At 48.0% G+C, this 71,541-nt stretch overlaps 1 protein-coding gene across 3 annotated transcripts; it reads left to right on the forward strand.

The window, feature by feature from the left end:
• Positions 1 to 7,083: 7,083 nt before the first annotated feature.
• On the forward strand, positions 7,084 to 58,441 carry NMUR1 (neuromedin U receptor 1). 3 transcript variants are annotated; one of them, XM_084842103.1, is made up of 3 exons: positions 7,084 to 7,378; positions 38,323 to 39,238; positions 56,510 to 58,441. In XM_084842103.1, the coding sequence occupies exons 2-3, from the start codon at positions 38,332 to 38,334 to the stop codon at positions 56,908 to 56,910; spliced, it is 1,308 nt and encodes a 435-aa protein (XP_084698229.1). In that variant the 5' UTR covers positions 7,084 to 7,378; positions 38,323 to 38,331; the 3' UTR covers positions 56,911 to 58,441. The 3 variants fall into 3 exon arrangements, with proteins under 3 accessions (XP_084698229.1, XP_084698228.1, XP_084698230.1); XM_084842102.1 differs by lacking the exon at positions 7,084 to 7,378 and adding an exon at positions 10,951 to 11,396; XM_084842104.1 differs by lacking the exon at positions 7,084 to 7,378 and adding an exon at positions 11,020 to 11,396 and having other exon boundaries at positions 38,323 to 39,222; positions 56,510 to 58,435.
• The last annotated feature ends 13,100 nt before the right edge of the window (positions 58,442 to 71,541 follow it).

Below are 71,541 nucleotides of genomic sequence, written 5' to 3' on the forward strand. Positions count from 1 at the left end.
ATAGCCTACAAAGGATTATATGAGGACTAATAAAGTGAACTCGATAGTGACAATGGACAGGAGGAGGGCTAATAAACTGAAGCTCAATACAGACAAGACTGAGATGCTCTTACTGTGTGGTTCTGCTGACCTGATGAAGGGTATTCTGCCTGCTCTGGATGGGGCTGCACTCCCTCTGAAAGAGCAGGTTTGTAGATTGGGGGGTCCTCCTGGATCCATCATTGTCACTCAAGGTTCAGCTGGCCTCGGTGGCATGGAGCACCTTCTACCAGCTATGCCCCAGTCAGGACAGGGATAATTTGGCTCCAGTAGTTTATGGTCTGGTAACCTCAAAGTTAGATTACTCCAACACCCTCTACATGAGTCTGCCTTTGAAGACAGTTCAGAAATTGCAGCTAGTGCAAAACGCAGCAGCCAGACTGATAAGAGGGACCAGAAGGTCTGAGCATATAACACTGATTCTTCTTCCCGGATGCGTATTGGAGAGGGAGAGGTCACATGATCTCCTGGGAGTTCAGAAAGAACTGCCTGCTGCAGAAGAATGTTGGGCTCTGGCAACTGCAGGGAGTGTTTTAAAAAAATAAAAAATACAAAGAAGACCCATCAAGAACTGGCTGCACTTAAAAGGTACATGGAAACCCTGTTCCCCTCCACAAAGAGAAAATTCTCACCTCTCCTAGCTTCTTTCAACAGAGTTTTTATTTTGCCCCCACCACCCAAGAAATGCCGAAAATTGAAACCTTTGGCACAGCACTATTACAAAGCTTTATATGGCTCAGGACCACAATACCTGACAGAGCACCTCTCCCGGCATGAGCGTACCCATACATACACTCATCATCTAAGGCCCTCCTCCAAGTGCCTCCTCCTAGAAGAGGATGGCAAAAAGGGAGAAGGCTTTTTTTAAAGTTAGGAAACTGCTGTGATTGTCCTGTTTTTTAAGCACATGCATTCTCCTGCAGCAGCATCGAGTCCCACACATACACACACTCTCCCCACAACCATTTCTAAAAGAGGTCCATACACTTTTCTCCATCGCCACAGTACTGGATAATGTCCCAAGGGTAACAGCCCACGGGTGGAAAAACAAAGGAAATCAAGGCTTCGCTTGCCCTTTAGCAATCCAGAAAGGGCTCCATCACCTCCCAGCCATTTGGCAATCTGGGAAGAGCTCCATCACCTCCCAGCCCTTTGGCAATCCGGGAAGGGCGCCAGCACCTCCCAGCCTGGTATAAGAAACCACAATTTGGGGGTGAACTGGTGGGGCTGTGCGTCTGCATCAGGAGCCAGAAGAGAGCTGCACCACTTTTGTTTTCTAGCAGGGCTCCTGTGCCTTTAACACAAGGATCATAGAATCATAGAATAGTAGGGTTGGAAGGGGCCTACAAGGCCACTGAGTCCAACCCCTGCTCAGTGCAGGAATCCAAGTCAGAGCATCCCTGACAGATGGCTGTCCAGCCTCATCTTGAATACCTCCAGTGTGGGAGAGCCCACCACCTCCCTAGGTAATTGGTTCCATTGTCGTATTGCTCTAACAGTCAGGAAGTTTTTCCTGATGTTCAGCCGGAATCTGGCTTCCTGTTACTTGAGCCCATTAATCCGTGTCCTGCACTCTGGGATGATCAAGAAGAGATCCTGGCCTTCTTCTCTGGGACAACCCTTCAAGTACTTGAAGAGTGCTATCTTATCTCCCCTCAGTCTTCTCTTCTCAAGGCTAAACATGCCCAGTTCTTTCAGTCTCTCTTCATAGAGCTTTGTTTCCAGTCCTCTGATCATCTTTGTTGCCCTCCTCTGAACCCTCTCCAGTTTGTCTGCATCCTTCTTAAAGTGTGGTGCCCAGAACTGGACACAGTACTCCAGATGAGGCCTAACCAGTGCTGAGTAGAGGGGAACTAGTACTTCCTGGGATTTGGAAGCTATGCTTCTATTAATGCAGCCCAAAAGAGCAATGGCCTTTTTTGCAGCCACATCACATTGTTGGCTCATATTCAGCTTGTGATCGACAACAATTCCAAGATCTTTCTTGCTTGTAGTGTGGTTGAGCCATGTATCCCCCATCCTGTAACTGTGCATTTGGTTTCTTTTTCCTAGGTGCAGAACTTGGCATTTCTCCCTATTAAATGTCATTCTGTTGTTTTCTGCCCAGCACTCCAGCCTATCAAGATCACTTTGAATTTTGTTTCTGTCTTCCAAAGTATTAGCTATCCCACCCAATTTTGTGTCATCTGCAAATTTGATCAGCATTCCCTGCACCTCCTCCTCCTCCAAGTCATTAATAACAATGTCGAAGTGCACTGGGCCCAGGACTGAGCCCTGCGGTACCCCGCTCCTTACCTCTCCCCAGTTTGAGAAGATCCCATTGATAAGCACTCTTTGAGTCCGATTCTGTAGCCAACTGTGGATCCACCGGATCGTTGTTTCATCTAGCCCACTTTGAGCTAGTTTGCTCATCAGGAGATCATGGGGCACTTTGTTGAAAGCTTTGCTGAAGTCGAGGTATATCTACAGCACTCCCACGGTCTACAAGGGAGGTTACTTGATCAAAAAATGAGATCAGATTTGTCTGGCAGGAATTGTTTTTGACAAATCCATGTTGGCTTCGAGTAATCACGGCATTGTTTTCAAGGTGCTTCCAGATGGATTGCTTTATCGTCTGCTCCAGAATTTTCACTGGGATTGATGTCAGACTGACTGGTCTGTAGTTCCCAGGTTCCTCCTTTTTACCCTTTTTGAAGATAGGGACAACATTAGCCCTCCTCCAGTCATCTGGCACTTCCCCCGTCCTCCATGATTTCTCAAAGAGAATAGACAGCGGTTCTGAGAGTTCTTCTGCCAGTTCCTTTATGACTCTAGGATGCAGTTCATCTGGCCCTGGAGATTTGAACTCATTCAAAGTAATGAGGTGTTCCTTGACCATATGCCTATCGATCTCAAGCTGCAATCCTGCCCCTTCAGACTGTACTTCGCCTTTGCTAGGGGGATCATAGACCCTCTTTTGGGAGAAGACTGAGCCAAAGTAGGAATTGAGCACCTCTGCCTTTCTTTGTCGTCTGTTATTGTTTTGCCATCCTTATTTAACAGCTGAACAACCATTTCTTTCCTCTGCCTTTTACTATGCACGTAGCTAGGGATGTCAGAGAATTCCGCCACGGATCTCGGTGAGGCCGAATGCCAGTGCATTCGGCCCCTCGAACTCCATGGTGGAACGGCCTGCCCCCCCCCGCCCCCCACGGATCCCCCCCGGGACGAGACTTACCTGGGGCGGATCTTCTGGGTGGCGGCGGCTTTGGCGGCGGCGGCGGCGGCAGCTGGTCTTCCGACCAGCTGCCGCTGCCACCATTTGCAGTCTTGTAAAAAACACACACACAAAAAACGACGTGATAGGCTACGTAAAGATTTACGTAGGCTACAATGGTGAATCAAAAAGGGACGCAAATAGCACCCGCTACGCTATTTGCGTTCCCCTTTATTTTTGCCGTCATAGTCTAGGTAAATATTTACGTAGATTAAGACGGCCAAAAACCAGGAACGCAAATGGTGGCGGCCATAGCCGCCGTCATTTGCGTACGCGGGTTTTTGTTTTTTTCTCCCCCAGAGCCCTCAATGGCCGGAAATCTGGCTGCGGACGGCTCTGGCCTGGCTGGGGCTGGCTGGCTGCTCTGCAGAGCTGCTGTGGAGCACAGCCGGCCATAGTGGATTCCGGGGGAGAGGAACAGGTCGCCTCCCCTCCCGTCGAGGATTCCGAGGGGAGGGATGGAACACCTCCCCCCCACCATCAACATAATCCGCGGAAAGGTAAGTGACTTTCGTACATCCCTACATGTAGCTGAAGAAAGCTGTTTTGTTGTTTTTAGCATCCCTCGCTAACCTCAGCTCGTTCTCAGCTTTAGCCTTCCTGACACCATCCCTGCAATTCTGTGCTACCTGCCTGTACTCTTCCTTTGTTATTTGGCCTTCTTTCCACTTCCTATATGTGTCCTTTTTTGTTTTCAGGTCATCTCTAAGCTTTTTGTGAAGCCACATTGGCTTCTTCTGTTGTCTTCCACCTTTTCTTCTTGTTGGAATTGTTTGTGATTGTGCCTTGAGAATTTCCTTTTTTAAAAGCTCCCACCCATCTTGGACTCCTTTTCTCGTTAGCGTCGCTTGCCATGGGACCTTACTGATCACTGTTCTGAGTTTATTAAAATCAGCTTTCCTTAAATCCAGGATACGCGTTTGACTACGCTCGGCTTTTGCTTCCCTTAGAACCAAGAACTCAAGTGCAACATGGTCGCTTTCCCCCAGAGTTCCTGTAACTGCTACTTTATCCACTAAGTCATCTCTGTTGATTAGGATCAAGTCAAGGATAGCCCATCCTCTAGTTCCATCCTCTACTTTCTGTAGGAGGAAGTTATCTGCCACACAAGTCAGGAATTTCCTGGAAGGGCCATGTTTTGCAGAATTTGTCTCCCAACAAATATCGGGGAAATTGAAGTCCCCCATTACTACTACATCATGCTTCCTTAAAACATTGGCTATTTGCTTTTCAAAAGTTCGGTTTGTTTCCCATACCCTGGGCATTAGTATATAGACATTGAAGACCATGTGCTTCATAGTCTGGCTTTCTTCCTACATATGTCTGAAGACTATTACTGGGCACTATCAGAGCTGTTCTCTCTGTTGCAGTGCATGCGCCTATGTCCATTGTTACCCCCAACATTACATTTCCCTTCCCCGTAGGATTCAGTTTAAAGCCCGCCTGATGAAGTTCTTCATGCTGTGGCCAAACACATTCTTCCCAGCCTTTGTGAGGTGCAACCCGTCCCTTGCCAACATCCCATCTTCCAGGAAGTATAGCGCATGGTCCCAGAATCCAAATCTCTCTCATCGCCACCACCTTCGTAGCCAGTCATTCACCCGGAGTATTTTTTGTTCCCTTTCTATCCCTCTTCTAACTACTGGAAGGATGGATGAGAAAACTATCTGGGCCCCAAAGTTCTTGAGTTTCCTTCCCAAAGTTTCAAAGTCGGACGTGATTTCTTCGTAGCTCCACTTGGCAGTATCATTTGTTCCCACATGGATGAGAAGAAAGGGATATCTGTCAGTGGGCTTTATGAGTGCAGGCAACCTTTCAGTCACGCCTCCCGGGAGACAACATACCTGGCGAGTCCACAGGTCTTCGCGACATACTTGGGTCTCGATCCCATGCAGCAAGGAGTCTCCCACTACTACCACTCTTCTCTTCTTCTTGTAGGCCTGGGTTTCATCGCCTCTGTTTGACTGACCTCAAACAGTGAGGCCTCTTGCTCACTCTCATGTAGGTTCCCCTGTGATTCTTCCTCTGCAGGCTGTCCTCCAGTCTCATCCACAAGTACCTGGAATCGGTTCCACAGCTCCCCTGCTTCCACTGGTGAGGAGTGGCGTCTAGTTCTTCTTCTCCTAACTGTCACCCTTTTCCAAGGAATATCCTCTACTCCATTTTTCTTCACCTCAGCATTTCCCACTGCCTCAGCTTGCTGTTGCTCTTCAAGCAAGAAGTTGCTCTTCATGTTGTTCTCAGGCAAGAAAACAAACATGGCACACACCTTGCAGGTCACCACCACTGGAGAGTCTTGTCCTTCCATAGCCTCTTTTCCCTTTTTGTGTCTAGCTTTGTGATTGTTCTAGACTAGCCTGTGCCTGTTCCTCTACTCAGTAGAGGTTAAAAGCAGAGTCCCACTTGTGTGAAAGTGTGTGTTACAAGACAAATAAATGCAAAATAGTTAGTTAAAACATAAAAAAAATGAAACAATGAAAAAAAAATGTTAGGGGCCTCCCCCTTGACCTCCTCTGCCGAACTCCCCTGGCCAACTCCTGTTTGCTCCCCCTGGTCGCTCGCTCTCTGGGAACTTGCTTGCTTCTGTAGTCCCTGGACCAGCTGGAGTGGCTTGCTCTGCTCTGCTCTGCTCAGCTGGGAGGCAGGAAACAGACTGAAGCTTCCTGCCCACTCAGCTGCTGGGAGTACTCAGGCCACACACCCCCAATCCAGTTGGAGCTCTCAGAAGCGCCTGGTGAGCTCACAGCCACTCAGGAGGATAAAGGGCAGCCCCCTGGGCTTCCTGCAGCCCACCTACCTCTCAGCCTCTGTCTCCTTTGTCTCCTTTGTCTCTTCTACCACTGCAACTCCCCTGGCCAACTCCTGTTTGCTCCCCCTGTCTGCTCACTCTGGTCGCTCACTGTCTGGGAGCTTGCTTGCTTCCGTAGTCCCTGGACCAGCTGGAGTGGCTTGCTCTGCTCTGCTCAGCTGGGAGGCAGGATGGGGAACCTCTTCCAGCCAGAGAGCCAAATTCGATTGCAAAGAGCCTCTTGGGGGCTGCGTTCCAGTGGTGGGCCACCCAAATAGAAAGAAATAGCAGCATACTGTAGCTTAAATCTCTTACTGCCAGTAACAAAGCCTTTTAAGGGAAAAAAACAGCACAGAAGTGGGGAAACCCACCAACTGATTGGTGGTTGGGGGCCAGGGGGGGCGGGGAGGGGGCATGGCCAGAGGGCCAGATTGTGACCACAGGCCTGAGGTCCCCCACCCCTGCTTTAACAACTAGGGCCAGCCAAACAGAGTGAGGACAATGCTACCTCCCCTTACTTGGGGGTGGGGGAGGAAGCAGATCCTGGCCACGAGCTCTCCCAAAGGGAGCCTGGACAAACCTCAGCCTTTTGCAAAAGTGAACAGAGAACTTTTTGATTTCCTTTCTCACATCGCAAGCCAGCAGCCAGGCTGAAGGAGACGAGGGCTGGATCCCCCCCCCAATACACACACTCGCTCAACTCCAAGTGGCACGACAAATATTTGCCCTGAATTGTTCCACGCAAAGGCCCCGGCCTCTCTTTCTTTTCCTTGCTGCAATGTACATTTGTTCACATGGGCGGCAGCCAAAGTGCTCTGAGCCATCCGGATCTTTCACTGATGGCATGAGGAACGGGGAATTCCCACCCCCACCCCCCAGACTTGTGGCACACGCGTGCAGGCTAGACAAGGACGGGCCTGTGCCACTGGCAAGACACCCAGTCAAACAATGCAGCACGTCAGCCAGGTACGGAAGCCCGCCGGGGGCTTAATAATAACCCCCTCTCTTTTTATTGGCCGCTCTGCTTGGGACTGCCAAAGGAACGGGGGGGAGGCTGGGGGCTTGTCAGGTCCCTGGGGGGCAACATCACGCGACCGTGTTCAGCCTGGTGGGATCACCTGCTGTGCGTGTCTCTCGCCCATGATGTGTTTCTTCACCGCAGCTGCTCAAGCTAATAAGCGTAGCAGGAAAGATTCCAAACAGAAAATAAGATCTGAGCGGCTGGAACAGCACTGGGGGACTGGCACAGAAAAGCAGGTTTCCCGGTTCGGAAAAGAAGCTGAAATGCAAAGGAGGTATGTGTATGGGAGAGGGGCAGAGACTCTACTTGGAAGGCCCGGTATGGGCATTCAGCCTCTACAGGCAGCTGCTGGGAGCCCAGTGCAGGGCCCAAAGCGAATGCCTGCCTTGGGGCCTCCTATAAAATATATCACCCTAAAAGTCCAGGGCAGGCTTCAGTTCTGTGCAGCTGGGGCTGCGAGCCGTCATTTCTATTTCCCACAACTGGGGAGAGGCCGTAGCTCCATGACAGAGCCAGGGCCAGCCCTCCCATTAGGCAGGGTGAGGCAGTCGCCTCCGGCGGCAGATGTTGGGCAGTGTGGAAGGGGGGCGGGGGCGGTAGCTGCCCCCTGGATGTCCCCCTCTGTTGGAGGAGGGAGCTGTGTGTTCCAGGCAGCCTGCGCAGCTGTCCTCAGGTGAAGTGGAGGATGCTGTCCCATCACCAGTGTGGAAGTAAGGTGCAGCTGCCACTTCAGTTGTCTTCCGCAGGGAGAATGGAGAATGCCTCAGGCAGCAAAATGTCCTCCCCTAGTAGAGCCCCTGATTCGAATGCAGAAGCTCCCAGGAATGATTCTTGGCATCTCCAGGTAAGGCAGAAAAAACTCCTGCCTGCAACCTTGGAGAGTCAGTGTCGACAATACTGGGGTGGGTGGACCCAGGGTCTGACTTAGTGTAAGGCCGCTGCCTATGACTGGGGATGTACGGGGTTTGTTAAATCCATCCCCTTTGTGTTTCACGTATCGTCAGGCATCTTCGTTCCATCATCCACTCTTAGACGGAATCTGATTTTTTAAAAACCAGAATGTCATTCTGCTTGTGCTAATTTACATTAGTTCTAATGTGCAGTTGCACAACTGCGTGAATCCATGTTAGTTAATGCGTATTAGCGCTAATGCGTATTAACTAATGTAGATTTATGCAAGTGTGGATTTGTGCTAATTTTGTGAGTTAGCACAAATTCCACCCCCAGCGCAAGGCCGGCCTGCAAGTCTGTGGAATCCATACGACTCAGGAAAACCTGGTTCACTGCAGAATTTGCAGGATGGATTCATAGAAATCCAAACTCATTTGAACCTGTTGCGGATTTCTCCAACATCCCTGCCTATGACACTACATCATAGGCACTCACTGTGGGACATTTAAAGGGGGCTCCCAGTTGCCCAGCACTGACTGGAGCCTGGCCTTTGGTATAAGATGAGAGATGCCAGTTCAAAGTTGTCTTGATGTTTCACATCCGCCGCCATGGGAGTGTTTGCCACAACACCCAGATGTGGAGGGTACCACTCAGTCTAAAAACGAAGGAAGAATGCCCCTCACACACACACACTTGAAGAATGTTCAAACCGTTCATTTAATCTGCATACATTTGAATAAAGCAACATTCCTGAAATGCGTGTGTGTCTGGGGGGCATATTCTATGACTCACCAGAGGCCTGATCTATGCACAGATATCAAATGAGGTGGCAGAATCACCTGCACCAACCTGAAGCCTTCTAGACATGTTGTAGGATGACATGAGGCTGGGAGTATGATGGATGGGGAGCATGGGAGTTGTGGTCCAACACATCAGGAGGGTTCCAGGTTGGGGAAAGCTGGACTACACCACTGTAAAAATGCAGGGGGAGGATCATGTTGTTGATCCCACTCCCCCTATATTAAGAGTCTCCTGCATATAGAAAACCAGCACTGGAGGAAAAAGCTGGGTGAGAACCTTTCTCCCTGCTCGGTGTTTGCTTCTTTAAAGTATTTTTATGCTAGACTCCCCAGGTGGCTTAGATATAGTCAATAAAACAAGACAGCCTCTGCCTGCAGGCTGATCATCCAAAAAGACACCACACACAAGGAAAAAGGAATAAGGAGGGGAGAGGGGAGAGGGGAGAAAAATTAAGTCTTTCAGCTGGGCCCTGCTTCCCACCCCAGTTCAGCTGAAATGGCGGTGTTAGTTTTCTGTTCACAGGGTTGTTGGCTCGAAAAAAAGCTTATTGGTTGTTGCTTTCTCACCCCGCCAACGTGGAGAAGCATTCAAAATCAGAATCCACCACCTGCCATCCAAAATGAAACTGAGCCAAAAATACTGTCCCGCTGTTGCAGGCTGCAAAAGTGGGGCAGCTGTTTGGGCAATATTCTTGCAGTGGGCGGAGGAAATATTATTTAGGGCAAGGGCCCCCAACCCCTGGGCTGCGGACCGCTACCGGTCTGTGGCCTGTTAGGAACCGGGCCGTAGGGATGTGCAAAAACCCTTTGCCTTGGGTCCGCGGGGGTCCGCAGGGGCGGGGGAAGGTGATCTGTCCCTCCCCCCTGGAATCCTTGCTGGCCCCGGCTGGCTCCAGCTGCTGGCCGGCTGCTGGGACGCAAATGGCCTCCGCATAGCGGAGGCCATTTGCGTCCCTGTTCTTCAAGTAATAGGCTACGTAAATCTTTACATAGCCTATTACTACAAAGAACAGGGACGCAAATGGCCTCCGCTATGCGGATGCCGTCCCAGCGGCTGGAAGTCTGCCAGCAAAACCATCCCCCCCCCAGTCCGTGGAAAAATTGTCTTCCACAAAACTGGTCCCTGGTGCCAAAAAGGTTGGGGACTGCTGATTTAGGGCACAATCCTATGCATGATTAGACAGGAAAAAAGTCCTACAACAATCAGTGCTGAGCATTGTAGGACTTCTTTCTGTCTAAACATGCATAGGATCGCACCCTTAAGACGCCAGGCCAGGGAAGGGGGAGGCTCATTTTAAGTCTGCGAGTGGCAGCTGTGGCTATGTAGCGTTGTTGTCCCCCCTCCCCTTCTTTTAACCAGCAGCTCCAATGATGCTCCCAGTTGCCAGTGACAAACCAGGAGGCTGCCAACCCCTCTCTGTATGAATGATACGATGTCAGGGGGTGTGCATGCGCGTGCGCGCGTAGAAAGTGGTAGAGGCACTGTGTTGCTGCCACCTCTTACACACAGAATTCTAAAAGTTGGAGGGGTCCCTGAGGGCCATCTAGTCCACCCCACTGCTCAGTGCAGGACATCCAGAGCTTGAGTATCCACAACCAATGGCTACCCAGAAGACCTCCAGGCAAAGGAGAGAAACACCCCCCCTCCCGCTCAGTAATGGATTTCATTCTCAAGCTGCTCTTACCATCAAGATGGATTTTCTAACGTTCCACCCAAATCTGCCCTCCTGTACCTGTGCCCCCTTCGATCTAGTCCTGCCCTCCCAGGCGGCAGAAAACAAGACTTTGCCCTCTCCGAGGTGACTACTAGCACATCACGGAGAAAGGGCTGCACTCTGCCTGTTTCTTATTTCCTCCTTGAAAAATTGTGGGTCGTTTTTTCTTTAAATGCAAAGGGAGGATTCATGGGCATCATCCCCGTCTCTGCGTTCTGAAATGATACGGTCCGCCCTCAGGCGGGGTCCTTTCACCGGTCAGCGCGCCACGACAGCAGCCGGGTGTGAAATGGGAGCGTGCCTCTGAGCGTGGACAGAGTGCTTTCCCGCCAGCCACTCAGGAGCGTGGGCCAGCCCGCTTCTGTCTCCCTCCCACCCGGAGGCGCAGCTTCCAGGGGGCGGGCTCCAGCAGCCCCCTCGCTTCTTGCCCGGCCGGGGCGGGGGCTCAGCGAGGGGCTCGCAGGAGGCGGCGGCGGCGGCTCCGTCGCGCGGGCACGCCCTCTGGCGGCGCCGTAAAAGCCCGGCGAGCGGCGGAGACGGGCTGCCTGCGGCTCGCCGGGCGCCTTCGACGGCGGGGCGAGCGCAGGAGGCGGCGGCGGAGAGTTTAAAGCGCCGCCGCCAGCTCTTCTCCTCCCAGCCGCCGCCCGCGGCCAGTTCCTCGAAGGATCGCGGCGGCGCAGGAGCCGCCCCGACTGACTGGTCGGCGGAGCTCAGCCGCCCCGCGGGCCAGGCTTGCAGGCGAAGCCCCCGGCCGGGAGCCGTCGCGGCGCAGCCGCCGCCCCCCGCGCAAAGGCGCGTCCCGTTACCCGATCGCGGTGAGGAGCTGCGGATCTGCCGGTTGCATGGACGGAACGGACAGCGGCAGACGGGCTGGGAAGAGAGCGAGGTGAGCGGGCAGGGAGGGACGCGGGTGCAGGCGTCAGGCTTGGGAAATCGGAGCGGCACCGGGGCTCAGATCTGCTCTCTGGAGCCATGCCGCCTGCCTTCGATGTGCGCGCTCCTTAATCCCAGTTTCGGGGGCGGGGGACTGGCCGAGGTCAATTAGTGCAGCCTTTCCCAACCGGGCGCCCTCCGGATGTGTTGGACTACAGCTCCCACCATCCCCAGCCGGGCTGGCTTCACGGGAGGCAGCATTCTGCACATTCTCAGAGGCACCTGCCTTTGTTTCTTTTCCCTGCAGGGCGCTCTCCCGCCGTCCTTCACCGGAAAATGAGCTTTCTGGAGCTCAGCCGGGGCATGGATGGATAAGCAGCCCGGTGGGGCCTGGGTGGATGGGCAGGTGAAAGGCGGCTTGATAAATAGGGTGGGTGGACAGAGAGACTGGGAGCAACTGTTTGGTCCCAAAAAGAAGAGCAGCAAGCAAACTGTTGCTAGATGGGGGGGGGGCTGGGGGGGCAGATGGAAGGATCTTTGTTGAATACGTAAATTTAAAATGGACCAATGGACCAGAGAGGTTCTGATTTAAAACAAACAAACAAACCACACAAGATTGAAGTTACCTTGACTTGGACTTAGATGACCTCTTAGATGCAGCTGTGTGGGTGAGTGTATTACTTATACCCCACCTTTCCTCCCAGAATCTCAAGATGGTGTACATGGCTCTCCCTGTTTTGTCCTCACAACAACCTTGCGAGGCAGGCTAAGCTGAGACATGAACTTCATGACTGAGTAGAGTTTTGAACCCGGGTCTCTCAGTTGTCCAGTGCACAACTTGCGACACCACACTAGCTCTCTCTTTTTTCTGGCTCAGTTCTGTGTTTGAAGTGATGTGAGGTGTGCTGGAAATGCTGCTTGTCCCGGTTATGGATGTTGCAAGCGCAACCCGCCTGCACACAAATCTCTGGTTGATGTGGCAGCGGCAGTGAGGGGGCGGGCAGCTCAGCTGCATAAACAATACAAGTAGCTGCGGGAGGGGTGTGTGTGTGTGGGGGGGCAAAACAAGATTTACAAAACAATATTTGCAATATTTGCTTTGGGGTGGCCCGTGCATCCATCATCCACTGATGAACATGTGTGTGCGGACAGAGTGGGATTTCTGAGTCAAAGCGCTTAGAGTCCGGCTTCAGTCCTGGCAAGTCTGCCATGCGAGGCCATGCACAGGCAGCTGAGGGACTGTGCCAGCTGGACAGCTCTCTGCTTGCTCCTAGTGTATGGGTGCCCCTGGGGAAAAGGGACCCTTGTGTACCTAGGACATCTCCTGATCTCCTGGTCAGGTCAGGTGCAGTAGAGTGCAGCAGGGAAGTTAAGAGGACGTCTTTCTTCACACAGCGCATAGTTAAACTGTGGAATTCACCACCACAAGACGTAGTGATGGCAATTTGGATGGCTTTAAAAGGGAGTTAGACAAATTCCGGGAGGAGAAGGCTATCAATGCTACTAGTCCTGATGGCTCTGTGCTACCTCCAGTATCAGAGGCAGCGTGTCTCTGTGCACCAGTTTCTGGGGAACATGGGCGGGAGGGTGCTGTTGCAGTCCTGCCTGCTTGTGGGTTTCCAGATGGACCTTGGTCTGATCCAGCATGGCTCTTCTTATGTTCTTAAGGTTTGATATTGTTCCATTGGAATCAGCATCCAATGTAACCGGGAAATATGTGAAGTAAAGATAGAAGACGGTGCCCCTGAGCATGTTCAGAGTCCATGCACACAGACTAAGCAGAGGGCGCTCCCACGAATCAACTCTCAGGGGAAGGGCTTCCAAACCGAAGATTCCCCAGATGAACGTGAGCAACAACAGCGAAGAGTCTTGTGTCACCTTAAAGCCTAACAACTTCATTAGACTTGAAGGCGTCGCAAGACCCTTTGTTGTTTTTGCTGCAACAGAGAAACCCGGCGACCCTCTGGAAATGGAGTAACCCGCGCCTGTTTTCTAAGCAATGAAACGCAGGGCGCAACCTGGGAATTGGGTGAGGGTCTTGCTGCAACGCTGCTCACGGAACAGCAGGACGGAAAATGGACAGTAGTTTCAATTGCTGCTGTTAGTAATAATAATCAATAATAGTAATACATACCTTATAATGCTAAGCCCTCTGCGAGGGGTAATAGCTTCATAAGGGTTGAAAGCAACGGGTTTAAAGGGGGATTCAGCAAAGTCCTGGAGGAGTGAAGGTCCATCGAAGTGTATTAGGCATGACGGCTGAATGGAACCCGCGTGGTCAGAGGCAATTTGCCACTGAATTCCAATTGCTGGGTTGCAGGGGGTGGGGGAGAGGCAAAGACGGGAGGGCTGTTGCCTTCATGCCCCCTTTGTGGCCTTCCCACAGACATCTGGTTGGGCACTGTGAAAAACAAGGTGCTGCACTAGATGGACTCTTGGTCTGATCCAGCAGGGATCTTACTTCCTTAGCACAAAGAGGTGTCTGTCCAGTGCAGCACACACACTAGAAAAGAAATAAGCGAGAGAGAGAAAGGGGGCAGGAAAAGGCAGAAGCAGGAAACAAAATTGTGCAAATAATGGGCTACTCAAACGTAACACCGTGTAGCTTACCAAATACGTCCATCGAATCTCTCTATTTCCGATATCCAGGCTGTGAGTGCTGACGCTTCTCCAACCAAAACGGCACCATCCTCACACAAGAGGGTGGTAGCAGCAAGCTTGGGGGGGGGGGGGCAGGCAAGATCTGCAGAAGTATTCCCAAAAAATCTTTGGGAACCTCTCCTCAAAACCCCCCATGGACCAATCAAGACAGGTGTGCCCAGTGGGAACGGAATGATGACTGACTGATTAAGGAAGGAGTATGAAAAACCAGAGGGAGGGGGATGGAAGGGAGTATTCTGCGAGAGGGCTTGACTGACGGAAATACTGAAGACTCCAGACTGCAACATTTTGTTGCAGTTCTCACTTGCTATGCTTTAAAACTCAAGGTGTTGAGGGAAAAGGGAGAGGGGATGTATGCCCTGACTCAACTCTAGCCATGCATTAAAGGTGTATTTAGGATTGATGACTTGTGGCAAAATGTGGATTGGGGGGGGGGAGGTGCATCACTGAATGTGTGTCCAAATGCCCATCCCATTGAAAGCAATGCAGTGTGGATAGACAGCAATGGCGCTTGGATACCCAGTGTGACTCACCTTAGATGTCTGCCCTGCATTTCCCAATTCAGTGGATGGAAGCATACTTCCACGCGTAGGTCTCCTTAACTGCTGGGGATGCGAGAAGGGCACGGTCAGGAGAGGAAAAGAAAGATACGCTTGAAGGTGTTGAAATATTTGGGAAGGATGGAGGGGGCTCCTGTCCCGCATAGGGAGGGCTGAGAGAAGAAGAACAAAGATGTTTAATGGGACTGATCCTGCCTTCTCCAACTCTCATCAGCCCCATCATGGGAATGATGGGAGTTGTAGTCCAAAACATCCAGAGGGCACCAGGTTGGGGAAAACTAGATCAGATCAGGAGTCCATCAAGTCCAGCATCCTGTTTCCCACAGTGGAACACAGGACCATCAGAAGCTGCCGTATCCACAGACCTCTGGCCCACCTGGCCCAGTATTGTTGGCACTGACTGGCAGTCGCTCTCCGGGATTTCAGGCAGGAGATTGTGCCGTCCTCCCTGTGGATGCTGCCAGCGATGGACCCTGGGACTTTCTGCATGCAAAGCAGGGCTCCGCCACTGAGCCACGGCCCCTCCGGTCCCCCTGGGTTTCGGGGGAAGCCCACAAGGAGGGCAGGCATTGCGTCAGCCCCCCCCCCGGATGGTTTAGTCCCCAGCACTCGATACCTGGATGCACGTCTTTATTTGATAGATAACTTGCCAAGTGTCATGTCGGACTGTGGCAGTCTTTGTTCATGAGCAAGAAGGCCGAGAAGACATCGTTGTCATTTTCGTTCTTTGGAAGCTGAGCACGCGCACATGCCCCACGTCCGAGTGGGGAGAGGTATCAGGGCTCCAGGGTGCACTTCCCCTAGAGGGCGTCGCAGGAGACTGGTGACGTTTCTGTGATACCCTTATATACAGGCTGAGCATAAGATGGGTTTTCACAGCATTTGCTCGCCAGCGGATTCCAGTTCCCCATCCGATCTCTGGCGGAGCCCATAGGGTTGCAGGATTTCCTGCGGAGAGCAAAGTCAGCTTGCTGCCCCCTTTGCAGATCCAGTTCCAGCACAAATGGACTCCCTGCCACACACACAGACCTCATGTGCCCCCTCCCCTCGTCCAGCGAGGGAAAGCAGATGGGTCATCTCCGCCCAGCCCATCCCCTGTGGCTTCTTGGGCCATCCCAGCTCCCATTGAGACACGTCTGCAGAATGTTACTGGCTACCAGCTGTCTTTTTCAGGCCAGGTACTGCCTCAAAGCATCCACCACCCTACTTACAGAACTCCTGAGTCAAGAATTGCAGAGTCAGAAGGATCCTGGATCTCTTTGAAGTCATAGGCACAGACAGGACCCCTGGAAGGTCTTTCAGACCATCCCCAAGCCCAGGACACTTTAAAAGAGCCAGCACCGCCGTTTCTCCCTGCCTCCTCCCCAGCAGTAATGCCCCACCTACCTTCCTCCCTTAATTCTTTTTTAAAAATAAATCTTCAAAGGCTATGCACTCTCCCTGCCCCTTCAGCACTGGGCTCTTGGTGATTTTTTTTAAAAAATGTGTGTTTATTTAGTATATTGGTGCCCCACCTGCCACACCCCATGGGCTTAAGTAATTTCAAAATCGTCTCTGCCTCCAGAAGTGCTCGCAAGTAATGGAAAGAGATGGACTGAGGGAGCAAAGAACAGAAATGCTTTCTTATGATTTACTAACAGTTTCTGGTGCCTGTGTGGGCACTGTGTGGACACTTTGGGCAACAAGCATAACTCTGGGAATCCTAGCTGTTTTCTCTTCATTGCAAAATGGTGAGGGGGGGGCATGATTACAGGGCGGAACAGGGGTGCCCATTCCTGATTTCCAAAGATCAGATCCTGTGCAGGCCAGGACACTGAGGAAGGGCCTTAGCTCAGTGGGGGAGCACATGCTTTGCAAGCAAAAGGCCCCAGGTAGGACCAGTGGAGGGTGGTGGTTCTGATGTTAGTGGGACGGTGAATCTGCTCCCAGTTTCATTCAGAACCAGCCATAACTCTAAAGGACCTCCGCACCTTGGATAGCTCCTTTAGAGTTCTCACTGAAACCCGGAGTGGATTCACGCCCCACTGACATCTGGGCCACCAGTCGGTGAAAGACCTGCTTCTGAGACCCTGGAGAGCCACCGCCAGCCGATGTAGACCTGGGGAAATGGTACCCACAAATAGAAGAGTCGCCAGTGGATTTTAGTTGTTGTTGTTCAGTCGTGTCCGACTCTTCGTGACCCCATGGACCATAGCACGCCAGGCCTTCCTGTCCTGCGCTCTCTCCCGGAGTGTACTCAAGTTCATATTCATAGCATCGGTGAGGAGATACTTATTTTAAGAATTTCTGCAGATGTTTTTATAACCCCCTGAAGAAGGCCTTAAAATACAAAAAGGTCGGAATGCATTGGTTTTTCAAAAAATAAATAACATCGTTGTTTCAGCATCCTGAGATGTTTCTCTTCCATTTGTGGGTCTATTTTGGATGCTTTCCCACTTTTGCACCAGGGGAAGTGGTACATGCAGGCTGAGCACCACAACGCAGCTCCATAATGTGTGCCTGGCATGGACTATAGCAGGGGTGCAGTACCTCAGGTCTGGGGGCCAAATCTGGCCCTCTGCGGTTTGCACAGGCTGCAGCTTCTGAACTGTCTTCAAAGGCAGCCCCAGGCAGAGCGCATTGCAGTAATCTAACTTGGAGGTTTCTTAACTGCCTTTTAAGGATGCAGTCTTCCCTTTACAATATTATAAAGATTGTATATCTGCCCCCACCCCAATGGTATATCTGGCCCCTAAATTGCAGGGCAGGGCCAGCTGGTAAAGTAAAATGGCAGGAGGAGATGACCAGCTAGGGCCATTTCCCTGCAGCAAGGCTCTTCACTCCCCCCCCCCCCAGTACTGTCCATAATGTCCAACTAGGATATTGCACAGCCGTGTCTGTTTGCACATGTCAAGAAAATGCAGTTAGATGCCCAAATGACGGCCATGCTGATGAATGCTTGCAGACAGAAAAATCGAAGCAATTCGCTACCAAAAGACAACCCATCAGCTTGGAAACCAGGAGACAGAGAAGCAGTTGTTTTTGTAGAGAGATGAAAAGACGTCACCTGCTTTGCATGTTGGAAGAGCGATATCCATGATTAATATGAATACTAAGTTGTCGATAGAAAAGTCAGCTCTTTGGCCGTAGACGAGAAACAGGTACGCGTTTGCTGGACTTTGATAAATGGGGCTGTCCATTTGAACGGGTTGTTTTAAACTGCGATGTTTGAAGAAAAAGAGGGGACCCCCACACAGCAGTGGAAGGTGTGTGCCCAAGCAGCCCGCCAGTGCTGGTTCCAGGGTTTTGGGGGGCTAGTGGGCAAGACACCCTCAGGTGGCCCCTTTGATGTGGAAGAGGTGGGCTAAGGAAACTGAGGATCCTCTCCTGCTTCCACTTGTATGCCCTGGACAAAGCGGCCCCTTTCCCAGCCTTGGAGCCCTAGCGAACGCCTGGTTTTGCCACCCTTTGGAGCCAGCCCTGCGCCTGGCTCCACTGTTCCCTCCCTGCATCACCAGGATGAGGAACAGGCCAGTCCTTCCCGACTGTGCCAGCAACGCAAGAGGCGCTTGATTTTCAAAAAGAAAAAGCAAAGCAGCTTCCAACAAGAATAAATGGAACTAAAAACTGTGCTAAATGCTAAAATGGCAGCACTACAAATGTCAGTTGTAAGCAACAATTTCTGACCAACCCGGAGCCCTCCAGATGAGTTAGACTACAGTGTCTGTGCTGGTTGGGAGATGCTGGGACTTGTAGTCCAACATGTCTGGAGGGCTCCAGGTTTGGGGAAGGCTGATCTAGACGTTTTAAAATCTTGTGGATCTTTTTTAAAGTATTCAAAAGCTGTCTTAAAAGCTGGACCATTTCAGAATGTAGGCAGGGAATATCAGTTTTGAATGCTTCCCTGTGTCAAAAAAGGAAGGGAAAAACACACACACCTACATTGTTGTAATATTGAGCACCTCCCCTGCAACTAGAAATCTAGCACATCATGGAAAAAAGTATCCAATCCAGCTACCTCCCTGCGATGCTAGTTTTTCTACTTTCTGGATTTGGTGTGTGTGTGTGATTTAATAAAGCTGGGGGCTGTTAGAAAGTGCCCCCCACCTGCAGTCTGAAGCGGTACAGTCCTTTGGCCATGTCAAGACTAAAATCTCATTCTGCAGCAGGTGTCAATCCTGAATCAATGTCAGTTGGGCAGCACAGCCAATTTGGGGTGAGTCTTATACCTTGGCCCAAGGAAGAGTCACCAGCCTTTTCAGGGAGGTGGTACCCAACTCAGTAATAGACACCACCCCCTTTCACACACCCCATGGTGTCCCCTCACATTCCAGGAGACCCACTTCAGCCCCAGTGGGAAGTAAGACCGCCCTGCTGGCATCTCCCGCCCTGCTTTTCCTCCAGCTCCCACCGCTCCATGGATAAAAACAGCCAAGAGTCTTGTGGCACCCTAAGGACTCACAGATTTATGGTGGCAGGAGCTTTTGTGGAGTAGAGCGTATTTCATCCATCCAAGGGAGAATTATGCGCCTGTCAGAGTGAGCTCTAATCCACACAAGCTGATGCCACCATAAATCTGCTAGTCTTTAAAGTGCCACAGCGCTCCTTGCTGTATTTGCAGCACCCAGCTAACAGTGACCCTGCTCGAACATGCTGTTCATTGGACACTCTGCTCTGCGGTATGTGTTTTAAAAAAATGTGTTTAAATTTCTACGCCCTGCAGTATGTTTCTCTTAAATTATATTTAAATTATAGGCTTCTCTTTGGTCATAAGGCTCTTCCCTTCCCTGGTGAGGCCACACTAAGTTTCCTCCTTTAACAGGCTGCTAGATGGACAATTAGGAAAGGGAGCTCAGGGGAGTGAATATTTTTGACAAGAAATATTTGTGATATTTCTTGTGAAATACCACCAGAAATATTTTGGCCCTCTTCCAGTCTAAATCCTCTGGCCTGGTTCCAATATCTGGAGTGTAGCTCTGCTGATTCACTCCTCTGGGAACGGCACTCTTCACTTCCTCAGAAGCCCTTTGCATTATTACTTCCCCTGTTATATAGGGGAACTTTACCTTCCTCCACAGACAGACCAGCCCATTGGTGGCCTGGGAAGTCTTTCTCAAACGGTGATCTGTTTTAGGGGGAGAGGTTTGGGGGCTTCATCTACCCCAAATCTGTGCTGGTTCTGGCCGTCCTGCCCCACCAGATCTAAAATGGGACCGGCTGCTGCAGCTAATTTTATTGTTTATACAGCAAAAAAACCCCCTACAACTCCCAGCAGTCCCTAGCCAGCCAACTGGGAGTTGTAGGATTTTTTTTTTTCTGTCTAAACATGCATAGGATTGTGCCCTTAAAAGGGACGCAAATGGCGGCGGCTATGGCGGCCGCCATTTGCGTCCATGCGCAGCCCAGCAGCAGCCGGATGTTGCTGCGGGCTGCCCTGGCCGGCGGCTCCATGGAGTTACCACGGAGAGGACCTGTCTGTCAAGGATTTCGGGGGGAGGGACGGAGCACCTCCCCCCCCACAGATGTACGAAACAAACCGGGTAAGTCGTTTCGTACATCCCTATTGGTTCTGTTGTATTGCTCTAAGAGTCAGGACGTTTTTCCTGATGTCCAGCCAGAATCTGGCTTCCTGTCACTTGAGCCCAGTATTCCGTGTCCTGCACTCCGGGGTGATCGAGAAGAGATCCTGGCCTTCCTCTCTGTGACAACCTTTCAAGTACTTGAAGAGTGCTATCATATCTCCCCTCAGTCTTCTCTTCTCAAGGATAAACATGCCCAGTTCTTTCAGTCTCTCTTCATAGGGCTTTGTTTCCAGTCCCCTGATCATCTTTGTTGCCCTCCTCTGGACCCTCTCCAGCTTGTCTGTATCCTTCTTAAAGTGCGGTGCCCAAAACTGGACACAGTACTCCAGATGAGGCCTAACAGTGCTGAGCAGAGGGGAACTAGTACTTCCTGGGATTCAGAAGCGATGCTTCTATTAATGCAGCCCAAAATAACATTTGCCTTTTTTGCAGCCACATCACATTGTTGGCTCATATTCAGCTTGTGATCAACAACAATTCCAAGACCCTTCTTGCTTGTAGTGTGGTTGAGCCATATATCCCCCATCTTGTAACTGTGCATTTGGTTTCTTTTTCCTAGGTGCAGAACTTGGCCTTTATCCCTATTAAATTTCATTCTGTTGTTTTCTGCCCAGCACTCCAACCTATCAAGATCACTTTGAATTTTGTTTCTGTCTTTTAAGGCATTAGCTATCCTTCCCAATTTTGTGTCATCTGCAAATTTGATCAGCATTCCCTGCACCTCCTCCTCCAAGTCATTAATGAAAATGTTGAAGAGCACTGGGCCCAGGACTGATCCCTGCGGTACCCCGCTTGTTACCTCTCCCCAGTTTGAGAAGATCCCATTGAGAAGCACTCTTTGAGTCCGATTCTGTAGCCAACTGTGGATCCACCGGATCGTTGTTTCATCTAGCCCACTTTGAGCTAGTTTGCTCATCAGGATATCATGGGGCACTTTGTCGAAAGCTTTGCTGAAGTCGAGGTATATGATGTCTACAGCATTCCCACCATCCACAAGGGAGGTGACCTGATCCAAAAATGATTAGGGATGGTGGAGAATTTCTCCATGAATCTCTGGGAGGCCGAATGCCAACGCATTCGGCCCCCCGAAATTGGTGGTGAAATTCTCCGCCTCCCTGCCCCCCCCGGGGTGGGACTTACCTCCTTCGAATGTCCCTCTCGGTGGCGGGTCCCGGCGGCGTTTCGGCGGGGCGGCGGCCAGTCTTCCGACCAGCTGCCGCCGCCGCCATTACTAAGTAAAGTAAAAAAAACCCAAAACCACGTGATAGGCTACATAACGATTTACGTAGCCTATCACGGCTAGATTTTCAAAGTAAATCTTTACGTAGCCTATCACGGGTGACTTTGAAAAAAAAAAGCGCGTACGCAAATGGCGGCGCCCATGGGCGCTGCCATTTGCATTCCTTATTTGGGCAGGGGTAGTCTGTATAAAGATTTGCGTTGCCGTTATTAACGCTATTTGCGTTGCCCTTATTTTCGCCGTAGTCTACGTAAATATTTACGTAGACTACCTGTGCCCAAATAAGGAACACAAATTCCTTAAATTCCCATGGGCGCCGCCATTTGCGTACGCGCTTTTTTTTTTTTCCCCCAAAGTCACCCGTGATAGGCTACATAAAGATTTATGTAGCCTATCACGGCTGACTTTGAAAATCTAGCCGTGATAGGCTACATAACGATTTACGTAGCCTATCACGTGTTTTTTGTTTTAATTTACTTTTTTTATTTCACGGTTGGGGAGACGGGGCGCTCCCCCCCGGCCTGAATTTCGGCGGCGAGGGATGGGGCGCCTCCCCCCCGACCTGAATTTCGGCCGGGAGGGGCGGGGCGCCTCCCCCCCGCCAAGAACTTCGGGGGGAGAACCGAAGCGCCTCCCCCCCACCGCGAAGCAAGCTGCAGGACCAGGTAAGGGACTTTTGTCCATCCTTAATTCAGATTCGTCTGGCAGGATTTGTTCTTGACAAATCCATGTTGGCTTAGAGTAATCACTGCGTTATTTTCAAGGTGCTTACAGACTGATTGCTTTATTATCTGCTCCAGAATTTTCCCCCGGACTGATGTCAGACTGACTGGTCTGTAGTTCCCAAGTTCCTCCTTTTTACTCTTTTTGAAGATAGGGACAACATTAGCTCTCCTCCAGTCATCTAGCACTTCACCTGTTCCCCATGATTTCTCAAAGATAATAGACAGTGGTTCTGAGAGCTCTTCTGCCAGTTCCTTTATTACTCTAGGATGCAGTTCATCTGGCCCTGGAGATTTGAACCCATTCATAGTAATTCGGTGTTCCTTGACCATATGCCTATCAATCTCAAGCTGCAATCCTGCCCCTTCAGCCTGTACTTCGCCTTTGCCGGGGGCTCATAGAACCTCTTTCAGGAGAAGACTGAGCCAAAGAAAGTAGGAATTGAGCACTTCTGCCTTTTCTTTGTCATCTGTTATCATTTTGCCATCCTTATTTAATAGCTGAACCACCATTTCTTTCCTCTGCCTTTTACTATGCACGTAGTTGAAGAAAGCCTTGTTGCTGCTTTTAGCATCCCTCGCTAACCTCAGCTCGTTCTCAGCTTTAGCCTTCCTGACACCATCCCTGCAATTCTGTGCTACCTGCCTGTTCTCTTCTTTTGTTGCTTGTCCTTCCTTCCACTTCCTGTATGTGTCCTTTTTTGTTTTCAGGTCATCTAAGCTTTTTGTGAAGCCACGTTGGCTTCTTCTGTTGTCTTCCACCTTTTTTTCTTGTTGGAATTGTTTGTAATTGTGCCTTGAGAATTTCTTTTTTTAAAAGCTCCCACCCATCTTGGACTCCTTTTCTTGTTAGAGTCGCTTGCCATGGGAACTTACTTATCATTCTTCTGAGTTTATTAAAATTGGCTTTCCTTAAATCCAGGGTACGTGTTTGGCTACACTCAGCTTTTGCTTCCTTTAGAACCATGAACTCAAGTATAACATGGTCGCTTTCCCCCAGAGTTCCTGTAACTGCTACTTTATCTACCAAGTCATGTTTGTTGGTTAGGTTCAAGTCAAGGATAGCCCATCCTCTAGTTCCATCCTCTACTTTCTGTAGGAGGAAGTTATTCGCCGCGCAAGTCAGAAATTTCCTGGAGGGGCCATGTTTTACAGAATTTGTCTCACTGGATGATTTTGGGCCAGTCACAGATTCTCAGCCCAACCTACCTCACAGGGTTGTTGCTGTGAGGATAAAATGGAGAGGAGGAGGATGGTGTAAGCTGCCTTGGGTTCCTTGCAAGAGGAAAAAAGGTGGGATATAAATGCAATAAACAAACAAACAAAAAAATATCGGGGAAATTGAAGTCCCCCATTACTATTGCATCATGCTTCCTTGAAACACTGACAAGCTGCTTTTCAAAAGTTTCATCCTCGTCTTCTCCTTGATTGGGTGGCCGGTAGTAGACTCCGACCATCATGTTCCTTTTATTCTTTGCTCCGTTTATTTTGATCCCGTCTAATACTTTAACAGCATGAAATGATGGGGCTACCAAGCTCATCCTCCTGTATTTATGTGCAGAGATATGTATTTTTCACATATAGTGCAACCCCACCTCCCTTTCTGTTCTCCTGGGTTTTTTTGAACAAGTTATATCCTTCAAATTCCTTGCTTATTCCCCCACAAACAGTAATAAATCTTTCACAGAAGTACCAAGATCACTCTTGATTTGGACATTCAATTTCTGGAGATATCAATCTTCCAGAAATGTTAGAGCTGTGGCAAAAGAAATCCCCCTTTCCTTTGTGGGGTGGGTGGGAATCGACATTTGGGTGAAAATTGCAAATCTATGCAATGCTTCCTTGCTTATCAAACCTAAACCCAGTGTAATACTTTAAGAGCCTGAAATGTGTTGTGTATAACTTTGTTAATATGTAAACTGGTACGGTTTCCTATTTTTATGAAATTTAAGAATGTAAATGCTTTTGTTTGATTAAAACAACCATTACAAAATGTACCTAGTGGTTGAGATGGAGCAGCAAACTGCAACACTTTAAGATATCCAACACATATCGTTTGCCAGTTGGGAAATTAGGCAGAAAAACAAAAGTGGAAAACAGAAACGATTAACACTGCCGTAAACAAGCTTTTATTATCTGGACTAAAGAGGTTTTAGCAGCACTACAAATACTGGTTTAAAATGACAATTTAAGATCATGGTATTTTAGCATTTTACATTTGTTTTAAGGGAGCAATCCTGTGTCCCCTAGACAGCATCTGGGGAGACACAGGATTCTTGGGTTTCCTGGCTCTGAGCTCGTAGACAGGGCTCCAAAATCGGAGTGAGGAAACCCCGCTCCCCTCCCCCTCGTAGCTGGTGTGGAGAGAACTGCGCTGGCTACCTCTCTGCACTTGCAAAATGGAGCGCAGAGATGGGGAAAAGGAGACGTTCCAGAGGCTGGGAGGGGAAGAGACTGGGGATGTGGGGCTTCGAGATATCTCCAGCCTCCTTCCTCCCCCCTCCCAGAAGCCTCCGCTACATGGGCGAAATTGCCTTTCTAGCTACAATGCAGAGCATAGGCTACTCTGCGTTCGGAGGCTTCCGAGTAGCCGGGGTGCATCCCGTAGGATCGAACCCCCAAAGAGATAACTAAACCTCACCATTATCATGGAAAAATAGGAGAAATTCATAGTTTTACAGGAAAAGCATAGAAAATATCCCTATCATGTAACCCAGTAGCTATAAATTCAAACATTCTGTTAACCTTTATAACAACATAAACACTCAATGGTTAATCACAAACAAAATAAGCGTCACAGTAACTGAAGACAACATTCACTCTCCAAAATCCAATTTATTTATGACCTTGGAAACACTGGCATAACCCAAGTGTCTTTCTGTAGTTGGAGTCAGGTTCTAGAAAGAAGATCCACAGCTTCTGACTCTGAACTCTCATCTGCGCTTGGTGGGCTTCAGACAATGGAAGGTTTGCTTTTCATGAACGGAAACGAGCCACTGAATTCTTTCACAGGTTAGAGGCAAACTGGAGGAGATGTTAGACCAGTGTTCACCTATCCCATTGCTTTCAGTGGACAGTCTCCAATGTTAGACCTACACAGAATAGACCCATTGAAATGAATGGGATTTCAGCTAGCCCCTGCTTTTGCGCATGCCCCTCCCCCTTCTAAAAGGTTGTCATGACTCTCCTAAGGCTTAGTTGCTGGCAGGAAGAATTTTACACTTAAAATCTGCTGATATGTTTGGGTTTTTTGCCCCACCCCATTTGCCTCTGGCCCCGCCCTCTTTGGCTTTTGGCCCAGCCCACCAGTGGAATCCAGTCCTCTGGCTGAAAGAGTTTTGCAACCCTGTGTTAAGAAAAACATTGCCCCTAATGGAGGAAACAGCAGTTTGGGGGAGCTGATTTATGTTAAGGAAAACAGCACGAGGGGAAAAAGTTAAACAGACCAGCAGCACTGACTGCTTCAAATTCATAGCCTTCCATGGCTGCTTTTAAGTTTGCTGGGAGAACTAGATGCAGATTTCCCACGGAACATGCAGTCAGTTTGGTCCTAGGAGTGTTGCTTTCTTAACAACCTGGTCAAAGACTGTAGCCCCGTGATAATCGCAAAGGGCACAATCCTGTGCATGTTGAGACAGAAATAACACCCACAACTCCCAGCATGCCCGAGCCATAGGGGGCTGGGGCATGCTGGGAGTTGTGGGCCTTATTTCTGTCTCAACATGCACAGGGTTGCACCCGAAGGATGCTAGCTTTGAATCTTGGATCTAACGTGAGATTTGCAGCGGTGTGAACTGGCTGCAATAACCGTATTTTAAAATTGCTTTTCAGAGTGTTTCACTGGTCAAAGAAGAAGGGGGGGAAATGGCACAAAAGAACTTTTTCCTTCTCCTGCCCCCTCCCCATTTCCAATAAGACCTTGGAAAATGGAAACGCATGCCCCTCCAACCTCCACGCCCCGCCCCCCGTACTTTCCCAGGACTTCCCATCTCTCTCTGTTTCTGAGCTCAACCGTAAGATGTTCAGAGAGTGGATAGAGCATCAAGCCAACGGCGTTGCAGTTCAGGCTTCTCCAATCTGGCACCCTCCAGATGTGCTGGACTACAACCCCAATATCCAGCATGGCCAATGCCCAGCATGGCCAATGGCTGTGGATGATGGGGGCTGTAATCCAGGACATCTGGAGGCCCCAGGTTGGGAGAGGCTGTGTGACAGACCTCACAGAGGCTTGAATAGTGATTTAGGCTGTCAGTGAATGCACGGCGCGCCTACCGGGGAGTTCGCCCCATGGATTATAGTTGGACCTCTTCCCAAGCAATCGTGCATAGGATTGCGCCCTTGTGCTTGGTTCCCATGATTGGGGAGCATAGGGGGCAGTGAAGGAGGAACAGGGATTGTTTTAATGGCAGAGATTGGGAAGGACTGAGGCCACCAAGAAGACGACAACGACACTAATCAAGAAGAATGAACAAGCATCTGTCAAAGGACTTGAGGTATACACTGACTTAATTAATTGATTGATGGATGTGTGATTAAGCAATTACTGGGTTAAAGGAAAATGCAAAATGGAGCTCTCATTGATCACAGCCAGCTGCTCAGAATTGCTCCTTCTGCTCTCGCCATGTACTGGCCTGCTGTCCCTTTGCCTAGTAGTCCCAGGGCCTCCACTGCAACATAATTCTTTACTTTAAAGTTGAACTTTAGCCAGAAATGAGTCACGGTACTGATTACAGCCCCAGTCTTCAACCCTATTAGATTTGTGAACATAAGAACATCAGAAGCGCACTGCTGGATCAGACCCAGCCTCCATCTAGTCCAGCATTTTGTTCACACAGTGGCCAGCCAGCTCCCCATGGGAAACCCACAAGCAGGTCATCTCCTCCCCATGTTCACCAGCAACTGGTGTATATAGGCTCACTTCCTCTGGTACTGGAGGTAGCACATAGTCATCAAGACCAGTAGCCACTGATAGGCTTATCCTCCAGAAATTTGTCTAACCCCCTTTTAAAGCCATCCGAATTGCTGGCCATCACTACATCCTGTGGTAGCGAATCCCATAGTTAGACCATGTGCTGTGTGAAAAAGGACCTATATCTGTCCTAAATCTCCTACCAATCAGCTTCATGGGATGAAGCCAGTGAACATAAGAAGAGCCCTGCTGGATCAGACCAAGGGTCCATCTAGAAGATGGACTGTTGGCAAGGGACAGGTTGCACCTCACAAAGGCTGGGAAGAATGTGTTTGGCCACAGCATGAAGAACTTTATCAAGAGGGCTTTAAACTGAATCCTACGGGGAAGGGAGACATAAAGATGGGGGTAACAATGGACAAAGCCTCATGCACCACAATGGAGAGAACAGTTCTAATAGCGCCCGATAATAGTCTTTACAAACATGTAGGAAGAAAGCCAGACATGAAGCACATGGTCTTCGATCTCTATATACTAATTCCCAGAGTATGGGAAACAAACAGAACAAACTTGAACTCTTGATACAGGAGGGAAATTATGACTTGATAGGTGCAACTGAGACTTGGTGGGATGACTCCCATGATTGGAATACAGCAATTGAAGGATATAACTTGTTCAAAAAGAACAGGAGGAACAGAAAGGGAGGTGGGGTTGCACTATATGTGAAAAATACATATTTCTGCACAGAAATACAGCAGGAGGAGCTTGGTAGCCCCACTGAGAGCATCTGGGTTAAAATAAATGGAGCAAAGAATAAAAGGAACCTGGTCTTCAGAGTCTACTACCGGCCACCCAATCAAGGAGAAGACGAGGATGAAACTTTTGAAAAGCAAACTGCCAATGTTTCAAGGAAGTATGACGTAGTAGTAATGGGAGACTTCAATTTCCCCGATATTTGTTGGGAGACAAATTCTGCAAAACATGGCCCGTCCAAGATGGGTGCAAAGTGATAACAGATGACAAAGAAAAGGCAGAGATGCTCAATTCCTACTTTGGCCTAATCTTTTCCCAAAAGAGGGTCTATGAACCTGGCAAAGGTGAAGCACAGGCTGAAGGGGCAGGATTGCAGCTTGAGATTGATAGGCATATGGTCAAGAAACACCTAATGACTTTGAATGAGTTCAAATCTCCAAGGCCAGATGAACTGCATCCTAGAATAATAAAGGAACTGGCAGAAGAACTCTCAGAACCGCTGTCTATTCTCTTTGGGAAATCATGGAGGATGGGGGAAGTGCCAGATGACTGGAGGAGGGCTAATGTTGTCCCTATCTTCAAAAAGGGTAAAAAGGAGGAACCTGGGAACTACAGACCAGTCAGTCTGACATCAATCCCTGGGAAAATTCTGGAGCAGATGATAAAGCAATCCATCTGTAAGCACCTTGAAAACAATGCAGTGATTACTCGAAGCCAACATGGATTTGTCCAGAACAAATCCTGCAGATGAATCTGATCACATTTTTGGATCAAATAACCTCCCTGGTAGACTGTGGAAATGCTGTGGACATAATATACCTCGACTTCAGCAAAGGTTTTGACAAAGTGCCTCATGATATCTTGATGAGCAAACTAGCTTAAAGTGGGCTAGATGAAACGATCTGGTGGATCCACAGTTTGCTACAGAATTGGACTCAAAGAGTGCTTCTCAATGGGATCTTCTCGAACTGGGGAGAGGTAACGAGTGGGGTACCACAGGGCTCAGTCCTGGGCCCAGTGCTCTTCAACATTGTTATTAATGACTTGGAGGAGGAGGTGCAGGGAATGCTGATCAGATTTGCAGATGAGACAAAATTGGGTGGGATAGCGAATACCCTGGAAGACAGAAACAAAATTCAAAGGGATCTTCGTAGGCTAGAGTGCTGGGCAGAAAACAACAGAATGAAATTTAATAGGGATAAAGGCCAAGTTCTGCACCTAGGAAAAAGAAACCAAAGGCACAGTTACAAGATGGGCGATATGTGGCTGAACAACACTACAAGCGAGAAGGATCTTCAGATTGTTGTAGATCACAAGCTGAATATGAGCCAACAGTGTGATGTGGCTGCAAAAAAGGCAAATGCTCTTTTGGGCTGCATTAATAGAAGCATAGCTTCCAAATCCCAGGAACTACTAGTTCCCCTCTACTCAGCACTGGTTAGGCCTCATCTGGAGTACTGTGTCCAGTTCTGGGCACCACACTTTAAGAAGGATGCAGAAAAGCTGGAGAAGGTTCAAAGGAGGACAACAAGGATGATCAGGGGACTGGAAACAAAGCCCTATGAAGAGAGACTGAAAGAACTGGGCATGTTTAGCCTTGAGAAGAGAAGACTGAGGGGAGATAGGATCGTGCTCTTCAAGGACTTGAAAGGTTGTCACAGACAGGAAGGCCAGGATCTCTTCTTGATCATCCCAGAATGCAGGACATGGAATAATGGGCTCAAGTTCCAGGAAGCCAGATTCCGGCTGAACATCAGGAAAAACGTCCTGACTGTTCGGGCAAGATAACAATGGAACCAACTACCTAGGGAGGTGGTGGGTTCTCCCACACTGGAGGCATTCAAGACGAGGCTGGACAGCCATCTGTCAGGGATGCTCTGACTTGGATTCCTGCATTGAGCAGGGGGTTGGACTCGATGGTCAATGTAGGCCCCTTCCAACCCTACTATTCTACGATTCCATGATTCTATGATTCTATGAATTGGATGCAACATTCTTCTGGAACTTACCAGATCTCTGATTCTATCACTGACTGAGTCAGTTGCTGTGATCAGTAGCCAGAACATCACTGGTCATGGGAACCACTTTTGAACAGGTCCATCTAAAACTGGTGCCGCAAAGTCATGCAAGACTGCAGGAACCCATCTGTGAACTGGAAATCGCAAGTTTGTGTCACAGGGAAGCAAACCGTCTCTTCTTTTGCTTATTGTGGGAACTGACAACCCCTGTTGGGGTGACGCACAGCATAGGAGGCCAAGGGGCCTCTTTGACAGAGGACAGTCCTCTATTGGAAGGGCTGCCAGAAGACAGTCCTCTATTTTGAAGGCATCTTCTATTTTGAAGGGCTGTCCAATCCAAGCCTAGTTCAAAGATAAAGAACCATCAGAAGGGACAGCTGGGCCTTGAAGTTGCCCATCAAAAGCACCCAGACAGCAGACTGAGCAAAGCAGGCACGCAGGTCACCTGGCCACAGTCTTCCACAGTATGGACAGCTGTACTGTATTTCTATATAAATTATAATAATTTAATATTTAAATTATAATATTATTTCTAAATTGTCATCTATATGTAGAAATGAACGTCTGCAGAGTTTGTGTCTAAACCCTGCACTCTTTTGCCCCCTGCTGTTTTTGGCGATTTGTAAATGGTCACCCTAGCTGTGCAGCCCAACCTGCTGGGCCGGCCCTGTCATGAGGCAGAGTGAGGCAGCTGCCTCAGGCGGCAGATGCTGGCAGGTCTTGAAGGAGAAAGGTGTGGGCCACAGAGCCTGTAGTGGGGGATGCTGACCCATCTCTAGTGTTGAAGAAGGATTCAACCGCCTGTCCAATCGGTACATGGAATAGGAGGGGCAGCAAGATGCTGAACCAATGCATGTTTACTCAGAGGAAAGTCCCACCGTGTTCAGTGAAGCTTACTCCCAGTAAGCGTGCTTAGAACTGGAGGTTTTGACTGCAGTCCTATGGTCACGTAACCTGTGAGCAAGACCCACTGAACTCAAGGAAGCTTACTTATGAGTAGAGTCTTTGGCTGGACAGGGGGAGCAATCCTCGTAAAAGGAAAGCTGACAGAGACCAGATGTAATGTTTTTAGCCTCACTAAGACAGAAATCCCCTTCATGGATTTCATCCCCTTCATGGATCACTGCCTTGTTGTGGCGGGCTTGCATAACTCAGTGAAGCCATAAGCTATGCCGTGCAGGGCCACCCAAGACGGACAGGTCATGGCAGAGAGTTCTGACAAAATGTCCACTGGAGAAGGAAATGGCAACCCACTCCAGTATTCTTGCCAAGAAAACCCCATGGAACGTATCACAAGGCTAAAAGAGATGATGCCGGAAGATGAGCCCCTCAGGTCGGAAGGTGTCCAATATACTACTGGGGAAAAGCAGAGGGAATTTCCCAGTAGCGCCAGAAAGAGTGAAGCGGCTGGGCCAAAGCCGAAAGGGCACTCAGCTGTGGATGTGTCTGGTGGTGAAAAGAAAATCCAATGCTGTAAAGAACAATATTGTTTAGGAACCTGGAATGTCAGATCAATGAATCAAGGTAAGCTGGAGGTGGTCAAACATGAGATGGCAAGATTGAACATCGACATCTTGGGAATCAGTGAACTCAAATGGACAGGCATGGGCGAATTTAATTCAGGTGACCATCATATCTACTATTGTGGGCAAGAATCCCTTAGAAGAAATGGAGTAGCACTCATAGTCAACAAAAGGGTGGGAAAAGCAGTACTGGGGTACAATCTGAAAAATGATAGAATGATCTCAGTACGAATCCAAGGCAAACCATTCAACATCACAGTAATTCAAGTCTATGCCCCAACCACTGATGCCGAAGAAGCTGAGGTTGATCGGTTCTATGAAGACCTACAACACCTTCTAGAACTAACACCAAAAAAAGATGTTCTGTTCATCATAGGGGATTGGAATGCTAAAGTAGGAAGTCAAGAAATCACCGGGATAACAGGCAGGCATGGCCTTGGTGTACAAAATGAAGCAGGACAAAAGCTAATAGAGTTTTGCCAAGAGAACATGCTGATCATAGCAAACACTCTTTTCCAACAGCACAAGAGGCGACTCTACACATGGACATCACCAGATGGTCAATATCGAAATCAGATTGATTATGTCCTTTGCAGCCAAAGATGGAGAAGCTCTATACAGTCAGTCAAAACAAGACCTGGAGCTGACTGTGGCTCAGATCATGAGCTTCTTCTTGCAAAATTTCGGGTTCAATTGAAGAACGTAGGGAAAACCACGAAACCATTCAGGTATGACCTCAATCATATCCCTTATGAATATACAGTGGAGGTGAGGAATAGATTTCAGGGATTAGACCTGATAGACAGAGTGCCTGAGGAACTATGGACGGAGGTCCGTAACATTGTTCAGGAGGCAGCAACGAAATCCATCCCAAAGAAAAAGCAATGCAAGAAAGCCAAGTGGCTGTCTGATGAGGCTTTACAAGTAGCTGAGGAAAGAAGGGAAGCGAAAAGCAAGGGAGGAAGGGGAAGATATATCCAACTGAATGCAGAGTTCCAGAGAATAGCAAGGAGAGACAAGAAGGCCTTCTTAAATGAACAATGCAAAGAAATGGAGGAAAACAGCAGAATGGGAAAGACTAGAGATCTCTTCAAGAAAATCGGAGATCTCAAGGGAACGTTTTGTGCAAAGACAGGCATGATAAAGGACAAAGAAGGCAGGGACCTAACAGATGCAGATGAGATTAAGAAGAGGTGGAAAGAATACACAGAAGAACTATACAGGAAAGATCTTAATGTCCCTGATAGCCATGATAATGCGGTCACTGAACTTGAGCTGGACATCCTCGAGAGTGAAGTCAAGTGGGCCTTAGCAAGCATTACTAACAACAAAGCTAGTGGAGATGACAGTATTCCAGCTGAGCTATTTAAAATCCTAAAAGATGATGCTGTTAAGGTGCTGCATTCAATATGCCAACAAATTTGGAACACTCAGCAATGGCTGCAAGACTGGAAAAGGTCAGTTTACATTCCAATTCCAAAGAAGGGCAACGCCAAAGAGTGTTCAAACTACCGCACAATTGCGCTCATTTCACATGCCAGCAAGGTGATGCTCAAAATCCTACAAGCTAGGCTTCAGCAGTATGCGAACCAAGAACTACTGGAAGTACAAGCTGGGTTTCGAAGAGGCAGAAGAACTAGAGATCAAATCGCCAACATTCGCTGCATCATGGAGAAAGCAAGAGAATTCCAGAAAAACGTCTATTTCTGCTTCATTGACTACGCTAAAGCCTTTGATTGTGTGGATCACAACAAACTGTGGCAAATTCTTAAAGTGATGGGAGTACCAGACCACCTTACCTGTCTCCTGAGAAACCTGTACGAGGGTCAAGAAGCAACAGTAAGAACCAGACATGGAACAACCGATTGGTTCAAAATTGGGAAAGGAGTACGACAAGGATGCATATTGTCACCCTGCTTATTTAACTTATATGCAGAGTACTTCATGAGAAATGCCAGGTTGGATGAATCAGAGGTCGGAATTAAGATTGCTGGGAGAATTATCAACAAACTCCGATATGCAGACAATACCACCCTAATGGCAGAAAGCGAAGAGGATCTCAAGAGCCTCTTGTTGAGGGTGAAAGAGGAGAGTGCAAAAGCTGGTTTGAAACTCAACATTAAAAAAACGAAGATCATGGCATCTGGCCCTATCACTTCCTGGCATATAGAAGGGGAAGAAATGGAAGCAGTGACAGATTTTACTTTCTTGGGCTCCAAGATCACCGCAGACGGTGACTGTAGCCATGAAATTAAAAGACGCTTGCTCCTTGGGAGGAAAGCTATGGCAAACCTAGACAGCATAGTAAGAAGCAGAGACATCACCTTGCCGACAAAGGTCCGTCTAATCAAAGCTATGGTTTTCCCAGTAGTAATGTATGGCTGTGAGAGCTGGACTATAAGGAAGGCTGAGCGCCGAAGAATCGATGCTTTCAAACTGTGGTGCTGGAGAAGACTCTTACGAGTCCCCTGGACTGCAAGGAGGTCAAATCAGTCAATCCTAAAGGAAATCAACCCTGACTGCTCATTGGAAGGACAGATACTAAAGCTGAAGCTGAAATATTTTGGACACCTAATGCGAAGAGAAAACTCTCTGGAAAAGACCCTGATGCTGGGAAAGACTGAAGGCAAAAGGAGAAGGGGACAGCAGAGGATGAGATGACTAGATAGCATCACTGATGCAATGAATATGAACTTGAGCACGCTCCGGGAGAGAGCGCAGGACAGGAAGGCCTGGCGTGCTATGGTCCATGGGGTCACGAAGAGTCGGACACGACTGAACGACTGAACAACAACAAGACAGAAATAAAGAAGAGGAAAAAACACACAACCGCATCCCCTTTTCTTCATCTGATTTGGGGCTTCTGCTGTTAATAATCCAGAGCCACCAGATGGTCTGCAAATTCTGCCCAAATCAACAGCAAAATTGGAAAGAGCTATTTCCCCCCAGTACAAGTCCACACGGCAATTTTGGCCTTGCATAATAACTTAGTTTTATTTCTAAAGATGAATTTCTGAAATTGTGCTGAGGCTTCCTTACCTAACCGTCTGGGCTGTAAAAATCCCCCCACCTGCTCAATATTAACTGCAACTACAGCCAGCTTTTGCCATCTCTAAATCTGAGAGCAGGACTGTCTTCTACGTGCCTTTCATTTCAGCGCAATGAAATGTCTGTGCACCTCGAAAGCTTGCATACTTTGCCACCGTTTTAATGAAGACTATTTGTCTGATATAACCTGCTTGTGTATATCTTCCCAGGTCAAGTAAAATGCCGTACATTAGAAATGCAAGTAGATGAAACGGCTTGGCCGGCTCAGGCGCCCCCCCCCCCCCAACAGCCTGCCTGCTCCCACACCACATTCCTGCTGCCCTAACTGAGTGCATATCCAATTTTAATGCTACAGTTAAAAATCAAGCATGCAATATGTGTTACTGCATTTATAATTTGGAAACATACACCAGGTCAAACCATTGTCCATCTAGGCCAGAATTGGCTTCTGCTGTGGTTCCCAATGTGGTGCCTGTGGGCACCGCTGTGTCCCCACGGACAACTCCGTTGGCGCCTGCCACAGTCCCAACCCCTCTTGACTTCTTTGTTTACATTTATTTAAAAATGCTGCTTTTCCTCACTGGGAGGGCTGGCATGCTACAAATCAAAGGCCTCCAGCGCCATCTTTCTTTCCCAGCATGTCTTTGGACCCCATGTAGGCCCCAGAGGTACCCTTAGAAAATAAAAAAGGTGCGTGGCCTTCATTTTGAAGCATGCTCGGCCGCTCAGAAAAGAATGGGAAATTGGGGGTGGTAGGGAGCATCTTGGGGGCTAAAGGTGGCAGGAGGAATGAAGGGGGTGTTTTGCCAATGCAGAGTGCATGTCTGTTGCCTGGGTTTTTGTGTGTGTGGTGTGTGTTCTCTGTTGTTGTTGCTTGCTTGTTTTGGTGGGGGTAGGGCTGGTGTGGGATGTATTTTTCTTGGGTGCATGTGTGTGTGTTTCTTTGAGCATCACCACGTTGCCTTCTGTGAAATGGGTATTTTGTTGTGCCTTATGAGGGCAAATACATGAATTGGCATTTCAGGCTCGGCCCCACCTCTGCCGCGTGCTCAGTTTCTTGGCCAAGTCACTTGCCTCTGACGTTTGCCTTCTGTGAAATGGGTGTTGGATAAATGTGTTTCCAAGGAGTGGTTTTGTGCTTAGGAGCTCAGACCCCCACCTCTGCCTCGTACTTGGGTTTTGGAGTACGTTCTTTTTCTTTTTGCCTCAACACTTTGCCTTCTGGGAATTGGGTGTTTTGTGACCAGCTATGCCCAACACAGCAGCCATCTTGTGAATGGGCAAGCTCCCCTCCATAGAAGCCATTTTGTGAGAGCACCCATGACATACTCTCAAAATTCCAAATGTGCCCACTGGACCAAAGAGTTGGGGACCCCTGGTCTACCTTGGCTGGCAGTAACTCTTCAGTGTCTCAGGCAGAGAAGGGTCTTTGCTAGCTGATCCTTTTAGCAAGATGCCAGGGATTGAACCTGGGACCTTCTACATGCCAAGCAGCTGCTCTGTCCTTAACAGTATAGTCTCTCCTCATAACACAGTAGTTTTCAATCTGAGTGCCAGGCTGCCTGGGGTAATTTCTTAATGGTTCTGAGTGGATAATGTAATTATATAGTTTTGTCATTAGGTGGCGCTGGACCCAGTTGTATCTAGGCAGAGTTAGGAGTTAACACCACTGTTTTGTTCTCATTGGAGACAGGCAAGAAAACTCTTGTCTAGCTTCCTGACTGGGGTGCCCTCTTCCATGAGAAAGTACAGAAAAGGGTAACTAAAATGAAGGGGTTGGAGCATCTCCCCTATTAGAAAAGGTTACAACAGCTGGGATTGTTTAGCGTCGAAAAAAGGAGGGTAAGAGGAGACATGATGGAGGTGTACAAAATTATGCATGGTGTGGAGAATGTGGATAGGGAGACGTTTTTTTCCCTCTCTCAAGATACTAGAACCCAGTGGGGTCATCCCATGAAGCTGATTGGTGGGAAATTCAGGACAGAAAAAAGGACGTCCTTCTTCACACAGCGCATAGCTAAACTGTGGAATTCTCTACCACAGAATGTAGTGATGATGGCCACCAATTTGGATGGCTTTAAAAGGGGGTTGGACAAATTCCTGGAGGAAAAGGCCATCCATGGCTACTATTCCTGATGGCTATGTGCTGCCTCCAGTACCAGAGGCAGTGAGCCTGTGTACAGCAGTTGCTGGGGAACATGGGTGGGATGTTGCTGTTATGCTCATGTCCTGCCTATGGGTTCCTACTTAAGTATTTAGTTAGTTATAAAATTAGTTCTGAGTCACCTTTCGTGGCAGAAAGGGCCTCCAAGGTGACTTATAATTTAAAGCTTTAAAACAGTTTAAAGCTTTAAAATGTTTAAAATAACACAGTAAACTAAGCAAAGACAAAAAATGATCTTTAAAAAACAGAGCAAAGCAAATACATTTAAAGTCACACAAAAGCCCCGAAGAACAAAAGTGTTTTAATAGCCCAGTCTAACCTCCTTAGGGAGAGGGTTCTACGATCAGAGCACCACCACAGAGAAGGCTCTGTCCCATGTTCCCATTAAACCATAGATTCTCGGTGGTGGGACATACAGCCGGGCCTCCATCGCAGATCGTAAACTGTGGGCAGGTTAATACAGGGGGAAGCAGACTTTCAGATATACTGGCTCCAAACAATTTAGGGGTTTATCGGTAAGGACCTGCACCTTCCACTGTCAGTGTAGACAGTGCCGAGCTAGACAGATCAATGGTCTGGGTCAGTATACTCTAAAGCAGCTTCCTATATTCCTACACCCTTGAGGTAAAGGGGAGTCACAGTGCAAACGGATGTACATAATTTGAGCAAGGAGCCTGATGTGGATGTCTACCCGCTGCGTTTTGTCTCAGTGTAAATCTTCTAAGGTCGAGCTAAGGCAGAAGTTGTACAGTGTGTTTACAGCAGAAATCAGCTGCACCCAGTTCCAAATGGCTGGAAACCAATGACGTCACCAACCCACCTCTCAATGTTCTAAAAATCAATTCCATTTTTAAGAAAGAAAAGAAGAGGAAGAAATATCAATTGTATTCAATTGATGTACATGTGGTATTTTAAAAATAGAAAAGGCAGCGTGCTGGAGCTTGGGGGTGGGCAGGGGTGGGGCAGTAAGAAGCCAGTGTGAGATGTACTGTGAAGACGGGGCGTAGCCACCGTCTTAAATATAAGAATATTTAATTCTTATTATTTGCTAAAATGTCATCAACTTAAAACAATAAAACCTCAACCCAGTTTAAAAACACACACATTAAAAATGGCAAAACATTCAAACAACTATATAACTTAAAAGGCTATATTAAAAGACATGGCCCTTCACACCCGTTCTGAAAGCTGGGGCAGTGGGGGCCAATAAGTGTAGTTCTTGAGGGAGTGCATTCCACATTCGGGAAGCAACGCAGGAGAAAGCCCTTTCACCACGCCCCACAAATGGGCTTCTGCAGGTAATGGTGTCCTCGTGAGGGCCTCTCCTGCAGATCTTAACAACCAGACAGGTTCGTAACGAGATGGGCAGTCCCTTAGATAGCCAGCTTCTCAGCCGCTTAGGGCGTTATAGGCTAAAACCAAGAGCCTGAACTGAGCCCAAAAAGCAATTGGCAACCAGTGCCGGTGTTTCAGAACAGGCATAATATGGTCCCAGTACTGTATACTGGTTAGCAGGCTTGCTTCTGCATTTTGTACCAGCTGAAGCTTCCAGACACTCTTCAAGGGTAGCCCCACATACAGTGCATTGCAGTAGTCTAGACACATTCAAGGCATGGGAGAAAGACATGCAATGGTCCTGATCACAATCTGTGTTGGCATCCTGAGAGGCCCCGGAGCACATCCATGGCAAGCAGCGGCAAGTCCCCCAGACGGCTCCCCAGGCTGGCCTGTGCTGTGCTGTCACTCACATGGTTCGCTGACTGTTCTTCCCTCATTCCAGCCGCAGGCCATGTATTCTTCAGCCAACTGTTCCAACTGGGAATTAAAACTGGCCACCTTGGAACTGCTCGAGAAGCTGGCCTACGAGGATCTATGCAACGGCAGCAGCCGGGAGGGGAGGCCGAGCTACTTCGACCCCGAGGTCTTCAACATGACCGCAGCGCAGCTCCGCATGAAGTATTTGGGGCCCCGCCGGTCAAGCTTCTTTGTCCCCATCTGCTCAACGTACCTCCTGATCTTTGCAGTCGGAGCCGTCGGCAACGCCCTGACCTGCCTGGTCATCGCCCGGCACCGCTTTATGCGGACTCCCACCAACTACTACCTGTTCAGCTTGGCAGTCTCGGACCTGCTGGTGCTCCTCTTGGGCATGCCCTTAGAGATCTACGAGATGTGGAGCAACTACCCGTTCCTCCTGGGCGCCGGCGGCTGCTGCTTCAAGACGCTGCTCTTCGAGGCGGTCTGCTTCGCCTCCATCCTAAACGTGACGGCACTCAGCGTGGAGCGGTACATCGCGGTGGTCCACCCGCTCAAGGCGAAGTACGTGGTGACCAAGAACCACGCCAAGAGGGTCATCGTCACCGTCTGGCTCTTGTCGGTCGTCTGCTCCATCCCCAACGCCAGCCTGCACGGCATCCAGACCCTCTACGTGCCGGGCTGGGGCGTGGTCCCCGACTCGGCCACCTGCACGCTGGTGAAGTCGCGCTTGATGTACAACCTCATCATTCAGGTCACGACCATCGTCTTCTTCTTCGTGCCCATGGCCATCATCAGCATCCTGTACCTCCTCATTGGCCTGCAGCTGCGGAAGGAGAAGATGCTGGAGGCTCTCGAGGCCAAGTCAGGGAGGAACTGCGATTACCACAACCATCGCCTCCAGCAGAAGAAGGTCCGGAGGAGGCAGGTGACTAATATGCTATGTAAGTGGAGGGCAAGGAGCCCGAGAAGGGTGGGGTCGTAGAGCTGGGCACATGAGGGCTTTCTAAAGCATGGCTGGCCAGTAGGTAGATCCCTAAGTGTTCTCGACTTCAACTCCCAGAAGCCCCTTCCAGCATGGCCAATGGTCAGGAATGCTGGGAGTTGAAGTCCAAAACTTCTGGGGATCCACTTTCTGCTCACCCCATTCTAAAGGATAGAAATGTGGCTGGGGTCTCTGACATGGTGCCTGTGGGTACCTCTCTTGGTGCCCGCCAGGCTCCCTGCGCTCCTTTAAAAAAATTATTTAAGATTTTTGAAATCTGAGATTAAGATTTTTTTTAATCTGAGAGGCTGGCATGCTTCAAAGTGAAGTGCTGCCCTCCCACGCCATCTTTATGGGCTTCAGAAGAGTGGCTCTGTGTTTTGGAGCTCAGACTTCACCCTTGCCATAGTTAAACTATGGAATTCACTACCACATGATGTAGTGATGGCCACCCATTTGGATGGCTTTAAAAGGGGGTTGGACAAATTCCTGGAGGAAAAGGCTGTCAGTGGCTACTAGTCTTGATGGCCATGTGCTACCTCCAGTACCAGAGGCTGTGAGCCTATGTACACCAGTTGCTGGGGAACATGGGTGGGAGGGTGCTGTTGTGCTTGTGCCCTGCTTGTGGGTTCCTGGTTGATAGCTGGTTGGCCACTGTGTGAACAGAATGCTGGACTAAATGGACCCTTGTTCTGATCCAGCAGGGCTCTTATGTTCTTATGTTGCCTTGTATGTAGGTTTTGGGGCAAGTTACTTTTCTATTAGTCTCACCAATTTGCCTACTGGGAAATGAGAGTTTTGTGATCATCCACACCCACCACCATGGCAGCCATTTTATGAATGGGCAAGCCACACCCCAAGGCAGCCATTTTGTGAGAGCATCCATGACACTCTCTCAAAATGCCAAATATGCCCAAGGACCTAAAAGGGTTGGGGACCCTAATATGGAGTTGAAAGGAAAGGAGGCTCCAGGGCCTTTGCTAATCCACTGGAAGCTAAGCCATCCCTGTTAGATGCTCACCTAGTCTTTAAGGTCTCTAGGAAGATGGTTCCAGAAACACCCATGTGCAACTTCTCACAGTTAGGAAATGTTTCCTAATACTCACCTAGTATCAGGAATTGCCTCGGGAAATTTTCACAAAGTCTGTCCCAGAACATGAATTAGAATACACACTTCAGCCTGTCCCCTGACACAATTAATACCTTCACTGCTGAGTTTCTTAGCATGAAAGTTCGAGAACTTCATAAATGGGTACCAGCTTCCCCAAAATGCCCCTTTGTATTTCTATAGACAAGCATTTTGCAGTATCCCTTCTCTCAGCCATTGTTTTATCTTTCCTCATCCACTCTCAGAACAGTCACCAGTCCTTTTATTCCCCAAACTCTCCTTCCTTCTTGCATAACTCCATCCTCTTTTTAAAAAATGCATTATAATCAGAACATGCCCTTTGAATTTTTGCAGACTTGCAATTTTATTTTTAACAGGAATGAGTGTGGTGGTAAGAAGTCCATAAAGATCAATGAGGCTTCTGGAGAAGTGAAAACAACTGTAGATGTTCAACAGCATGACTGATTAGACAGAACGCTGTGGGACCCCTCAGAGTAACACTCGGGGGCGGGGGCAGATGTCTCCCAGGACCCTTCCCCTGCCTGTCTCTCAGATGATAGTGGGACCAAGACAATAGAGTGCCCCCGGTTTGGACAGATGCACCCAATCTCGTCTGATCTTGGAAGCTAAGCAGTTAGTACTTGGACGGGAGACCGCCTGGGAATCAGGCTTCCTGCACTGAGCAGGGGGTTGGACTCGATGGTCTTGTCGGCCCCTTCCAACCCTATGAGTCTATGATTCTATAAGAATATCATGGTGGATGGTATCGAAAACCACTGGGAGAGATCCAAGGGATCACCAGGGGATCAGGGCCCAGCAGGATCAGAGGCAAAAGGCACTTCTAGGGCAGGCAGCAGTCTGGTCCAAAAGAAGCAGCCAAGAGTCCAAAGGACCAAAGGCAAAGTGTTCTAAGATGGGCCACTAGTCAGGTTCTGGAGATGACAGACAAAGAGAGGAAACGCACTCCCTCAAAAAGAAGTCAAGAGGGCACAGATTTGCTGAAATTGCTCATATGCTAATTTATATGCATAGATGCAAATTTAGGAGGAAATTCCTATAATTTAAATAGAACTACAACACATCTCATCCCGGTGAAGATTGTGACCTGATGAGCCATGTGCTTGCTCAGTCGACTGTCCAAGTGGCCTTGATGGGCAACTCCATCCCCCCCCCCCCACTTCTTTGGGTTCTTTACCGTTAAACAGGACTTGGACTGGACAACCATTCAAAGAGAGGCCGCTTTCAAGTGAAGGACCGCCCTCTGACATCCCTTCAAATAGAGGACTGTCCTTAGGAACGTGTGAATCAGCAAAACTCGAGCTCAATGAAGTTCTCCAAATAAATTCCATCTCAGAGCTTGTTCCAACTCAAGTCCATATCATATTGCAAGCTTTGGCTTTTTTCTTCCCACATGAGAATCTATGCGTACTTTCATGCGTATTTCCCCAAATGTACGCATCAGTTGTGTGCATCTTTGAAATGCATGCATTCTTCTCCCATTGATTAGGGCATATTTTGCACATTTTTCAAATGTGCACCTTTCCCCCTGCACAAATGTGCGCATGGTGTCGAATGCAAATTTTGGGGTCTGTGAATCCCTTCACAAGCTTGGAAATGAACAGACTTCAACTGCAGATTGTGTCTGAGTCCGTGTTCGGTCCGGAAGGTGCAAACTGAGTAAATCCTGAAGAAAAACAAACGTGGCCATGCTGTTGTAAGGTCGATAGGAGTTTCAGTCCACTGCATCTGTAGGGCAACAGGTTGAACATGGCTGACACAGAATGTGAAATGGCATACATTTGGGGGGGGGGCATGATTTATATTTGTTATACCTCCTTGGGGACATTTATGACAGCAGCCCAAATCTGCTGGCCCAAATTCAAGTGCAGTCATGCTTTAAAAGGTATTTTTGTGTGACTACCTGCATGTGTGTGTGTGTTGCGGGGAGTTCAATGGTATGTTCAAACGTACATCCCATTGAAAGCAATAAAATTTGGATGGTCAGCATGGTCACTTTGATGTGGATTTGGGTGTGCATTGTATTCCCCCTCCCCCGTTTCCTGATCCAGGAAGTGATAAACATGTGGAAGTCTGTTTAGGTGTGTGCATCCCTCCTCAAATGTGTAGGGAGGGTTAAAAAAAAGTTGAATGATGACCCATTTCTACCTCTTACCCACTCTGAGTCTTCAGAGCAGGGGTGTTGCTAGGTTCTTAAAAGATCCAGGGCACAGGCCCATAACAAAAATTTGCGCGCACTTGCGCGCGCACACACACACACACACACACACACATATATATCTCCAAGTCTAAATGCATGTCTAGTGTGTGTGTGTGTGTGTGTGTGGTGTGTGTATAGATTACATACATAAGAAGTGTGCACTGACCTCCCACCCCACTTCAACTCAGACCCCAATTCAGCATTTTGGAAAACATCCCGCTTCTGCTCAGGCCAGTTTGTAGTCAGACCACTTCAGCTCAGCACCAAACCTGAGTCAAGGTTTGGAAAGATGAGTCTTTATGCTTCCTGTTGACTACCATGGGGAATTAGAAAAAAAATGTAACTTTTTTCTCTTGGTCAGAACTGGATGATAATTTCAGGCATAGCAACCCCCTAGAAGGAGATTACACCTGCCCAATGTCAGGAAAAATAATTAGATGCAGGGTTTATATTTTGATTTTCTTTTAAAGGGAACTTACATTTTTATTACTTGGAAGAAGTGGATAAAAATTTCAGGATTCATGGCCCCTTCAGATCATGTCTGCCAAATTTCAGAATGCAGACCACAAGGGTTTTTGTGCAAGGGTGGCCTTGACATTTTGAGGTCTCCAGAAGAGGACATACTTATCTCCCTATGTTCCTTGTGGACCATTGTTCTGAAAATTACAGACAGCCTAGAGTTGTCCCTACGTAAGAAACCAGCAAAGTTTCAGAAGGATAGGTGCAGCAGTTCATGTGGAAGGGGAGTTCTCCAATTTGGAGGAGGGAGTGATTTGCTTTCCCTTCCCTTCACCCCTTCCCCAACAGTTTTTGGGTAAATTTGTAAGAAAATGCACAGGTCATTAGAGGTGTCCCCCAGGCAAGAAACCTGCAAAGTTTCGGAAGGATATACATGCATTCTAATTTAGAATGACTAGAATTTATTTACATTTCACCAATGTTAGCAGCAGCGGAATATGGGTGGGAAGGTGCTATTGCATTCATGTCCTGCTTGTGGCTTTCCTATGGGCATCTGGTTGGCCACTGTGTGAACAGAATGCTAGGCTAGATGGACCTTGGTCTGATGCAGCACGCTTCTTCATATGTTCTTAAATATAGAGTGCCTCTGAGTGTGTGCAGAATGTTTTTCTTTCACCCCTGAACACTTACATTCTCCCCCTACCATATTCTATTCCCCTCCATGGAACCATCCCTCCTTATCCTACCATCCTCCAGCAACTAGGGATGTACGAAAGTCACTTTCCTTTTTGAGGATGTGATTCGCGGTGGGGGTGGAGGCGCTCCATCCCTCCCCCCGGAATCCTCGACAGGGGGGGAGGCGATCTGGTCCTCCCCCCTGGAATCCTGCCCGGCCGGCTCTGCTCCGCAGCAGCTCCGCAGAGGCTCCATGGAGCAGCTGGCCAGGGCCATCCGCAGCCGGAGTTCTGGCTGCAGATGGGCTGCTGCAGATGCAAATGGCGGCTGCTGTAGCGGCCACCCTTTGCGTCCAGCCAGGCTGCCGTGATAGGCTACGTAAGTATTTATGTAGCCTATCACAGCAAGCAAAAAACAACAACAACGCATACGCAAATGGCGATGGCTACAGCGGCCATTTGCGTTCCCTATTTTTCACCATTTTATCTTACATAAATATTTACATAAGCTATTATGGCGAAAAAAAATAGGAAATCAAATAGTGCCCACTACGCTATTTGCATTCCCCTTTTTTCTCCGTAATAGCTTACGTAAATATTTACGTAGGCTAAAACAGCGAAAAAAAGGGAACGCAAATGGTGGCTGCCGTAGCCGCCGCCATTTGCCTACGCTTTTTTCCCTTCCTCTTGGTGTGATAGGCTACGTAAGTATTTATGTAGCCTATCACAGCAAAGGCAGCTACACAAATGGCATGGTCGCTGCCATTTGAGTTCGCAGCAGCCAGCTGAGAGACCAGCCACTGCTGCTGCCGCCGGAGCCGTCACCGGAGCCGCCACCGCCGGAGCCGCCACCAGAGGCGCCGCTGGCGGAACATCCACCCCAGGTAAGCTTTCGTCCCGGGGGGGGATTCCGCGGGGGGGTGGGGGGGAGGCCGTTCCGCCACAGGTTTTGGGCGGCCGAATGCCACTGCATTCAGCCTCACTGAAATCCATGGCAGAATTCTCCCCCACCCCTACCAGCAACTAGGGATGTACGAAAGGCACTTATCTTTCACAGATTATGTTGATGGTGGGGGGGGATGCGCTCTGTCCCTCCCCCCGGAATCCTGGATGGGGGGAGGCACTCCGTTCCTCCCCCCCCCCCGGAATCCTGGACGGCTGGCTGTGCTCCGCAGGGATTCTGCGGAGCCGCCGGCCGGCTCTGCCAGCAGCTGGAGATCCGGCCGCTGGCTAGCAGGGACGCAAATGGCGGCGGCCATAGCCACTGCCGTTTGCGTCCCTGCAGTCAGCCATGATAGGCTATGTAAATGTTTACATAGCCTATCACGACTGACTTAAAAAAAAACCCACAAAAAAACGCGCGTATGCAAATGGCGGCCACAGCCACTGCCATTTGTGTACGCGTGTTGTTGTTGTTTTTTTAAGTCAGCCGTGATAGGCTACGTAAACATTTACATAGCCTATCACGTTTTTTTTTTAAACTTAGCCGTGATAGGCTACGTAAATCTTTACGTAGCCTATCACTTTTTTTTGTTTTTGTTTTACTGGAAATGGCGGCGGCGGCAGCCGGTCGGAAGACCGGCCGCCTGAGCCGCCACCGGAGCTGCCGCCGCCAGGAAGATCCGCGCCAGGTAAGTCTTGTCTTGGGGGGGCAGACCGTTCCGCCACCAATTTCGGGGGGCCGAATGCGCTGGCATTCAGCCTCCCCGAGATCCGTGGCGGAATTCTCTGACATCCCTACCAGCAACTCTTCCTCAAAACAGATGTCTTGTTTTGTGCAACTCCTCTCTACCCCCTCCTTGTTATGCAAAAGCTCTCATTGTGTCTTCCTCCCCATAACTTCATTTGTGCCAAGACTTCACCAGGATTCAGCCAATGAGTCTGTTTTCAAAACTAGGGCTAAGTTATGGAGAAATTCTGAGCATGTACTAAGTGCCTTTCCCTCACCACTGAAGCTAGAGTTCATGCAAAAGAAACCCCAACCCACAAATACAGATGTACGAAAGTCACTTACCTGATCTTGAATGTTGATTCGCGGTGGGGGGGAGGCGCTCTGTCTCTCCCCCCGAAATTCTGGCCGGAGGGGAGGCGCCCCGTCCCTCCCCCCTGAAATTCTGGCTGGGGGGGAGGCGCCCCGTCCCTCCCCCCTGAAATTCTGGCCGGGGGGAGGCGCCCCGTCCCTCCCGCTGCGAATCCCGGCCGGCCAGGAATGCAAATGGCGGCGGCCATAGCCGCCGCTGTTTGCATCCCTGCAGTTAGCCGTGATAGGCTATGTAAATGTTTATGTAGCCTATCACGGCTGAGTGGAAAAAAAACACCCCGTGCATACGCAAATGGCGGCGCCCATGGGCGCCGCCATTTGCGTTCCTTATTTTGGCACATGTAGTCTACGTAAACATTTACTTGCTACTTGCGTTCCCCTTAAATGTTTACGTAGACTACACGTGCCAAAATAAGGAACGCAAATGGCGGCGCCCATGGGCGCCGCCATTTGCATATGCACGGGGTTTTTTTTTCTTTTCACTCAGCCGTGATAGGCTATGTAAACATTTACGTAGCCTATCACGGTGTTTTTTAAAAATCTAGCCGTGATAGGCTACGTAAATCTTTACATAGCCTATCACGTTTTGTTGTTGTTTTTTTACTTGGAAATGGCAGCGGCAGCAGCCGGTCGGAAGACCGGCCGCCGCAGCCGCCGCCGCTGCCGCTGAACCGCCGCCGAACCGCCGCCAGACCCGCCACCGCCAGGGACATTCGCACATGGTAAGTCCCGGGGTGGGGTGGGAGGGCAGACCATTTCTGCACCAATTTCGGGGGGCCGAATGCGCTGGCATTCGGCCTCCCCGAGATTTGTGGAGAAATTCTCTGACATCCCTACGATGACAAAACATGCATAGGACTGGGCTGAAACGGTAGTCAGTTCATTAGCCAGAACTGGGTAGGCACTGTATTAAACTTGCAGTACCATGCTCACAACCCAGGACTTATTTCTGAGTAAACATGCAGAACATCAAAGTGCAAACCTCCCTGCAAAAGTAACTTGTGCTGGAATCCTATGCACACTTTCCTGAGGGTGAGCCTCATTAAACATAATGGGACTTCTCAGTAGGCACACATAGGATTGCATAAATTAGCAATATTTATCTCCACTTAAAAAACAAACCAAAAACTCCTATTTTTTAAATTAAAGCTTTCCATTCATAGGAGCATAGGAAGCTGCCTTATACTGAGCCAGACCCTGGGTCCATCTAGCGCAGAATTGTCGACACTGACTGGCAGCAGCAGCTCTCCAAAGTTTCAGGCAGGATTCTTTTGTAGCCCTACCAGGAGATGCTGGGGATTGAACCTGCGGCCTTCTGCATGCCAAGCCTGTGCTCTGCCATGGAGCAACAGCCCTTCCTATTGCTGGATAATGGCAACTGACAAACAAAACAGCCCCGGATTTTTTTCTCTGCAACCACATGAACCCACTCTTCTCAGAGGCTTGAGTGAGGAGGAGGAGAAAAACAAACCCTCTTTGTCTGTTTGTATAAAGTCAAATCCCCTTCATGGATCACTGCCTTGTTGTGGCGAAGGGGCTTGCGTAACTCAGTGAAGCCATAAGCTATGCCGTGCAGGGCCACCCAAGACGGACAGGTCATGGCAGAGAGTTCTGACAAAATGTGGTCCACTGGAGAAGGAAATGGCAACCCACTCCAGTATTCTTGCCAAGAAAACCCCATGGAACGTATCACAAGGCTAAAAGATATGACGCCGGAAGATGAGCCCCTCAGGTCGGAAGGTGTCCAATATGCTACTGGGGAAGAGCAGAGGGTATTTCCAAGTAGCGCCAGAAAGAGTGAAGCGGCTGGGCCAAAGCCGAAAGGACACTCAGCTGTGGATGTGTCTGGTGGTGAAAAGAAAATCCGATGCTGTAAAGAACAATATTGTTTAGGAACCTGGAATGTCAGATCAATGAATCAAGGTAAGCTGGAGGTGGTCAAACATGAGATGGCAAGATTGAACATCGACATCTTGGGCATCAGCGAACTAAAATGGACAGGCATGGGCGAATTTAATTCAGGTGACTATCATATCTACTATTGTGGGCAAGAATCCCTTAGAAGAAATGGAGTAGCACTCATAGTCAACAAAAGGGTGGGAAAAGCAGTACTGGGGTACAATCTTAAAAATGATAGAATGATCTCAGTACGAATCCAAGGCAAACCATTCAACATCACAGTAATTCAAGCCTATGCCCCAACCACAGAGGCCGAAGAAGCTGAGGTTGATCGGTTCTATGAAGACCTACAACACCTTCTAGAAATAACACCAAAAAAAGATGTCCTCTTCATCATAGGGGATTGGAATGCTAAAGTAGGAAGTCAAGAAATCACCGGGATAACAGGCAGGCATGGCCTTGGTGTACAAAATGAAGCAGGACAAAAGCTAATAGAGTTTTGCCAAGAGAACATGCTGATCATAGCAAACACTCTTTTCCAACAGCACAAGAGGCGACTCTACACATGGACATCACCAGATGGTCAATATCGAAATCAGATTGATTATGTCCTTTGCAGCCAAAGATGGAGAAGCTCCATACAGTCAGTCAAAACAAGACCTGGAGCTGACTGTGGCTCAGATCATGAGGTGCTTCTTGCAAAATTTCGGGTTCAATTGAAGAACGTCGGGAAAACCACTAAACCGTTCAGGTATGACCTAAATCATATCCCTGATGAATATACAGTGGAGGTGAGGAATAGATTTCAGGGATTAGACCTGATAGACAGAGTGCCTGAGGAACTATGGACGGAGGTCCGTAACATTGTTCAGGAGGCAGCAACTCAATCCATCCCAAAGAAAAAGCAATGCAAGAAAGCCAAGTGGCTGTCTGAGGAGGCTTTACAAGTAGCTGAGGAAAGAAGGGAAGCGAAAAGCAAGGGAGAAAAGGGAAGACATACCCAACTGAATGCAGAGTTCCAGAGAATAGCAAGGAGAGACAAGAAGGCCTTCTTAAATGAACAATGCAAAGAAATCGAGGAAAACAACAGAATGGGAAAGACTAGAGATCTCTTCAAGAAAATTGGAGATCTCAAGGGAACGTTTTGTGCAAAGACGGGCACGATAAAGGACAAAGAAGGCAGGGACCTAACAGAAGCAGATGAGATTAAGAAGAGGTGGCAAGAATACACAGAAGAACTATACAGGAAAGATCTGAATGTCCCTGATAGCCATGATAGTGCGGTCACTGAACTTGAGCCGGACATCCTCGAGAGTGAAGTCAAGTGGGCCTTAGGAAGCATTAGTAACAACAAAGCTAGCGGAGATGACAGTATTCCAGCCGAGCTATTTAAAATCCTAAAAGATGATGCTGTTAAAGTGCTGTATTCAATATGCCAACAAATCTGGAACACTCAACAGTGGCCACAAGACTGGAAAAGGTCAGTTTACATTCCAATTCCAAAGAAGGGCAACGCCAAAGAGTGTTCAAACTACCGCACAATTGCGCTCATTTCACATGCCAGCAAGGTGATGCTCAAAATCCTACAAGCTAGGCTTCAGCAGTATGCGAACCGAGAACTACCGGAAGTACAAGCTGGGTTTAGAAGAGGCAGAGGAACTAGAGATCAAATCGCCAACATTCCCTGCATCATGGAGAAAGCAAGAGAATTCCAGAAAAACGTCTATTTCTGCTTCATTGACTACACTAAAGCCTTTGATTGTGTGGATCACAACAAACTGTGGCAAATTCTTAAAGTGATGGGAGTACCAGACCACCTTACCTGTCTCCTGAGAAACCTGTACGAGGGTCAAGAAGCAACAGTAAGAACCAGACATGGAACAACCGATTGGTTCAAAATTGGGAAAGGAGTACGACAAGGCTGCATATTGTCACCCTGCTTATTTAACTTATATGCAGAGTACATCATGAGAAATGCCGGGTTGGATGAATCAGAGGTTGGAATTAAGATTGCTGGGAGAATTATCAACAACCTCCGATATGCAGACAATACCACCCTAATGGCAGAAAGCGAAGAGGATCTCAAGAGCCTCTTGTTGAGGGTGAAAGAGGAGAGTGCAAAAGCTGGTTTGAAACTCAACATTAAAAAAACAAAGATCATGGCATCTGGCCCCATCACTTCCTGGCATATAGAAGGGGAAGAAATGGAAGCAGTGACAGATTTTACTTTCTTGGGCTCCAAGATCACCGCAGACGGTGACTGTAGCCATGAAATTAAAAGACGCTTGCTCCTTGGGAGGAAAGCTATGGCCAACCTAGACAGCATAGTAAGAAGCAGAGACATCACCTTGCCGACAAAGGTCCGTCTAATCAAAGCTATGGTTTTCCCAGTAGTAATGTATGGCTGTGAGAGCTGGACTATAAGGAAGGCTGAGCGCCGAAGAATTGATGCTTTCGAACTGTGGTGCTGGAGAAGACTCTTACGAGTCCCCTGGACTGCAAGGAGGTCAAATCAGTCCATCCTAAAGGAAATCAACCCTGAGTGCTCATTGGAAGGACAGATAATGAAGCTGAAGCTCCAATATTTTGGCCACCTAATGCGAAGAGAAAACTCTCTGGAAAAGACCCTGATGCTGGGAAAGACTGAAGGCAAAAGGAGAAGGGGACGGCAGAGGATGAGATGGCTAGATAGCATCACGGATGCAATGAATATGAACTTGAGCACACTCCGGGAGAGAGCGCAGGACAGGAAGGCCTGGCGTGCTATGGTCCATGGGGTCACGAAGAGTCGGACACGACTGAACGACTGAACAACAACAACAAATAAAGTCAAATACAGTTCAGAACTTCTCTTGCCCATTGAAGAGAATTCTCTTTAAGAATTCCCCAAGATATGCTCTGGGTGGAATGAAGAAGAGAGAGAAAGAAAGAACAAGATAGGGGAGGGAAGAAGAAAAGAAGAATGGTGATTGGAAATGTGCATTGGGGGGGGGGTAGAGAGATTTCCCTAAGCCAAGTGGCTCTTTTCAGAGGGGTAGGACTTCAGAGGAATTTAGGAGGCTGTGCAGGGTTTGCAAGGATTGCATGTACTTAAATGAACTTTATGAGGTGAGGTGGCTGAGAGCTTTTTCTAGCTTTTTTAAAACTGTAGAACCTATTTAAAAGCCCCAGCAGTTTCTCCATCATGATGCCACATAGTCCTAACCCTCCCTTTGGGATTATTTGAGTCCTACAGCTATGTAGGATAAATTAGAGTGGAGGGGGAGAAAGAGGTTTGTGGAGGCTGATTGGATCCTTTGCTGTACTGAAGCTACTAAACTTCTGCAGAACCCAAAGGTTCCAGTTTGAGGCAGTAAAATCAGATGCGGTGTGAAATACCAGTATTTCACATGGAGCTCTTTCTTTCCTTCCTTCTCCCTCTTCAAAATTTCATTGCAGGCAAGCTCACAACAGTGGGCATGTAAGAGCAGAAAAGAAAAGTAGGAGGAGAGAGGTTTTTTTCACCTCAGAAAAAACCCTACACCAAAGATTAGGGATAGTGACCTCCTAATGGTCATGTTAAACACCTTCTGAGTAGGATCTCTAGTTCCCTGGGTGGCTTGACAGTTTTTACTTTTTGTTTTAGACTTTGAGAAAAGGAAACTTTACACATGGCTAGTGCAAAAGCCACTGGACCTAACTGTCTGAAATTTGGTAGGTTCAGTCAGCTCCATAGGGCCTGCCAGGTCTCCAAATTCCATGAATTTATATGGAAGCACAAAAAAATTATAGCTCTTTACTTTGATAGATTGTCTTGGAAAAAGCAAATTTTACCTGTGGCTAGCACAAAAGCCACTGGATCTAACTGTCTGAACTTTGGCAGGCTCAGGCATCTCTATGGGGGCTGCCAGGTCCCCAATTCCATGCACATATGTGGAAGCACACACAAAAAATAGCGCTTTGCTTTGACAGATTTTCTTGAAATTAGCAAATGTTACCTGTGATTAGCACAAAACCCACTGGACCTAACTGCCTGGAATTTGGCCTATTTCCTCAGCTGCATGGGGGCTACCAAGCCTCCAAATTTCATTTATTTATCATACAAACTCAAAAAGTTATCACCATTTTTGTTTTCGCAAGTCAATGGGAAAAAATGGCAATGAGGACAGCTCAAAAGATCCAGGTCACAGCTCAAAAAAGATCCAGGGCCTGTGCCCAGGTGGGCCTACTATAACGATGCCCCTGCTTCAGAGTCCAATGGATTGAAAATGTAGAGAGGGAAATAAGGAAGTTTGGATTCAGTTGTGATTGCGCAGAGAGTCGCTCACTGCAGCTGATCATCAAGGAGCTGTCGGCGCCATTAATGGATCGAGGAAGGTGGCAAGGGGGAAGAAGGGGACTAACTAGCTGGCAAAAGCTCCGTTTTGCCTGGAGGCAGATGCTTGTTAATCTCCTGTAGGAGCAAAGGGTCACAGGTCTGATTACTTCATTAATGGAAGAACATTTAATTTTGCTCGCAAACATGGCTGGGTGCCAAAGAGCGGTGGCTGCCAGGTGGGGGCCGAGTTTCTGTATAGACTTAATCCATTGTGGGAAGCATTCCCTGGGGGAAAGATTCCCTCGGGAGCCTGGAGCACACCCCAGAGCACTGTGTTCTGAAGTCAGGGATGCCAGAGTTGCCAAGTTTGTCATTCTGAAAGACGGCTTGCCTGTTTTATGGCAAAGCCATGATTGGCTTCACCCCACCTCCTCAACCTCTATGTATCTTGAAGGTGAAAAAGCCCCACACCTGCTTTCATTCTTGTGGGTTCTTGTTTCTTCATTGAAGCTTTTAAAAAAGATTACTTAAACTTGGGGATGACTGAGATTGCTAAACTGGACATACCCTCCAAAACAGCATAGGTGAAAATAAGTAGCCTCTTGTAGTATGCCTTTTCAAATACTAGGCTTTGATGCCCAAGGTTTCCCTCTGCCCTCACATTGCTGAAGGCTCTGCTTCACTCTGAATGGAGTAAAACTAGGGGTGTATGAAACCCCGCTTACCTGGCTCCGCCGAGTTCCGCAGGTGGGGGTGAGGTGTTCCGTCCCTCCCCCAGGAATCCTCGCCGGGTGGGAGGTGCTCCATGCCTCCCCCCGGAATCCTGGCCAGCCGGCTCCGCTCCACAGCCAAGCTGCAGAGCTGCCAGCCGGCTCCAGCCACCCACAGCCGGACATCTGGCCGCTGGGCAGCCCTGCAGGGAAGCAAATGGCGGCTGTTGTAGCCGCCATCATTTGCGTCCCTGTAGTGAGCCGTGATAGGCTACGTAAATATGCTGGGAAAACCCCAGCATACGCAAATGGCGGTAGCCGCCGCCATTTGCATACACTGGGTTTTTTCCCCCTTGCTGTGATAGGCTACATAAATATTTACATAGCCTATCATGGCAGGGGGGAAAAAACCCAGCGTACGCAAATGGCGGTGTGGACGGGAGCAGGTAAGTGCTTTGTTTCGTGAGCCTTTCGTGGGGTGGGGGCGGCAGGCACTTCGTCCCGTGTGCCTTTCATGGGTTGGGAGGCGGGGGCTTCGTTCCGTGATGCTTTTTGGGGGGCCGAATGCACTGGCATTCGGCCTCACCGAGATCTGTCGTGGAATTCTCTGACATCCCTAAGTAAAGCTGACCTGGGAGCAGGGGGAAGCTGTGACTGTAACATCATAGGGGCCAACCAATCAGCAAGTAACATACCTGTTCAGATACCAAGTCTGCTGCCAAAGGTTTCTTTCTGCCATCACATTGCTGAAGGCTCTGTTTCACTCTGAATGGAGTAAAACTGATCCGGGGAGGGGAGGGGAGGGGAGGGAAGCTGTGACCACAAACTCACAGGGGCCAACCAATCAGCACTGTGCACAGCTGGCCCTGTTGCAAAGTGCTTTTACACTCATGTCCTGCTTGTGGGTTTCCCACAGACATCTGGTTGACTACTCTGGGAACAGAATGCTGGACTCAATAGAGCTTTGATAGACTCTGATCCAGCATAGTTCTTCCTATGGCTTTTTACTGGAGGAATAAAATTGTTGATCTGACCACCGTGGTGAGTTCACTTCCAGAGCAACTCGGTGACTCGAGTAATATTTTGTTCATACACGGCCTTATCTCCTCTGCAAGACAGAGGAGCAAATCAGCTACAATCCCGGTAATATGAGTGATCACTGTCAAACAGAAGAATAAAGGCTTATTTCTGCCATTCAGAAAGCAAGTGGCCCAAAGTGGCTTGGTAGTTTCCCTTTGAGCATGAAATGAGCACCGGTAATGCTCCATTATTTGTTTAAATTTACTTCCACTCTAGTGTGGGCTAAATGGTGGCCTGGGGGAGGGAGAGGAGGGAGGACTTCGGGGCCAGGGGAAGGCAGCTGATTTTTTTTTAAAAGGGAGCCGAGTGTTCTGAGGTGCTTGGAGGGAAAGACAGCTACTTGATGGATCTGATGAAAAGATTCCTGTTAGCCAAGAAACCAACAGGCGCGGGTGAGGAATGAGCTGTAGGAAAACTTATAAGACAGCACGTGCTTCATTCAAGCCAGAAGATGCTGTCTCCCTGCAACTGCATGGAAAAATACAGAAAAGGTGGAGGGAAAACACAGGGGGGCGGGGTTATAAATGGAAGATAATGGTAGGAGTGCTTAGACTTTTAGTGAACAATTGCACTGCCCCATTCCTGGAATTTTACAGGGAGGTCCAGACAATGTGATCCTTAGTTTGTGGTCCACCCATGTTTTCCCACTGTTGTTGCTTCTGTCTTTCACCTTACCAGAAAAAGCCCCATTAAGGATGAAAAGACGGAACAGCTGCATACGTCGCCTTCTAATTTTTAGCGCTACGAGCCCTCCATCTTGGATCACCTCGTGTCTTGATCCCCCATAAAATTTGGTGTACGAGGCAGGGTGATGGCACAATAAAAACTTCGCCTGGAAGCACAAAGAGACATAAACCTGGTTCACACATAACACTAATCCACATGGTTTGTTAGCCACGAAGAACCCAGAAAGAGAACCTATGGTTTGTTGCTGTGTTATGAATTCTGGGTTGTTTAAACCATGATTTGTCATTAGAGGTAAACTCAGAAGTGTGGGTTGCTCGTGGTTTGTTTTATCAGGTTACGGAGACAGCAGGCAAGTGTAAAAACAACAACCAGCTGCCCTACATACCAGCACTACAGCACCACAAAGGCATTTGGGATACTAGGAGGGAGTGGGCAGATAAACCATGGGTTAGTATTATGTGCAGACCAGGTCACAGTATCCCTTTAACACATTTCAACCACGTTTTTGTCCTCACCGTCAGAAGATGGGTTGCGTTGCTCCCTTCGCTCTTTCCGTTATGCTTATGAGCAGAGTGGAGATTCTAATCTGGGCTGCAGAGCCCCAGAGCGCAGGTTATAGACACACAGGTGGCTCAGTGCGCATCCACACTAGATGCTTACACTGGGAATGCCAGGCTATGTCTGCACACTTTTTAAAGAGGGAACTACGTGGCATCATCACCAAATCATTCTCCCGTGATTTCCCCATCTTCCCTCTGTTTCTTTTGAGAGCTCATAAACGCTGACCTTTCTCAGAAGGAATATAACAGCAGTGCAGCCCTCTATAGCTGTAGATTGCCACAGTGTTCTCCTGACTGTTTGAAAGAGGTGGTGTGGTGGTGCACACTGCAGGGACATTTGGGTGGTTGAACCCTGTTGCCGTACCTCTTTGCTTTGTCACACCTTAAGTATTACCTTCACAGTCACTCAGTGACATTTACAGTAGCCATCATGAAGAGCAGCCACCAATAGATTTATCCTCCATGAATTCCTCTCATCGTCTTTTAAAGCCATTGAAGGCAGCAAACATTATCTTATCTTGTGGGAGTAGATTCAATACATGCTTTGTGTGTTGTTGTCGTGAATCTGCTGCTCATAAACTTCATTGGATGACTCCAAGTTCTAGTAAACAGAGAGATTCCCCCCCCCCTCCACGTTCTCCCCATCATGCCTGCCAAGTGGGGATGAGGGAGAAATTTGCTCAGTTCGTATTTTGACGTGCACTGACCTAATTTTGCACTTCCACACAAACCAAAAGCTTGGTTGTCTGACAAAATTCGCATTTCTCTGAATTTTCCAGTGGAGCGCTCCAATAAAAAACTGCATACAAAATTGTGTATATTAGTAGAAAGTGCACCCAAAAATGGGTATACTGGTAAAACTAGTGTTCAAAAATAGATTAAATTGGGGGAAATCGCTTGCAAGAAATGTGCATATTGGGCAAAATTGCGTACAAAAGTGAATGTATTCGGAGAAATGTGCACAAAGATGCACCCAGGTTTCCAGGCAAACTAAAAAAAAACAACAACTCAAAGTTTGGGGCAATCTTAAGATTGGAAAAATGTGAAACAAAAATGGAACGATCCATCCATCCCCAATACAAAGCTCTGATCTTGCATAGCAACCTCCCCCTCTCAAGATGGGAGAAACTTCTTCAAACTTTGCTGAGTCAATCCAGCTAATCCGAAGGGCAGGGCCGGCCCTACCATTAGGCAGAGTGAGGTGGTTGCCTCAGGCAGCAGATAGTGGGGCAGCAGCCCCCTGGCTGTTCCCCTGTGTTGGAGGGCAGAGCTGTGTGTTCCATCTGGCCTGCCCCACTTCCCTTTCACCTGATGCCTTCAGGTGAAGTGGAAGATGCTGTCCCAAAGTAAGGTGCAACTACCAGCCCAGTTAGCTTCTGTAGGTGGAATTTGGGGTCACCATCTTGTCCTTTGGCTCAGGCAGCAAAATGTCTTGGGCCGATCCTGCAGAAGAGCCTTGGTTTGTAACCCCCATATCTGTCTTTGCCCCCCCCCCAGTTGTGCTGGTGGTTGTGTTTGGGATCTGCTGGGCGCCCTTCCACACGGACCGGCTGGTCTGGAGCTTCATCACCCACTGGACTGACACAATGCAGCACATGTTCCAATACGTCCACATCATCTCGGGCGTCTTTTTCTACCTGAGCTCCGCCGCCAACCCAGTCCTCTACAACCTGATGTCCACGCGCTTCCGCGAGATGTTCAAGGAGGTGATGTGCCACAGGCGCTTCCAGAAGCTGGGATCCCACAAGCTCTCGCCCAGCAGTACCCGCGCCACCATGCGCAGCACGGTCTCTGAGCACATCGCCGGGGGCAATGGGCAACCACTTTCTGACATGGAGGAGTATGAGATGGACGCTGGCAGGGAGAACACTGAGGAGCGAAAGGCCCCGTTCCTCTGAGGGGTGCCCAACTGGTCAGGCTCACAGGGGAGCATAAGCGCCTTGTGGCAATGGCCTGGTCGTTTTTGCTTATGCTGGATGTCACTGTGTAATGAATAAAAAATCGTGAAAGCTGGTGATGAAGGTGGCCTTATCCTGCATTTATTCCCAGTTGTTTTTGACACCTGATGTAGCCTCACCCTCAGGAACTCGCCAGTCTTGTGGACCAAGGGCTACATTTTGTAAGGGGTACAACTGAATGTCTGTATTAGACCACTGTTGCAAAAGTGGGGGCGGAGGGGGCTGGGACCCTCATTCCTGGACTCTCTAACTGTAGGCCTAATCTTCTTGCACTTTCCAAATGACTCATTTTTGTACCTCCTTCAAAATGGCTCGTTGTTGCCTTGAAACTCATGAAGTCCAGCAAGGATGACAAGGTATGTGGTGGGAGTTTCTGGAAAGTTCGGTGATGTCATGCCTCCCGCAACTACCATTTCCCATTTGGGATTGAATTTTGGTTCGCACATGACACTAAGCTATGATGTGGTTCAGGGATGGATTTAGGAACAAGCCAAGTAAGCCATTGCTTTGGGCCTTTTATTATGAGGGGCCTCTAAATACATTGGAGTTAATGAAGATGTATTCAAATTGAAATTGCTTTGGCTTAAATAAGTTGGAAAGTCTGGTGTTATGGCAGAGTTGCCTTATATAGAGAAAGCATGGCAACACAGCATTTAGTACTGGAGCCAATAAGCGCAGATTAGAGCCAGTTTAAAAGAAGTTCAAATCAACATACTTTATTAGTGCTTTTATACACATCTTCAGAGAAGGCTAACACTGTTTAACCAGAAACGCTGGGTGGTACACTTTCATTACCTGTTCTATGATGTAATACACATTTTTCTCTTTATTTTTATGATGAATCTTGACATGGCTTAGGGCCTCAGCATGTCTTAATCCAGCCCTGGTGTGGTTTGTTGAACTCTGGCTTGTCATTGTGTCTGCACCCATCCCAGCAAACAAACCATGTTTGTTAAACAGCTTTAAACCACAAATATATGGCTTATGAAGTCTGACTTGTTTAAACCTAGCTTGCTGTGATGTCTGAACCCAGAACTATGCCTTATCCCTGGCTTGTTTGCACTGCTGTCTGCCTTGAAACAGATGCCCCCAGTGAGAGCAGCCTGAAATTGAAACCGCTCTGAAGGCTGGCAAAATGGGCAGGAGAGAAACAAACCAGTAAATGAGAAAACAACGTGTGATTTCTTTGCTGATTGCAAGACAATTCATGGCTAAAGGAACAAACCAAGGTTAACATAAACCATGGCTTAGCATTATGTGTGAAGATTGCCACTGTGAGATCAGGGGAGGGCAGGGGAGCCAACTCTGTATTTCATGTTCATTACGCCCTTGTATGCTCTCCAGTTGTTTGCATTTTCTCACTCTGTATGTCAGCTACCGCTGTGTACCTAATTTGTACCAGTACATTTTTGAAACTGCCTGGTTCTTCATGCACTTGTATGTACATCACTTGAATTCTTTATATTACTGTACATTTGTGTGCTTGTTCATTTTATTAAGGCATTTATACCTTGCCCATTCCATCAAGATGTTCAAGGTAGTTTACAAAAGTTAAAAACAAACAGTTAGAAAACCAACAATGATTACAAAAAAAACAATGACAGATAAAACACAGGAGCAAACAATCCAACCTTATTAAAGGGCAGCTGAAAAATAAGAACTAAAAAGGCAGAGCGTCACAGATTTAAAAGCAAATGTTTGCGGTCTGGCAACTAAGGGTGCAAATCAAGTTTCTCTCAGGGCCAAAGTAGTCATGACAATGGGCGTTAATGTTTCCCATACTCATATGGTAGCTGCATGTTTTGCAGTACTGCGGAAATAGTAAGTGCAGGGGGGGGTGATTTAAATTGGGGAAGCAGTGTGAGAAGGAAACAGTGAACCCTGCTCTCTTTCCCCCAGTGCTGCAGGCCGTGATTAGCATCATTTTTTAAAAAGTGCATCGTATCAAGTTGCATCCTGTAAGCACTGCATTTCACAAGATTTGCGGTGATACGAAAGATCTAGCAGAGTTGTATCTCGCATGTTTTTCACACATGCAAGTCAGCCCTGATGTTGCAATCTTGAAGTGGTGAACATGAATGTGAGAACTGACCTTTTGCCAGTGGAATTCCAGGTTCCATGTCTAAGGTTCCAGATCCAATGGCTTTGCTAGCACATACCATAGTTTGTATTTCTGAACTATACACACACAGAGGTCTCAGTAACCCTTTCAACAGCTCGACAAGGTCAGCCAGTATTACACTGTCTGCATTTTGCAGATGCAAGACTGAGGCAGAAAGACTGCATCACTTGTCTTTGCCACCTGGTCAGTTCAGAACTGAGATGAGAATCTGAATTCTCCCAGCTGCCAGTGCACTACTCTAGCCCTCAAGGAGTTTGACGGCAGGCAAGTGTCAAGGTTCCCTTTGGTCCCTGCTGAGCTTCAAACAGCCAAATCAAAACACAGACAAGAGGCTTCTATCCACCGCTCTTTAATCCTTTTGCTTCAATGGGTCATACAGATGCAAATTGTCAGTAACTCACAGTCTACAAAGGAAATGCCTTCAGGGAGTTCAAAGGGAAGCTATGAAGGTTGAAAGTTGCCCACCGTTTGAGAATAGGCAGGCACGCTTTCCTAGCTTGTGGGGTGGGGAATCTCCCTCTATCTCATGAGGTCTCTATGCATAGCTGTTCCCGCTGGGCCCATTGGGCAAATCGCCTAAGCTCCACCCCTGCCATCTCGCTCTCTGCTCTGCATCTGGCATCTAAGAATTCAGGCTCTGCAAGCCCCAGCTCTCCCTGTTTGCTATCTCTCACAGGGGTGTGTGAAGAGAGGCCCTCTCCATCCAGCTGGACTATTGAAACCTGAGGAGTCTGTCTCTCCCTGTCTGGAAGAGTCTGGGAAAGCTCCTCCCCCATGTTTTGAGTCTGAGCTATGAATCCAGACCAGGGCAAGGGTTGGATTTGAGCTCAGGTCTTCCCAGTGATCTTCTGGCTCTCTCAGGTCACCTTTTGCATGTCAGGTGGAGCAGTTCTGGGTGCACATTATCCCCAAGCCCTGTGGGGGCTGTGACAATCCCTGCTGGTGTCTGACTGATGGACTGGGAAGCAGGGATATTGCTGGGCTCTGTTATTTTGCTGGTTGTGTAGATCAGCTGTGAGTTACAGAGAGTTTGGGAGTGTTTCCAACTACAGACTGGTTGGATCAATTGCTCATGCATATCTTGATGAGAACACCTGCAGTCAAATCAATAATGGAGAAGGGTTTTTTTTGGGGGGGGGGATTACAGTTCCTTCCATATCTGGGCAGATATGCTGGAAATGTAATTTACCGACCAGACAAAATTGTAGTTTTCATAACAGTCAGAATCTAGTAAATGTAGTACTCGGGAGGGCAAAAAAGTATATGGACAACAGAACCAAGGGGTAACATTTTTCCTAGACCCGCTTCCCCCAACCTGGTGCCCTTCAGATGTGTTGGAATACAACTCCCATCATTCCAAGTCAGGTAGCTGGGACTGATGGGAGTTGTCCAACATGTCCGAAGGGCACCAGGTTGGGAAAGAGTACCCTAGACAGTACTACTTTAGGCTTGAAGCTGTAATGTTCTCCCCCAATATAGAAAACTGGCCTGTCTTGGAGGAGAGATATGCCAGGCCCCTACCCTGAGAAATGTTTCCTATGCACATGGTATTTTTAGGGATGTCAGAAGAATCTGGTTGTGGGGTGGATCTTCATCAGCTTGGCCCCTCAGACTTCAGTTTGTCTTCTGCTAGCTGGCCCAACTCAGTCTGCAATGAGTCGGGCCAGCTTGCAGATTTTCCATTTATTATTATTTGCAGAAATAGACATCTGTGCAAATTGCAACGGTAATTTGCGTAATTTGTGCAAATTTCAGCCACAATTTGCGCAAATTATGCAGATTGTGGTTGCAATTTGTGCAAATGTCTATTTCTGCGAATAAACATTGAAAATGGAAAAATTCTGGAGTTTGGGAAAAACCCACATCTTGGCTTACAAATGGCAAGGGCTGGATTTCCCAGCGATGGGCATCCCTAGGTACTTTCAAACCTGCAACCCACAGAAATCTACCTTACACAATGTCAGTCTATTTGTCCATCTAGCTAAACACAGTATTGTCGACACTGACTGGGAATGGCTCTGCAGGGTTTCAGACAGAGGTCTTTGCCAGCCGACGCTAAAGACGCCAGGGTCTGAACTTCGAACCTTTTGCATGCAAAGCAGGGGCTCTACCCCTGAGCTACAGCATAACACCATCCTATGTATGCATGCTCAGAAGTGAAGTGTTGCTAAAATTGCAGCCTTTTTGTATTTTTTCCCCGGAGAAACTGTTCTGTTCGGACCCAAGGAAGCAAGTGTCCAGTAGGGCTACCAAAGCAGCTTCTCCTAAAAGCACACATACAGTGTGCACAGACATACACACATGCCATCGGAGAAGCTGCCTCCAAGGAGGAGGCAGAGAGCTTCAGGAAGATCCCCCAATGAAGAATGAAGGAATTTTATTATTATTATTCAACAGGTTTATATCAGGGGTGTTGAACCTTGTTCACCCCGAGGGCCAAATTCCATTTAAAAGAAGCTCTTGGAGGCTGCATTCTAGTGGTGGGCAGGGCCAAAGGCAAAAGGGTCATGGCCCAAATAGCCAAAATATCGGCCTATTTTAACTTGACAATGCTACTACCAGTAATTAAGCTTTAGGGGAGGCACTTCGACCTTTTAGAATTGGGGCAGGGCAGGGCTGCACAACAGCCACCCAATCATCAGCGGTCCAGGAAATGGGGGTGAAGTCAGGGGAAGGCCTCTGAGGAACCCTGGAGGGCCAGGCTGGGAGCCCAGGACCGTGTCTCCACGACAACAGAAGGAGAAGTACCGGATTTTTAAAAAGGAATCAGCTTTGCTGCGTTTTGGTCCATGCAGGGCTCCACGAGTGAGTGCTCCCCACAAGTAAAAAGCGCTTCACAGAACAGAACATGCTTCCTGGTGGGGGTGGGGGTTGAGTGAACATCATCTGACTGGCAGGGGCTGCTCTACCAATAACAGAGGCTCCCTTCCTCCCCCCCCTTTCTCCTTTCCTCTGAAACTCCAGATGCACCTGCATTTCAGGATCAAGCGTCATTGAGCACAACGGGAGTTACTTCCGAGTAGACACATATATGCTTGTGCTGGGAAGGGGGGGGGACACAGGGATGGGAAATCAGCCCTCTTTCTAACCACAAGAGCTCTATAATGAAGGTGTGACGTAGTTACTTCCTAAGGCAATAAACCCAGCCATGGAGAATTGGAGGTTTGGTAAAGCGATTTACAGGCTTCAGGGATTCTGTGCTTTAAACTCTGTATTCAATTCAGGGGGATCTCTCTAAATTCTGATGTGGGCATTCAGAGGGCAAGCCTCATTCAGCACAATGGGAGTTACTTCTGAGTAGACACTAATGGGTTTGTTGTGGGAAAGAGAGCAGTAAACACAAATACAGGAAACCAGCCCCTATTGTAACCTGATGCTGCACAGGATCTCTATATTGAAGGGCTGAAGTAGTTACTTCCTAAGGCAATAAGCCAAACAACAGAGAACCAGAGCCTCGAGATTGCGCTTTAAGCATTTTGGGAGTTTGTGCTTTAAACTGCGCCATTTCAACTGAGGGGGATCTCTGTAAGTTCTGATGTGGGTATTCAAGAGACAAGACTCATTGAGCAAAATGAGAGTTACTTCCAAGTAGACACACATATGCTTGTGCTGGGAAAGAGGAGGGGAGAACACAGCCCCCTTTCTAACTGCAGGATATCTATAACAAAGGTGTGAAGTAGTTACTTTTTAAGGCAATAAACCAAGCTATGGAGAGTCGCAGGTTCGGTGAAGCGCTTTACAGGCTTTAAACTTCAACTCATGGGGATCTCTGTAAATTCTGATGTGGGCATTCAGGGGACAAGCCTCACCGAGCACAATGGGAGTTACTTCTGAGTAGACACTAACTGGTTTGTGCAGGGATGGGAAACTGTAAGGCCCCAGGCTTGAACCAAGCTATTAGTAGTTGTAGAGAGGCGCAGATCCATAATGCTCTCTGCCTTTGGTCAGGGGGGCTGCTGTTTTCCCGTAACCGGCCTCCTGAAGGGTGAGAAGCAGCTCCAAGAACATTCTTCACTAATGAGGAGAATATCTTATCACTGATGAGCCTGAGAAGCGGAGTTTGTTTATCTTAAAGCTGCAGGTGGCTATGCTTGAGAACCAAGTGCTGTTAGTTTATGCTGAGAATGAACGCAAGGGGCGTGTGCTGCTGAAACACTGCTTATTGCTAACCTGTAGAGTATAAGACCCATTGTACCCGGTGGCTCGGGGTTCAGAGAAGCTGTCTGATCCAACCACTGGGTATGCCTGTGTGCTGTAAGTTACCCAATAAAGTACTCCTTGTAAGTAAACCTTTGAGTCTGATCTATCACTAACTTGGCACTTCTAACCTAAGAGTTCAATGCCCACTGCAGGGGTGATACAGAAACACAGAGGAAACACCCCTCGACCAGGGTCACAGTGAAAGGCACACCCCTGGGCAGGGCTGGCGTACCCGAGGTCAATGCAGGGGTTGGGGCACACAACAGCTATACCGCAGAGAACCTGACCTAAGGAAAAGGATTGGACATTAGGCAGTCTCAGGAAATCTGGTTTTTCCGTGATAAGCTCTGGGGTGGCTGCTTGGATGGCCACGACGTTATGTATCCCTAACGACCTCAACATGCAGCTGGCTCAGAGTAAATCACTGGTGGAAACACCCCCAGGAAAGCCGGATATACTGCAGCCCTGGTTTAGATGATGCCCCTGAGTAAAGCTGTATGTGGCAGCTGTGAAACATCAAATTCTGCGCTGGGGTCATTAGGAAAGGGATCAGAAATGAAACTGCCAATATTGCAACATCTTGGGATGTGCGAATCAGCAAAACTCCTGCTTGCTGAAGTTCTCCAAGTCCCTTCTCATTCTGACTCGTGTCCATATCAGACTGGGATCTTTTTTTTTTTCTTTTACACATGAAAATCCTTATTTTCATGGATATTTTTCCAAATGTATACATCAATTGCACACATCTTCGAAATGCACACATTCTCCTCCCACTGATTGAAGCGTCTTTGTGTTCCTTTTTACAAAAGTACGCATTTTTTCATGCACTGTTTTCAAATGTACACATGCTGTCAAACACTTTTTTTTTTGGTCCACAAATCACTTTGCAAGCTCAGAAATGTATGGACTTTGACTGCAGATTAGGTCCGAGACTGTGTTCGGTCTGGAAGGTGAAAACTGGGTAAATCCTGATCAAAAACAAGCTGAAACAAATTTCTCATACATCCCTAGCAATGGCCCCATTTGCATTCCTCTCTAGGAGGCAGCAAACACGCACATTTTTTGATACCCCGCCCCCTTCAACTGGTGGATTACATCAACATTATGAAGGCATGCTTTAGACCAAACTTTATGACCTGGCCGTCTTGCACGAGCGGAAGAGAACGGGCACTGTGCACCCACCACATCTGCTTTTAAAGAACAACCTACGAATGCCCCATTTGTAGATTGTTAGCATGTCATCCGAACCCAGACACTTTGGGTTGTTTGTGGGTTAAACAACCCAAAGTTAGCCTACGATTTGTTTTTAAGTTAACTTTGGGTTGTTAAATCCATCAATAACCTAAAAGTATCTGGTATGGACATCACACTAACAAACTATGAATGTAGCTTGTTTACAGAAGCTTGTTTACACAGCTTGTTTGCAGAAATTGGAAGGGGTTCCCAGGTGGCCCCACAAATCATGGGTTAATTAATTAACCTACAGTTTTATTTATTTATTTATTTATTTATTGCATTTATACCCCGCCTTTCTCCCTCTCGCAAGGAACTCAAGGCGGCTTACATTATCCTCCTCCTCACCGTTGTATCCTCACAACAACAACCCTGTGAGGTAGGTTGGGCTGAGAGTCTGTGACTGGCCCAAAGTCACCCAGTGAGCTTCCATGGCCAAGTGGGGACTAGAACCCGGATCTCCCAGCTCCCAGTCCGTCACTCTCACCACTACACTACACTGGCTCCCAGTGTACTGCCAAATGCTGCCATGATGTCCACCCCCAGTCTCTACCATCTGAATCTGATGGCACTTTACAACGATACGACTTTGCAACTATATTTCTTACTTGGAAGATGTCTAGCTGGATATGCAGAGCACTTTGTGGGTTAAGCCATTTGGGAACGCTCAAGAGCACTGTTTCAAGCCAGCTTGGTCATACGGAGTGCTCTTATCCCCCCACCCCCACCCCAGACTAATCTTTACTCCAAAGAAAGCACTTGGGATTCATCTCTGCAACTGCATTGAGAACATCAGCAAGTCTGTGTGCTGCAGAATCTTTATTGCTGCCTTCTTTTAAAAAAGAAGAAGAAAAAGACTCGATTTGCTGCAATACATATTACCCTGTCAGTGGGGAATTTTCCAGTTTCAAAAATACATAAAAAATAATGCCAGTGGCTCAGCCCAGCATTCTTGATCTAAGTGAAATACCTCTCCTGGGATATCATCTATTCTTGCTTCTTTATTGCCATTGAGAATAGATATTAATAACGCTTTTCTCCGTAAAACCCTGAATCTAAAAGCATTTGTAACTAGGAATATGGTTTAAAAACCAACAAACCTCACCTCAGGAAAATCTAAACCTGACTTTTTCAAAAGCATGTTTGGGGCTGGATCTACACAGCAGAATGGTCGAGTCCTGGATTGGTGCTAGAATGTATCACTTCAGAAAGCAGACGGAGGGGGAAAATTACCCAGCAAATTTTTGGGTAAAACCCTCCCAAGAGAAAACTAGGGGACAAGATAGACATGGGGGTTAAATGCATTGTTTCATTTTATGTGCATGTTCTTAAAATTGTAATTAGCAACTGTTTGGGGGGGGTTAGATTGGGACCTATGAGGGCAGGGAACAGAAATTTAACATGCACACACACCATTACAATTTTGACAAAATCACTGCACTGGAAGAAAGCATCGGGGAGGAAAGCATCACGGGGGGAAAGGGTCAAACTCCCCTGATTGCCTGCCGTTGTCCTGCTCCTACTCAGGGGAGGTGGGTGGTCTTGGTAGCTGTTTAGATGTTTTAAAAATATGAACGTTAAGGGCACAATCCTATGCATGTTTAGACAGAGAAAAGGCCTACAATTCCTAGCATGCCTCAGTAGTAACATATTATCATCATGTCTAGTTTAGGATAGGTTAAAACCTTTCTCCCTGGAGCTAATTTTCTACTTGCATGGAATTTATCTTGCCTTGGGCAGGATAGGATGTCTAATGCCGCAGGGCTCAAACTAAGAGCCGTGCCTATCAGAACCTCCCTATATGCCACCAGGGTCGCTGGTTAGTTTACAGACAGTTCTGTGCACACATAATCCTCCTGGTCTGGAAAGTCAGGTGACAACAGAGGGCCAATCCAGGGCCTCTGGATGATATAGGACTCCCAGAGCTGCTGCCATGCACCAGTCTGGGCAATTTTGCTAAGTGAGGCCACCAAACTCCCATCCTACGCTAGAAAACTACCTTCTTCCCACATATAATTCAAAGGTACTTGATGTAGGGATGTCAGAGAATTCCGCCACGGATCTTGGTGAGGCCAAATGCCAGTGCATTCAGCCCCCCGAAATCCGTGGCGGAACGAAGCCCCCGCCCCCCCACCCCACGAAAGTGTGTGAAACGGAGCACTTACCTGCTGCTGTCCGCGCTGACTTGCGGACTGTGCTCTGTGCGCTGACTGTGCTCATTTTGATGCCAGGTGAAGACCTTTTTATTCCCCCAGGCATTTTATTTTTTTTACTTTGTTTTTATCTGGTACTGTATTTTAAATATCTCGCTGCTAGCTTCTGTTTGATTATTTTATTTTTATGTTGTAGCTTTAAACTTTTGTATTGCAGTTTATCTATATCTTATTGTTTCGTATTTTATCATTTTAATTGTTGTGAACCGCCCTGACAGCTTCAGCTATTGGGTGGTATAAAATGTAATTAATAAATAAATACACAGCTGCACCCGGTCAGACAATATGCCACCATTGGTTAAAAAAATGAATTACTCCACAAGAGATGGCATCATCAGTTGGGCTACACAATTGCAGAAGCAAATATTGACTGTCATCCTCTCCGTCCTAACCGTCCATGAGGAATTGATCCATTATTTCAGTTCAGCAAAAGAGGTACAGTATTGAGGAGTTCTTGTGACCACTAGAGGGTCATCATTCATGGCCATTGATCTAGACCAGCCTTCCCCAACCTGATGTCCTCCAGATGTTTTTGACTACAACTCCCATCATGCCCAATCACTGGCCATGCTGACTGGGGATAATGGGAGCTGTAGTCCAACATGCCCATTAGGAGGGCACCAGTTTGGAGAAGGCTCATCTAGACTAGTAGCAAGCCCAGATGATGAGGCACTGGGGGATTTTGTGGTGGTGAGAACGAAGTGTCTGGAAGCTATTAGTTGAGCTGTCTTAATTTTACAGGGAAGGCAGAAGGGTTTCCATCTTCCATTGGCCATGTAGCTGCTCAGATCTGATAGAGGGCTGGCAAAAGGATGTAGGGAAGGAGGGATGGAAGAAGAAATGGACCAGGTAGCCATCAGCAGGTGGTGAGAGCCTCTAGGAAAGAAAGGTTCAGAGGAATATGTAGAAAGACAGTGGGAGTATAGGCAGTTTTAAGGCAATGATCACTTCAGGCATAGCAAACAGGCATAACTAAAATGGCTGCCTGAACCAAAGTTTGCTTTTGATATATTACTGGCAGGAAGCTTGACCTGGGGAAAAGGTCACTTGATGAGAAACATTCTTGCTCAATAAGGTCAATGTCCCAGACAAGTCAAAACCACAAAGGACAAGTCTACAGAATTGTAAAAGTGAAAATATGATGTCATGCAAGTATGAAGAGATGGTATTAAAAGAGTACAACAGCCAATCAGAGTACAGTAAACAATCACATTGCATGTCATGTTCAAGTGTAAAACTATAAGGGTACAGGGAAGTTACTGGGTGGGGTTGCTCCCTTGTGAGAGTAATCAACGCTGTCAAAAAAATCTTTATTGGTAATACATGCACTGTCCTTTGTCTTGTTTTCTTTTCCTATTTTAACCTTTGTCAATAAATACCGTGGTATCCATTTCTTTCTATAGTTTTCTTAAATACACTTGCTTGTTGCTAATAAATGTTTAAAATACAGTCTATGAGCATCTGTTTTTAAAGTAACTATGTAGAGTGTAAAATGACTGAGTCTTTCTCAGCATCAGAAAAACCACATCTCTATGGACCTGCCATAGAGATCTGCCACTACAACTCATATGTACCTTCTCGCACCCTAAGATCATCTTCAGGGGTCCTTCTCCGGAAGCCCCTGCCAGAGGAAGTGACGCAGGTGGCTACCAGGAGGAGGACCTTTTCTGCTGTGGCACCCCGGCTGTGGAATGAGCTCCCCAGAGAAGTTCACCTGGCGGGGACGTTGTACTCCTTTCGGTGCCAGATGAAGGCCTTTTTATTTTCTCAGCATTTTGGCACTCAAGTCTTTTAGCTCTGCTGTCTTAAATCTGTATTTTAGATCTCTGCATTGCTGCTGGGTTTTATTCTGGTCCTATTTTTATATTGTAGTTTTAAGCTTTTGTATTTTATATTGTTTTATGCTGTGCTTTGTGGTTTTAATTTTAGTGAACCACCCAGAGAGCTTCAGCTATTGGGTGGTATAGAAATGAAATAAATACAAAAAATTAAAATATGGACCCAGCTATCGACAGGAAGTAGGAGCCTGTCAAGATAACAGGAGCTCTGCTTAAGTAGATTTACTATCCAAAAATTACTTCTACGGGAGGAGCAGAAGGGCCAGACTAGATGTATTTTCCGGAGAGCCATATTTGTTTGGCCATATGTCTGCCTTCCTTATAAAGAACGGTGATGGGGCAGCCTAATTTTTACATGAAAAGGGGGACATAGACAGAAGAAGAGGAGAATTACTGATCCTATCTGTTTTAAAGATTTTTATACCACCCTTCATCAATGATGGCTGGGCAATTTACAACATATTAGGAACATAGGAAACTGCCCTGTACGGAATTGGACCGTTGGTCCCTTTAGCTCAGTACTGTCTGCACTGACTGGCAGCAATTCTCCAGGGCATCTTTCCTCAACCTTGTGCCCTCCAGATGTTCTGGACTACAACTCACAGCATTCCTGACCACTGGCCAGGTCTGATGGGAGTTGAAGTCCAAAACATCGCACTAGGTTGTTCCCAGGAGCCTGAGCGACAAACCAGGAAGTCCCCAGCGTGATGCTCACTTCTGCCAGGGACTCACTAGCTGGGAAGCTGCTCTCCCTCAGCCTTAGTCCATCCATCTGCAAAATAGATTATAATAATGCTGGCCTACCTTACAGGGTTGTTTGAAGGATTGCAGCTAGATAACATATATTTGAACACTTGAAAGGGCTATACCAGCCTTCCCCAACCTGGTGCCCTCCAACGGCTACACTGACTGGAGATTATGGGAGTTGCAGCGCCAACACATATGGAGGACACCAGATGTGGAAAGCCTGTGCTGTGCACATACACAGTATTCTTTGGAGGTGGGAGGGTTCAACTCTCCTCCCCTTCATGCATATTTTGTTGTTAAAACTAACCCCATCTCTGCCTTCAGAAGTGACACAAGCAGGGCAACTGTGTGACTATTGAGATTATTTGGTAATGATGCCTGTTGTGAGAAAGACGGTTAGCGGAGAAAAACAACAAGCAGAACAGAATAAGTGTTTACCAGCCCCACATACACACACAAAGCTATCTTAGTAAAAGAGAGAAAGAGAGAGACCACACTCTTTCTCTAGGAAAGGAGACAGCTTTACCCACAAATATTATTGCACATACAAGTGCAGGCACAGCATAGGATGTCAAGCGAGTTTGTTCAGGCCATTTTGGGTTCCTTTACACAGGCAGGAGCGAGAGAGAGCAAGCCATGTGCTCCCAGCAATGGAGGAAGGCAGTCTGAGAGAGAGAGAAGGGGAGGAGAAGGAAGGAGGAACCACACTGCAGGCTATAGAGATCCCAAGGCTAGCTATGCCCATGCGTTAACTCACTAAATGTAACACTGGCCACTTCTTGTAACTTACAGGCAAGGTTGTAAAATTCCCAACATATGAAGCAATGTGGCTTCCCCTACCCCATCTGGTTTGGCCTGGAGAGAGGAAGTCAATCTAGGCAAGAGAACGGGCCACGAGAAGAGGTGCCCATTCGCAGCAAGGAGCTGTTAGACCCGAGGAAAACAGGATATTCACGCCTTGCTTCAGATTGAGATATTAACCAGCCCCCGCTGGGACTGCCAGCCTCTAGTCGCAAGCGCCGTAACACAACAACAGCAACAGTAGGTCAGTGAGGCCTAATGGTCCCAACATCCCCTCGCTCTCCTGTGCAGCAATTTCAGGGTTTTGGAACGCAGACTGCTGCAAAAGAACAGAGTGTAAAGGAAGAAATATAACGAGGCTTCATTTCGCATCTCTACAGAACAAATCGCCCTTCTCGGCTCTTCCCCATCCTTGAAAGCACGCTGGAGCTTCCGCTTCTGTTGCCTCAAAGGGGCACTTTTCTTCTGAAAACACATGTTTTGGAAAGTGGAGGCAGGGCTGGTGGAAGTTTGTTCAGGTCAGAGAGGCCTGGCAGGTGCGCCATGCTGTACTGAGCCTCATGTGCAGGCTCATCAGCACATCTCTTCCCAATACACATACAGGCTGTGCTCCTTTGTGTCTCTACAAAGCAGAGTGGCAAAGAGCACACCTGCAACAAAGGTGATTGGACAAGAGCAGGGAGCTGAGACTGGCTGCACTCGAGGCAGCATTTCGTTGCACTAAGGCTGCTATCTTATACAGCAGGGATGGAGAAAATGTGACCCTCCAGAAGTTGTTGGACTACAACACCCATCATCCCTCACCAGTGGCTATGCTTGGCTAGGGCTGATGGGTCCACAAGCATCTGGAGGGCCAGATGTTCCCCCTGCTATGCACACTTACCTGGGAGTAAATCCCATTGAACTCAATGGGCCTTACTTCTGAGGAGAATGCATTGGATCACACTGTTAGCAGATATTATACAGACAGAAAGAGATGAGAGTCACACAGAGTCCAAACTCCTAGTAAAAACTGAGAGCCATCCTTAGCCATGGTTGTCGCTGGATGCAGAGTGGCATCAGTCTATGCTTTGGCATCTCTGTGGTGAAAATCATACAGATGTTGCATTGGAAAACAGAGTGGAAAACCCGTTTGATTTTATAGTAAGTGCCCATCAGAACCTGCTTGGCTTGTGCAAACTTGGACTACATTTGTTCACCTGGAGGAAATTTCCCATTTGGTCAACATCCAGACAGCTGCTAAAGTATGGGGCAGCATTGGAAGTGGGTAGTTTCCTTCCCAATGCCCCAAGGAAAAGAACATCAGAACATCAGAAGAGCCCTGCTGCATCAGAACAAGGGTCCATCTAGTCCAGCATTCTGTTCACACAGTGGCCAACTAGCTGTTGTCCAGGAACCCACAAGCAGGACACAAATG

Source organism: Heloderma suspectum, chromosome 3 (genome assembly GCF_057233095.1).
Source record: "Heloderma suspectum isolate Gila_16-S chromosome 3, 16-S_ref, whole genome shotgun sequence".
Classification (NCBI taxonomy): domain Eukaryota; kingdom Metazoa; phylum Chordata; class Lepidosauria; order Squamata; family Helodermatidae; genus Heloderma; species Heloderma suspectum.

Bases quoted from the DNA above. Each gene is read 5' to 3' on its own strand.
- NMUR1 (XM_084842103.1), top strand. From the start codon at position 38,332: ATGTATTCTTCAGCCAACTGTTCCAACTGGGAATTAAAACTGGCCACC. The intron at 39,239-56,509 runs GTAAGTGGAGGG...CCCCCCCCCCAG, and splicing joins GCAGGTGACTAATATGCTAT to TTGTGCTGGTGGTTGTGTTT.